The 72,089-nt window shown below is 41.9% G+C and overlaps 1 protein-coding gene across 2 annotated transcripts; it reads left to right on the top strand.

Annotated features, from left to right (window-relative positions):
* Positions 1–13,989: 13,989 nt before the first annotated feature.
* Positions 13,990–62,786, top strand: MTCL1 (microtubule crosslinking factor 1). 2 transcript variants are annotated; one of them, XM_019283990.3, is made up of 13 exons: positions 14,036–14,065; positions 16,101–16,175; positions 19,951–21,276; positions 22,224–22,379; positions 29,941–30,033; positions 32,848–33,078; positions 34,642–34,830; positions 40,963–41,130; positions 44,928–45,182; positions 49,246–49,551; positions 51,736–51,767; positions 53,386–54,940; positions 61,541–62,786. In XM_019283990.3, the coding sequence occupies exons 3-13, from the start codon at positions 20,008–20,010 to the stop codon at positions 61,748–61,750; spliced, it is 4,464 nt and encodes a 1,487-aa protein (XP_019139535.3). In that variant the 5' UTR covers positions 14,036–14,065; positions 16,101–16,175; positions 19,951–20,007; the 3' UTR covers positions 61,751–62,786. The 2 variants fall into 2 exon arrangements, with proteins under 2 accessions (XP_019139534.3, XP_019139535.3); XM_019283989.3 differs by lacking the exon at positions 16,101–16,175 and having other exon boundaries at positions 13,990–14,065.
* Positions 62,787–72,089: the final 9,303 nt, after the last annotated feature.

Below are 72,089 nucleotides of genomic sequence, written 5' to 3'. Positions count from 1 at the left end.
CACATTAGACCCCATGTAGTTTCTGGCTGTGAAATATATCCAGAAGTGCTGTTCTATGCTGGGAGTGTGTTAATGCAACAGCAGCGTTGGGGACATCACTCCCTCTACACAGTGTGCAGGGACACCTGGCATTGCTTCTAATCTCTAATATTTTGGTATTAAAGCCTTGTTACTCGTAGGAAAATCAGTGTCCCCTGAAATCTATGGAGAATACTGTTTCCAGAAAAAAATTAAGGAGGAAGAACAGTTGTTTGAGAGGAAATCTTGTCAAATCTGCTTTTTAAAATATTTAGTGGAACTACAATCAGCTGGTGGCCTGGAGTATTTTCTGCAGACTACTTGCAGACAGTATTTGCAAAGTTTTAAAAGTCTTCCCCTCCCTCAGCTCTTACCCTGGACTCAGCTCTTACCCTGGGCTCAGCTCCTTAACATTGGCTAGCAAGCATCCATCCTTCACAGGTTTACTGTGTGACTGAATATTTCAGCCTGGGGGTGTAATGAATATGTCCAGAGTTCCTTGTGAGAACTGAACAGTGTGAGCTTGTGAGGAGGCTCACTGGTTAAATTCACACTTATATGAAAAGCCACATAGAAGTCAGAGGGCAGAGGAGAGAAAGAAGCGCCTAAAGACAAGAAAGGCAGGACCAGAGGAGAGCATGTCATTCAGAGGAGTTGTGTGAAATCTGACAAGTGTGCATAAATATTGGGCCTGCACATAATAGGGCTGTGATTCTGCAATTCCTGCTGAAGGGAGGTCAGCGGGATGCCTTGCGCGACGGATAATGAACCGCTCGCATCAATACGTGCAGCACGACTTGGGAGCATGAATAGCTGTGAATACTATAGGTTCACTTTGCTTTGCAGAAATTAAAATGGGTATTGAATTTCAGTTGTGGGTAGTCAGGTTTTTCAGTTTTATTTTGATATTATTTTTCTCTTATTTTTATGTCTCGGTGTCGCTTAATGGTGTTCAGAAAGTTTTATTTTTAAGGAGAATCCCTGCTGAACCATTTGGAAGGAACATAGAGACTACTTTTTTCATCTTGCAGTGTGTGCAAGGCACTGCTGGAATCATAGCAACAAGTGTGTACATAATGCTGTAGAGAGCCCAGTGGCAGAAAGTGACGTTAAAAACCAGAGGTATTTTCTTTAAACACCAGTCAGAATCAATCATTTGCTATTCCTAAAGTGTAAGTAGTTTTATTATTATCTGAAAAGTGAGGAGGAGATTTCAGATAAGTAAATGCCTTCTAATAAAATTGATATTTATTCCTCTTAGAATTTAAGGCTGCAGCAAGCTTTCATTCTATTTCTTTCATTTCTATTCTATTTTCTTATAAGGCTAGACTATTTGGCTAAAACCTGCCATTTTTATGTTGACAGTTAGGGAAATGAATAGGCACAATCTGAAGAGGATTCATCCAAATGAGTTTCAGTTCCAAGTCATTAACAATAATTATCTCAATTGGAGTTTTATTTTGCTTAATTCTAGTTCTACGTTTACTTCAAGTTTCTTTGTCTCCTTCTGGGGCACAAACTGCTTTCTCCAGTTTTCCTATGTAAATGAAAGCATGTTAAAAATTCATACTCTAGTTATATGCAAAATAGGGAGTAAATAACAAAGCCAGATTAGGAAATTTGTTGTCATTCAGGCCATTTGGCGTGGCCAGGAAGAGGTTTTCCTGCATTGACAGGTGAGCCAAGTAGCCCGGGGACATATTTCTGTATGGGAGAGGGAAAGAGCTGTGTGCCTGTCTGAGAACCATTTTTTTGTAATAACTTCATGTCCCTTTAGTGAATTTGAAGATGTGCAAGTGTTGAACAGTCAATACTTTTTCATGGTGTTTTTGTGTATGCTGCAAACTTTTACCTGATTTATTTCCTACCTTTTTCTATTTTTTCTTTTCTCCATTTTTTAAAATTTTCTTTTTATTTTTCTTTTTTGTGTTTGTTTGGTTTTTTTTTTCTCTTTTTCAAAGAGGCACTGTGGATCTCTGAGGGCTTCCATTTCTCACTTGCTGATCCCAGTAAGCAAAGTCCAATGTCCCCCTCAGGATAAGAGTACTCTACCTCCTGCTTTGCATTTAGAGGCAAAACACTGCCAAAGATGGGGGAGAATCAGTGCCCGGAGAGAGAGACCTGAGCTTTGACACACTTTAGAGATTTACAGGGAGAAAAAGTGGGTGCTTCTCCATTTCTGTTTATCTCAGAGCTTCCTTCAGGGCTCTTGGGAGCCTGGCAAGGTAGGGCAGTGAGGGAAGGAAAAGTAAGTGTTGAAAGTGATTCCTTGGTTGAAACCAGCTGCTAATTGCCTGTGGTTTTACTTGCTCTGTCCCTCCCAATATTTAAGGTGTCAAGACTGGCAGGATCTTAGAAAAGAGCTTACTAAAGGATCTGGGGATTTCAGGTTTCTCAAACAAGCAAAAAATCACCACACTGAGATTTCTAAGAGCAGAACAGAAGTGCACATTTTATCGAAATCCTCCATAAAACCTATAATCATGTAAAATTTGCACTGTTAATAAGCAGACACATGGGAAGATCAGTCCCATAAGCAGTTTTATTCCCCTTATTTCTTGGTCAGTGGGCAGAGCATGTATTCAGGTAGCAACCTTAGCATGTCTGCTTTAGGACCACCAAGAATTCCAATTATGCAGTTCTTTTGCTGTGGGAATCTTTAACGCAGCTATTTATGCCCTCACTTTAAGCACTGACACTGCAGTACCCTTTGAGATAGGGTGGGCCCTCAGCTAAGAAAAAGCTTACCTGTGAAGAGATGCTTTTTCCAGGTGGCCAAGAAAGAAAGAGCCAGCAATGAATTAAGTGGTAGAGAGAAACAGTTTTCGTGTTTTAATTAGAAAAATGAAAAGTGGATGAATTTCCTCATTGTAATAGTTTCTGTCATCTGAGAAATAATGGTCTAAAAAAAATTGTAGGTCTCTGCCAGTCCTTCCTCAGGGCTGTCATTATTCACTCTAATGCATACATATTATTCGTAGTCATTAATCTTCTGCACCCAGGCTGGTATAAAGCCTATTCTCCTATTAGTTACCATGTTTCAGTTCAAAAGCTCTTCCACTGATCCAGCCCAGACATTTCCATTTTGTTACTCCTGCGAGAGTAAAAGCTTTTTGTGAATTCTTGCATTGAGCAGTGGTAGAGAAGGAATATTTAGCTACATGGTTTGAAGTTCTTCTTTCCCCTTTTTGTTTTGCTTTGGTAGCCAGAGAAAAGAGGTGGAGGTTTATCAAGTCCCTTACCAAATCTGTGCTTGCTTTTTCTTCTGGCTTTGTAGAATAATCTTAGATTTGTGTCCTCGCCTGTCAGACCTTGGTATGGCTTCAGGACATGACCTGACCGCCTCCTTTCATCAGGCATCCCTGCTGCCTTACTTTTAATCACAGCAGAACAACAGCAATTGTGTCTAATTAGATACCTCTCTGCAGCAACCCCTGAATGATGTCCAGTCTCCTACAATTCCTGTTTCAGTGGAGACAATGACAGCCTTACGCCGCCTGAAGCCTTAGTCCAAGCCTCAACGAAGTTAGTGGAAGTGTGAGACTTTTTTTTTTAAAGGCATTAAAAAAGTGGAGATGGGTATGATTTCGACACAGAATTTTATTCCACTATGGTGTCTGGTATTTAGCCATTTGTATATGGTAAAATCCCTGTACTTCATATGATGATTTATAGTAAGAAAATCAAAGTGCCTGCTTTACGTTTTAGTCAAGAAGCATAAAAAATGGTACTTCCCCTGATCATATTCCCAGGCTGCAGTCATCAGCAGGAGCAAGCCATTGCTGCTTTGCTCTACCTGAGTGCTTTGCAAAGCTTTCCACATATGAAGAGGTTCTTAGGAGTAGGCAAATCAAATACAAAGCACATCAGGATGTTCCTGCTCTGATGCACTTCAGCATGAGAAGTGCACAGAGATCAGAAGGTCTTTGGAGTTACTGTCTAAAAATGGCTTTTCAGAAGATGATTTGCAAATCATCTTCAGAGACCTCCTTTACTAGGCAGCAAGAACAGCAAGATCTGCAAAGGGATCCATAAGCTCTTCCCATGTGTTTTGGTGCATGGTTACAACCAAGGACACAGTGACTGACATAATTTTTCAGGGACTGGTGAAGTCAACAGTACTGCTCAGCTTTTTCATATTTTATTCTTTTTTTGAGAAGGGACCCATTAGCTGTCAGTCTTCATTTGTTATCATAATAATTTCATACTAAAAACACTGTGTGCAAAGTGACTCACTTTACAGATTCATTCCCTCAAAAGAAGAGGGATGGCACAAGTTTCCCAAGCTGCCTCACAGTGCAGACATGGTCTCTTCCTGCTCACTGCCTTGTCTTGGGACTGGTCATGGCTGTGGTGACCTTGCACTGCTCTGGTGGATCCTCCAGTTTCTGGAGCGTAGAAGGCTTCTTATCCAGAAGCAGCTCCTGAAACCAGCCCTGGCTGTGTGACTGCAGCTCACCCGACATAAGAGCATGCAAATGTGGTATGGTATGGTTATTGTTTTGTTTGGTTGGTTGGGTTTTCTTTAAAGTGCATCCATGTTACTATTTTAGGCTTGTTTGTTTTGATATTAGCAAGAAAAGCAGAAAGGAGAACAGTGGGATAAGTTCTCAGATAAGTCTGGAAAATAACTATTTTCCTGATTTAAGGGAATATAAATATAAATATAAATATAAATATAAATATAAATGGGTCATCTTCTTTTTCCTTCTATTCTGCATTGAAAAAGAAATCAGATAAAACATTGTCCTTCATAACAAATCTGTATGAAAACAAAGTACAGGACTTAGACCCCAAATAGGATGCATTTAGAGAGGGATGAATACAACAAATTGAAGCCGTGAATTCCTCCTTTGGGCAGATGCTGAGCACCATTGCCTCCCCAGAAACCAGCTCTTTGATGCACTGAGGCAGTGCAATGGAGAGGCTCAGGGCAGTCAGCTCCCATGTCAAGGTGTGGAAAGCTGTCTGTCCTTCCCAGGAGCTATGGAGCAGACCAAAAAGCATTATCTCAACCCCTGCTTTTACCCATCTCTCTAGGAGCCATTCTCAGAGGTTTGAGACCTTTGAGACTCTCTTCCAAGCCTCCCTTCCCCACATAAGACTCAGTAATGCACAATTTGTCTATTTTTGTGCTTTTGTCCTCACTGTATCCAGAGGCAGAGACCATGAATCCCAGCAAGCAGCTTGAGGCAGCTCATTTTAGGCTTCAAAGCAGCAGTAGCATGAGAGAGTGCAGCCCCTGCACACTAACAGAGCCACCCCAGCTCCCCACAGGCAATCAGAAGGGATTCCTTTTAATCTCAGTCCAGCCCCAGGAACAGGCAAAATAGTCAAGAATAACCAAACACCTGTCCAGGTTGGAGTCTCCTCAGAAACATGCTTCATACTGAATTGTTTTGCTGTTAGCATTTATAGAATGTTTATAACTTTTCTGTGCATTTTTAATTTTTGCATCTAAAGCACTGTGTTCCCACTTGGACTCGTCATACTCCTTTCTAAGCACATTTTTGTGAAGCTATATCCATCATTTAGTGTTTTTCATTTTATATTTACAGGGTTGCTGCTGACAGACCTCTGTAGACTGGTTTTACTAAGGAAATGCAGATTTTGCAATTATACACTCTCCTAACAATTTCTTTCCCTCCTGTCTATTCCCAGCTGCAGTTTGGTAGCCTAGCACTCTTCTCCCATGAGGGCAACTCTTCCTTCACAGAATATGCTGGGAGGGTGGGTGGACATTGCACTGACATGCTTGGAGGAGCTCTGTCCCCTTCTTGTCACTTGTGCCTGCCCTGGCTTTGCTGTTTCCTAATTACAAGTGCTACACTCTGGCTTGAATTTCATCCCTATAATTGATGACTCTGTTCATTGTAGCAGCACTAAGTTTATTTGTGCTTGAACTGTGACTCCCATGGCTTGCTGAATACGAATGTCTTGGGGGTGACCCATTACCTGGCAGTAAACGGCTGTGTGCACTGAATGATGTATAGGAAAGTGCGTCACAGGTAGCAGCTATCCAAGGTTCAAAAATGTCACCAGCTCTCCAAGAGTGAATTTGCTGTCATTTTGCTCTATTTTTATGACCCCCTTTTTCAGAGTGCAATGTCCTTAAAATTGTGAAATGATAGATGGGCAGCCAAGGATTACAAATACTATCTGGGACATGTTTGTTGGGGATCATTGCAGTTGGCCTTTAATCTCTCTGCTTCTTTAGAATTTCATTTAATTCTTTATAGAAACAGCAGGTTGCTCTAATACAGGAGAGATTGAATAGTCTTGTACTTGTAGTTGCCTGCTCAAGGAAAATTTTCCTTTCCATCCCCAATGTAAAGAACAATCCTGTGGCTGTTGATCTATTCGTGTGGAAAGCACAGATGTTGTGCAGTTCTGAATATCTTTCTCTGAAAAAAAACTTCCAAAACTGTTCTTTTTTCTAGATTCTATGATATTTGCTGTTTACGCCCATACCTTGAACACTACAGAGATTGCAGAGCTGTGTGCTTTCTCCATCTGCCAGTTTTGTAAACAGTTGCAGTAACCTCCTGACCTAGTATGGGCTTGGAGCTTTGCTCAGCTCCTCTCCTCTCCTTTATCAGTGCTGTCCAAATCATGTTGAACTCTGCTTTGTCCCATCACTGTCAAACTCTCCAGTTTGTTCCTCCAGTCCTCTGAAGCCTGTCCTGATAATGGGACTGCCAGCTATGTAGTATTACTTTCTAAAAGGTCTTGGTGGCAGAAAATTAGCAGGCTCTACCTCTGCAATTGGACAGCAGGTGGCTATTCCCTGGGTATATACTGCTTACTTACTCTTCTTCTGGAAAAAATCCCCAACCTTTATGCTTGTAATAGATTGGCTGTGCTACAGGAAATGCCAGGCTGGGTGTGCAGTGATCAGCAATAAAGTCTTCCTTTGGGAACACAAACTCCCAGTCCCCTCTCTGAGCACTATCTGGCCTGCAGTGCCATTCAGTAAAGCATTCTGGGGAAGCATTTTTTCATGGAGAAGAGGAGGGAAGGGCAGTCGGCCTCTGTTTTCAGGCAGTTTGCATTTAGCACTGGGTGATGCCGCTGATGCCAAGCAGTGCAAGGTGGATGGTGGATGGCAGGGCAGGTATGTCATGGACTGCTTTTTCTACCGGTTGTCTGTTTTGCCCGGGCTGCCACAGTAAGAGTCATCACAAGAGAGAAGAAAAAGACTTAAAAAAAGTTGAACAAGTTGTTTCATCTTCTCAGGGAGTTTTGCAACCCCTGTTTGGTCCAGAGAGGTGGAGAAGGGAGCCCACACTGGCACTGCTGGCCAAGGGGCTGGCTGGGTGCCTGCCCTCACTGTGAGCGACACCGTTTCCCTCTGGGCATGCTGAAGCGTTGCCTGGGCTATGAGCACCACGCGTGTGTCATTCCGTAGGGTTTCGTGGCTGACGATGAGCACTGTTCCTGTTGCCAAGCTGTTTCAGGACAGGTCTGCTTCTGTGTGTACATAGTGCCCAGCACATTTTTCACGGGCTGTCTGCTACAGGATTACACTAACGAGGTAATTAGAGGGCTCAGGCAGTGTCAGCACAGCACATACCACTCGGATTAAGCCTGACTCTTCCACAAGTTCTTTCCCAAAGGGGTGCAGACTGACATGGCTCCCTTTTGCGGGCTGGTGCTCGGTCACTACAGCTTAGCTGATGTGTAGGAATTTGGGGTGCTGCTCCTGCCTCCTGTGCCAGTGGGGAGCAGGGGGCTGGTGGTCCTAGCAATGGTTACCATGGGCATTACAGGCATAATAGGGTGGGAGATGGAGCAGCAGAGGCCTGGCAGCAACGCACTGCTGCGGTTGGCATGGATGCCACTCCTGCCTGGTGGAATTGTGAGGGATGTGGCGGCAGTGGTTTCCTCCTCAGGCTCAGGTGGTGCCCGGGCGGAGGTTTAGCACATGTGTCCATGATGTGGGGTTAAGGAACGGGCGCAGCGTGCAGAACTCACATTTAATAGCTGCACAAGTGGAAAAATGACAAGGCTTGGAGGGATGTTTGCTCCTGGCACATCAGTGTCACTCTACTAGTGTAGCAGGAGGGGAAAAAGGCAGCACAGCAATCATCTGCCTGGCTTCCTGCTAGTTTCCTTCACCTGAAAAAGGACCCCCCATGAAAAAGAGAAGTCTGGTCTCAGTGTGTTATAATTTTCTTTATGTATTGTGAAAAATGTAGTGCAATTGGGATATTTTATATCTTAACAAAATGGGACAGAGAGGGATTTTTAAAATATATTTTAATGAATTTAACAAGTTATTAGGAAGTGTTTGGGCAGAAGAACTATGTAGGACAGAGATACACATTAGTGGTTAGGATCTCAGCTGTCTATTGAAGGATTTATTTTATTATATTGATAACAATTATTATATTACTGGGCTATATCCTTTACCAATTGTTTTAATAATTATTTAGTAATTATTATATTAATAAGAATTATTATATTGGTTTCTGGTCCCCACATCAGCCTCCACTGACCAAATATTAAATGAAATGGTGTGTTGTGAGCTGAACACAGAGGCAGCCCAGCTGTCTCCCATCCTCCTGAGAGCTGCTGTCTAACCTTCCAGGGTTTCAGAGAGCAGGTGCAAACCTGCTGCTTCCCTCCCCAGCACGCTCCCAGACCTGTCACACCACATTATTTGTAAACACCAAGGCAGCTAATATCACAGAGTGCATGTGAAGGGCACCAGGAAGCCGCATGAGACAGACAGTGCTGTGTGTCCGTAGTAAGAGGCAAAAGAAAGAGGCTCCTCCAAAGCCCCTATTCATAAGCTTAGGACAATGGAGTAATGCAGTGTTAGGGAAATTTAAGCTGGTGCTGAAAGCTAGTGTGCTTTTCTACTCTTTTACTCAAGGGATGCCTTTTATCCTGAACTGCAATGCTTATGATATTTCAGACATAGCTTGCTTTACTAGGTCATGTGAATGATGAATATCACCGTACTTAGAGGTTTCTAGTAAATGAAACACACATGGGAATGAATGGAGATATAGATCACTTGCGTCAAGCACAGCTTTATCAGGGCTTGGTGAGATATCTTTTTCAAGGGCCTACAGCAATTGAAAAGCAATTAGAATTTCATTGTACTTTCCAGTTCCGTTAACCATCCTGTAGATATGTACAAGAGTTCCCAATGAAAAGGCTGCCACTGTGCTTTCACTGCACAGCCGTTGTAATGCAGAAGCATGGGATAGCAGCAAAGCAAAACTTCGGTCGAATACTTGGGATTTAGAGACACTTCAGGCCCCAAGAAAGAATGGAAAGCCACCCTGTTCTACCTTAAATAAGGGATGTTGCTACAGAAATGGGAAATGCTTCCTTTCCCCAAGTGGACAGGTAACAGTACAGGACGGTGCAGTGTGATAGCTGAAATCTGCCCCTCCTAAAGAAACAAGTCCTGGTCATCATCTGGGTCATGTTCTTTTCTTCTTAGAAGTGTTTACTCATCACTGATTTAAGAGTGCCAGAGCTCTGCACAAAGGGTTTTTTCTTTATGTACAAGACTGGACAAACAGGGATAGCTCTAAAGCAGTGAGATGAAGCAGAACCATGCACGTCTTCAATGTCAGGGTCTAGCAAATCCAAAGCTGCAAAAAGCTAAGAGGGAAACAGCCTGCAGTGACCAGCAGAGCTGCATTTGTGTGGATGGGGTTTGCTGGAGAAGGAGCGTGGAGATCCCTGTCTTTTTTTATCTCCTGACAGAATCTTCCTATGCAGTCCTGCACAGTGCCTGGAAAACATGTGCAGTGAAGTGTTCCTGAGCAGTGATTAGTGGTGCAGTTAATGAACACTGGTTTACATCTCTTGGGGATAAATCCACCTTCTGACCATCTGTTAACATGACGATCTGGTTTTCTTCTGATTCACATAGATGCCAAGCAGAATTACCTTCGTTTAAATCACTGGTGTGTCTTGGAGAGTGCTATTAAAAAGTTGGTCCATTGGCAAGATCTCTTAATGAGTCACATTCTGTGGGGCAGAGATCATGTCTCTCTGGATGGTTTGTTCATTCTTGAACATGAGAGGGCCCAACAGCTAACAAGAATTTAGCTCTTGTTATGAAATGCCAGTGTGCAGCTCTGAAGCTGTTAGCCTTGCAGTAATCTGCAAGTGGTCTGCTTCACCTACTGCTGGATTTGGAGTAAGTGGCTTTGGTTACTTGTGCATATTTTTTTTAAATACTGTCAGATCCCTCACAGGCAGTATCTTCTAATGAATGCAAATGAAAATTGTGATTATCCATTTCAAAGCAATCGGTAGCAAGCCATCATTGACACAGAACATTATTTATACAGCTCATAAGCACCAGTGATGCTGGTGCATAATTCCTCACACATCACAGTAATAGAAACTGCCCTCAGGGCTGGACTTTCCAATCCAGCCTCTCTGTTTTTGAGTTGCAGACGTTGTCACTTCAGTGACTGGCTACTGGATTTTGCAGGTTCAGTTTGATGCACATATGATAGCAAGCCCACGCTTGCCAGACTGCCACCCAAATTACTTGCTCCTCTAAGCAGCAGTGAATAAAGTGACAAGATGTCAGCTCTTAGGGACTCTTGGTTTTCTCATTTTCCAAATCCTTCTCTACCAATGCCTGTTCACATCTCTATTCTCATCCTACTCGGCACTTGCTTCAGTATGAGAACTTGGGGCCCATCATGTGTTTACACGTACAATTGCTCTTAACTCAAATTTTATTTCCATTTTTTGCTCAACCTCTAATTCCAGTGTATTGACTCCTGCTTGCTGTTTCCCCCGTGGGTAGTCTTGCTTTTAGTGCTCAGTTTGCAGGATTCTTCTTCCACCTGTTAAACATGGAATTCACCAGAAGATGCAAATTACCTCTTCCTGTCCGTGCTAGGCTTCTAGGGAAAGTGAAAATAATAATGTCTCTTCCCGCTGTTAATATTGTAATCCATACATCCAGTAATCTTTTGGGAAGTTTAACTTTTAAAACACTGGGCCCCCATATGTTAGCTCTCCTTGGTAGCCAAGAGGTCCATCAACAAATTGCAGTAAGACTGTAGGGTAGGAAATGTCTGCACAAGTAACCACTTTCTTAAGAGACTGTGTTAACCAAAGGACTAATAAAATCTTGTTTAACCATTATTGAAAGACTTTTTGATAGACAGCCAACCCTGGTTGGTCTCTTGAGTATAGAAAGTAGTATAGAAATGTTCCTTCTAGCATTGATTCATATCAGCTTCAGATGCCAATCTCCTGTACATCAAAGAGAAATGCTCATTTATTGGACCATTTTACATTTTAAATCATTTAAGCTTGTAGCACATTCCACCTACTTTTAGCAGCAGCATCCTCTGCCCTTAGTCCAGCTAAAACAGCAGCTGTGTTGGTTGGTGTTTCATACACACGTGCAGCCTGGTCCCACAGTGGTGAAATGGAGATCTTGCCTTGTTTTCATACAGGGCTTAGGGAGTTATGGCCAGGCAGGCCCTTGTTGCCATGCTTGTGTTCAAGTCATCCACTGATACTTGTGAGGGAAGTTTCTCCCTGTAATCCACTGGCAGTCCCAAAGCGTAAATATTCCCTTCTTTTTCTTACACCAAGGACAGACTCAGCCTAAGGTTGAGTCTCTGCCTTACAGAAATACAAAGCAGTCTCCCACCTGAGCACTGATTACAAGGTTGTTCTTAAGCAAATCCAAATGGGACAGTGTGAAAATGCTTAAAATGAGGCCTCATCTAGGGCAGTATGTTACAAACCTGTTAGTCTGGATCTGTGAAATCTATTGTTTCAGCGAGGAGGGGAGCTTACAGTTTCCAAAGATGGATGGCTACCTACCTGTTTCTCTGTGATCCATGTCATCTACCTAAATTTTAATTCATTTTCCCTTGTTTTCCAAGTATTATCTTGTATTACACAGCAAAGTCTTCATTACTTTGTCTTGCACATCATAGTCTCTGTGTTTATATCCTCTAGCTTCTCAAGCTGCATGTGTCTAAGTGTAGTTTTCTGCCTATAGGTAAGAGCAAGCGGTTTTTAGCATTTGGCACAAGGCTTTTCATTTCTAGCATGATGAGTAGCTACATGCTATAACTGAGCATTGAGATGTCTACTGATAGCCTCATCCCTGACTCTAAGATCTTACAAATTAAATGCAGTATCCAGACAACCTCCTTTCACTCAAGCTGTTCTTGCTTGAAGTCACATGGAAAAGAAGTGAATGTGAGGATCAGGGCTATGCCCCATATCTCTTCAACCATAGTGACCCCTCTTGCATGCCCGGGAGTGATGCTGCTGACTGCTGATTGCTTTCAGTTACATATATGCTTCCAGAACAACACCATATTAAAAAAAAAATAAATAAAAGAGAGAGAAAACAGTAACTGTTTATCCTGCCTAAGCTTGTGTAACAGGTTTTTATATGATGACTTTAGTGTTTAAAGTCTTTTAAAATCAAACTGTTTCAGTATCCAGAAAAAGACATTCCTCTTACTCAGCTTCATTAGTTATAGGAAATCACTGGATTAAAGTAGAGAGCAGATTAGCAAAAATAAACTGTAGTATGTCTTGGGCATATGGTGCTGCGTATGAATGGGTTTTAGCTACTTATGTGTGTATAACAAAGAGTGGAAGGAGAGATTTGTCTTTGTGTGCAATAATTATAATGTGCAGTAGCTGCATAGCTGAACAGGCAGAAACTACAAAGCCAGGGGAAGCTTTTGGTTTGAATTTGTATAGGGTGTGTGCACTGGTCCCTGAGCTCACATCGCGTTTTCTGCCAGCTCATGGTTGGGCACAAGACTGGACTTAGCTAATTAACAGGATGCCTCTCCCTCCTTTCTCTTCCTCTTTGCTGGGCCCATGCGTTGCAGTGCTGGGTTAGTGTGGGTTACAGAGATTGGGATTTAGCCCATCTGACATGGGAGCAGGCGCTGATCCAGGGACACTGCTCCATCACATGGACCAGAGGAGAGGCATACTGTGGGCAACCCATGAGAGTCCAGGCTTTACCTCAGTTGGAAATTGTCCCCCACAGGACAAATATAAACAGAAGTAGTAAATAAAAGAGGCCAGAATACCAGGGTGATCTGGGGAGTATAGGCTCTGGACACAGAGCAACACGGCCTGCTTTGAATTCAAATTCCAAAGTTTCCAGCTTCTTGCTTCTTTTTTATCTAATACCTTTTGATCTCCTCTGATACCTCAACCTGAAAAGTGTCAAATGTATGCTTTTTCTAAATAGGCCCAGCTCACATCACTTTGGACACCAGTCCTGACACACAAGTAAACACTGGTAACGTCCTGATGGTGCTCCACCTCTCACTTCTCAGGAAAACTCTGCTTTTCCATTTGGGTGCTGAGAGGTTTCTCAGTGAAGATGACATCATTTCCATATCTTAAAAATATTTGCTTATAAAAGGATATAAAGATTTGCAAAACCAATCAAATCTGATTTTATGAAGTAAATTCAAAAATACCTGGAGAATTATCTAGTCTTTATCTGGGCTCCTGAATATGTTTGCTAGCACAGATTAACAAACAGTGTTATGCCACATAGCTTAAACAAGCTTGTCCTTGCCTATTTTTTGGGGGGTTGCTTTCCTCTGAGGTTTCCACAATGTGTTTCACATTGACTGTAAGATACTTGAACTTCTGCCCTGGATTAATCAAACATGAATCATTGTCCCATGCAAAAAGAAAGTTTATCCAAAAATTGTGGTGGTCCACAGAAGAAAAAGGGGGGGATATTTCCCCCTCTGTGAAGTTTCAACTAATTTTATTCCTTGCTTTGGTGGGAAATTCTGAGTATTAAAAGATTCACTGACAAGCACCAATCATCTTGTTCTTTTAAGGATTATTATGAAAAAATTAATCCCCAGCTGCACAGGAACATATTCTTTCTTTCTTTCTCCTAAATTAATTGTATAGTGGTGAGACCTGCCAAACTTGCAGTCTTTGTGTTTAGCTTATCAATAACTCGGTGTTGCTTCTGTTGCAGAGTTCCCTGAAGAGGAGAGGCAGCAGAGAAATCCACAAAGAAAAAAAGACATTTACCCAGGTATGGTTTCCATGAACATGCAACTTTGAGCAAAATCACATGATAGAACTCAAAATTTGTTTTTATGGGTTTTGACAGGGCCATTGGGTATACTAACTAGAGTGCAATTAGGCCTTAATCTACTGAGACCTCCCAGAGATAATGCAGAAGCAATTTAGGACACAAGTGCAGTCTCTAAAACGTGCAGCTTCTCAGGCTCACTGTGCTTGTATCCATTGATTCAGGCTGCAGGTTTTCTACAAGAAGAGCAAATCACCTTGCCTCACAAAAGAATTGGATCGCAGCTCAGGGACTAACTAAATTTATACACTGTGCCAGAGACTTTGTGCTAATGAGTGTCTTGGCAGGAATACAGTTCACACACTGCAACGACATCTCGCGAGCTCTTGTGTCGCAGCCCAGGGTTTGATTTTCCTGATATTGCACGAACTTGTGTTCCCCAAAGCTGAGGTACAACAGAGAGCCTAAGATGCCCACTCAGTTTCTCTTTGGACACCAATTTTATTGGAATCTCATAGGTCAGTCCTTCTCAGGAAAGCAGTCTGCCCTGTTTCCTCTGCTTTTTGTGCTGACTGTAGGAGTTAAAGCTTTTCCCAGCACCTACACAGTTACTGTTTATAGCCAGAGAGATGGGGATAGTATTTCACCTCACCGGGAAAGGAGCCAAGAGAGACATTGTGCCTTCATTAGTGAAGGGATGCACTTCCCCTGCTGCCCCCTTGGAAGGCTCGGTGTACACAGCCGAGACCTATGGGTTGTCTAGTCTTAAAATCCATTGATTTGTAACAGAAACCATAATAAATCACTACAATATGTTGGACTTGAGGTTGTAGGGCAGGCAGCAGAGTGGGCATACTGGGGGATTGTGGTGGCCAGGGCACTTCAGCCTGCCTTCCCAGAACACAGCAGACCGAGCGTCCTCGCCAAGATGACAGAAGCATGCCTTAATCATACCTTAAAATGTGGCACTTGCTGTGGAGAATTATTTAAGTCATCAGTCAGGTCAGAGAGTTTATTTTTCTGCAAGTATGTAAGATATATGGATGAAATATATACACATGCCCACACACACACAAATTACAGATGAAGCTACATGCGGCCATGATTGTGTCCATAGGGGTTTGTGGGCAGCACTGTCCTTCCTTTCCTCATTCCTGGAAACACAGAGCTGTTCAAAGGGAATGTATTCTCGTGCTTACTTCCTCCTCCCAAATCCAGGCATCAAGAGCAGCTGTAGTTTGCCTTGGAAAGCCTTAAAAACGACTTCACAAAATTAACTGAGTAACCAAGTGAGAGCTCAGCACTACTTACAGCACAGAGAAGTGATCCCAGAAGCCACATGGGGAGAAAAACCTTTACCCTCTACACACACATCGTAACTCTTGCAAGCAAAGGATTTGGGCTTGGAAATGAAAACCATTGCATCAGCACTCTGCAAGGGAGCCATTCAGTTTTCTTCACCAATTCTTTAGGGTAGAAGAGACAGAGAAAGAACCCTATATACTAACATGGCCCAGCTTGTATGTACATGTCCTGGCTATCTAACAACTCCAGGGTATTACCCAGAGCTGTCTCCAAATCCAGGCATCCATTCAGAGGTATTTGCTGGTTGAGATTAGGGCACATCACAGCAAGCGCCTGACTCGGTCAAAGACATGCCAGGTCCTGGGGCATGGCCCGAAAGTGTTGGTACACACACAGCCCAGGAGGTTGAAAATGCTGCTCTTCAGGGACAGACACCCTAAATACCTAGAATGAGTTCAAACACCCATTATATGTTTTGTGACTGAGAAGGCCTTAAACTTAGATTCTGTGCATCCACATGCTTACAGATATGTATAGCATGTGACAAGACTGGTGTTTTTACTTACTGAGAGCTCGTCATGAAAATTAGCTGGAACATCACACCCACCACAGGGCACACCAAGTAAATAATACCCATGAAGCTGATTGTCTTGAAGTTGTGTAAAAGCAGAACTCATAGTAGCACTCACCCCCCTCTGCAGTATTGAAGAAAAAAGTTTTTATTCAGCAGAATTGCAAAACGGAACTTCTTGGAAAATACCAGGCACCAGGCAAAACACAAAGAAAAGTGGTTCTCCAGCGCAAGGTAGGAGAGCTGGCACTCAGCCAGATGCTTGGGTGCTGGTTGTACTGCCCTGTCGTCAGACTTGCAACCCCAAAACCGCTTACCAGTTTTCTGCCTGGCAGTTCCCTTGAGCTGGTGGTGGTGGTAGAGGAGATGGTGTTGGCCTCTATCTAGCTTTGTGTCTTCTTGCCAGAAAAGAAATATTATATTGGGGAATTTTTGATCAGCTCTTCATTCTCATCACATCTCTCACACCATTATGCATTTACATTGCATAATGAAGTTAATTTATTTCCTATACATTTCATTTCTTTATCTCCACATTCTACATTTGTCTAAATTAGACAGCAGACTCTGTAGGGAGGGATCCGGGTTTTTTCCTTCTGCTTTTTTTACCCATTAACATCCTTCTGAATTGCCCTGCAGAGCCACAGTGCAATTGCATGCAAATAATCACCATTGGTAATGATTAACTCCCATTTATCCTTAATGATCTCTTAAAGTCCATGACTGAGCACCATGACTGTCACATTTTTGCACTGCTGTTCCTTCTTTTCTTTCTATATGATCTGTCCTACATACACATTTTAGGAAAGCATCCACATACTGGATGTTTAATACAGTCAGGAGGCCATAGCCCATATTCGGCTCCTGGGATATGAGCCTGTTGTTCCTCCAAAAACATGGAAAGGTTGTTCTCCCTCTTTTTTTTCCCCCCTCCTGTCTTTTCATTCATGATTTAACTAATAATGAACTATTCTTAATTTCAGTGATTTGGCCTCTCTTTCATTTTCCTTACGTGTCAAAACTCTGCTTGCCTGTGTGGGTGTCTCACCCTCTCACTGATTCTACTTGGTTTCAACTGATCAAGAAATCACTGATATTTCTGTACACAAAGTTTCAGAGGGACAGATGCATGAAGGTTGGAGTCCCACCCTTCTGGCATGCTTAGATCTGGCTGATAAACCTCTCCTGACCATTCTTTTCCTTTGGAAAAAAAGCTGTCAGGGGAATGGGATGTTCCCTGGCAGGGAAGCGAGGAAGATCTAGAGCTTTCTCACCTTTCCAGATGGGATCCATATTTAGTAGGCGAGATTAACATCCATCAGCTCTGTTGTTTTGTAAGAGGATTGTGTTTGTTTAATAAAAAAAAATCTTGCTTGTTTCAGCTCTTGCAAAAAAACAAAAGTTAAACATTTGATCCTTTTTTAAAAAAAAAAAAATTGCTAAGACAAAACCTGGCAATAAAGTAATGCCATTAAAGCAGCTAACAGTGGTTTTGTCCTGCAATAATAGCACACTAACTCCACAGATGCATTGAGTCGTGCAGTGATGCTGAGCAAAAACACTGGGGCCCTGACCCTAAACCCATCGAAGCCTTTCCCTTTTCTTCAAAAGCTTCAAAACGCTGAGTGTGTTGTCCCAAGTGCGGCTCAGGGACTGTTATTTTTGGTGTTTAAAAGGCAGTGGGCGTCTGGCTGAAGCTCCCTCTGACCCCAGGGTGGGAGCGGGGCCCTGGTGCTCCCAGGCAGGGCAGAGGGATGGGAGCAGGCTGCCCCTTCCCTCAGGCATCGCTCCAGCTGCCTGCAGCCAGGGAGGTGCCAGGCACCAGCTACTGCCATTGATGGCTGGGCACTTGAAGCCACAGACAGACAAGAAGTTGGGTAAAGAATGCAGGATTGCAAAGACAGAATAAAGAAAATGTCAGATCAGCTATTAACAGATAAATAAATAACCAGGAGTAATCATCCCACCCGTGAGCTCTGATGTGCAGCACTGGTCTGGCTGTAACTTTCCTTGTGATCTTTGTATTTCCCTAGAAGCAAAACCTAGAGTTCTGGGGATAAACTGATTCACTGTGATAGGAAAAACAGAGGTAATGTGTTGTACAGCCCTGGCCAAAGATGATGCTTTAATCATACAGCCTTATCCAGCCAGAGCAATCAAAATTCAGAGTGACTCCATCAGAGGCTTCACAGGATTTTGCCAGGTTTTGATTCTTAATTTGCAATTTTGAGTTATAAAGAGAAAAGCAATTTATAAATATTGTGAAAAAGAGGAATGTGTATGCAAGGAGACAATAGAGAGGATAGAAAGCCCATCTTCTAGAGGCTCTGCTTCTAATCAGTCATAAGCACCTCGCTTGAATTAATTTAAAACTTGTATTTCTGATGCCAGAAACACAATGACCAAAATTTTAGTGAACCCATGAGCTGATTGCAGTTGTGTTTGACTCTTGGTAATCAATGAAAATCACACATTAACAGAAACTTTGAATATTTTTTACCTCTACCATGTTATTAACATGTAAGTTAACTTTTTTTCTGTTTAGCATTTTAAAGTCACAACAGTACAGCAAGCAGCATCAATCAGAAAGCTGACTCGGTTCAGAAGTATACAACCAATAACTCTTGTGTCTGTTTAGTTATTAACAGCTTAAATTAAGACATAATTAGTATATATGTAAATAGAATGGGGCAAATTAATCTAGGTAACATAGAAGACCAATGTGCCAGGATGTGTGCTATAGAAATTAAAACATTTCCTCAGATTGCTGAGCTGTAATTAGTTTTGTAATTTTTGTTTTCACAGCCTGATCTGAGTGAACAATTAAAGTCAGTCATGTTTTCCTCTGAATTTGGCTTCCATTATTAGGAATTATAACAAAATGGTGCTTTTGAAAGATAAGAGTGCTCTGGAGACCAAAATGAAGTTTCCATATATAATTGCACATATGTCCACATGGCCTACCAACAACGATAAAATCTGCTGTCTCAAGAGATCATCTTTCAAAGCCTGCCTTCCATTATACTGCTAATGCTGATAAATGTGTCTCTTTTGAGGCCAAGTGCCTGTATCTCCATGACAATTCATGAAAGCAATTCATGCAAAGAAATTGTTCATTGGCTTAGAATTTACTTAACCTTGTCTCTTATTTCAGCACAATACACACTGAAGTTTTCATCTGAGATGAGATGCAGTACTTTAAAATGCCCAACACACACAAAAAACCCCTAACAGTCATTCAACACCCTGGTACTTCCTGAAAAATGCAGGTTTTCACATGGGATGGATTTGGATGTAAACACGGTTTAATGAATTTTTCTTCCCTTTTTCACATGTTTTCACCAATCTCCCTTGTGAACAGTTGTTCATCCCAGAAACAGATCACAATCTGCTCTGTCCTAATAATGACAGCAGTAGAGACAACAGTGTGTTTCCTATTTGGAAAGCAAGTTAGGAACTCTGTCTATTTCATAGCATCGTGAGATCACAATAATTAAAGTCTTCACGTTTCAAGGCAACCACACAGTTCAGCACACCTTTGTTGTGCGTTCTAGCTGAAGGAGCCCAAAATTTGAGATTATGATGAGCAAATTAATCTGAGTAGCCTTTGTTCCATGATGCTAAAGGGGAACAAGTCATTAAAGGTAAATGGAACAAAAAGTGCCAGCAAATCATGGAGCCTTTTCATTTGAGTCATTATTTTCCACAAAATTTGCTCAGCATTTGAGAAAAAACATTGTGCTGGCACTCTTGCATCACTGAGCACTTGCACAAGCACACTTTTTTTTTCCTCCCTCTTTAACTCTGATCAAGCTGCTTTGCCAATTTAACCAAGACCAAGCCACGAAATGTGTCAACTGTGTGGTTTGCGCAGCTCTGTCTGTGTATTGTTTGCATACTTAACAGATACAGCTCAGAGGATGGGGAGGTGGAGATTTTGGAAAATAAGCTGCTGGTTGTGCTTCTATTATAATATAATCTTGGGACGGGGGGTGATTATTCCTGGCAGGAGGACAGTGCTGATTTGAAGTGCCAGCTCCAGTTTGCCAAAGAGGAGGCAGCACTGATGCGTAAGAAGATGGCTAAACTGGGGAGGGAGAAGGATGAACTGGAGCAGGAGCTCCAGAAGTACAAGTCCGTCTATGGAGACGTGGACAGTCCCCTGCCTACTGGGGAAGCAGGGGGCCCACCCAGCACCAGGGAGGCTGAGCTGAAGCTTCGTTTGAAGTTGGTGGAGGAGGAAGCCAACATACTGGGCAGAAAAATAGTGGAACTGGAGGTGGAGAACAGGGGGATTAAAGCTGAGATGGAGGATATGAGGTGCCAATATGAAAAAGAGTGTCTCAGCAGGGACCACGTTTCAAGCATTCCTACCTCGCCCTACGGAGACTCTGTGGAGTCAGCCACAGAGCTGCGCAGGCACCTGCAGTTTGTGGAAGAGGAAGCAGAGCTGCTGAGGAGGTCAATCTCTGAAATCGAGGATCACAACAAGCAGCTAACTAATGAGCTGAACAAATTCAAGTTTGAGCCAGGCCAGGAGCCAGGCTGGTTGGATGACACAGCATCCAAGGGTGGTGGGACCTTGCAAGAGGAGCTGAAGTCGGCCAGGTCACAAATCAATGAGCTGAGTGGGAAAGTGATGAAGCTCCAGTATGAGAACAGGGTCCTGATGTCCAACGTCCAGCGTTATGATCTTGCCTCTCACCTGGGCCTGCGCACTTCCAGCCCCAGGGACAGCGACGCTGACAGTGACGCTGGGAAAAAAGAGAGCGATAGTGAAGATGGTCGTCCACCACAGCCAAAGAGAGAGGGGCCCATTGGGGGCGAGAGTGACTCAGAAGAAGTGTATGAGAAGACTTCGGGTTTTGGGAGTGGGAAGCCATCAGAAGTCAGCGACTTGTGCTCTGCCGAGTTCCTGAGAGTGAAAGAGGACACCGAGTCATTAATTAACATCAAACGTGAGGCTGAGCGACTTGAAAGGACTGTGGAGCGCCTTATCACCGATACAGACAGCTTGATTTATGATGCAAAGGTGCATGTAACCAGCAGCCCGTCCACTGAGCAGGATTTCAGAAGTGGAGAGGAAAGGGGAGAAGATAAGCATGAACCAGAGCTACTGGACACTGTCAACTCCAGGATGAAAGCTTTCCGGAAGGAGCTTCAGACCTTCCTGGAAAAGGTTGATCACATTGGAGAGGGCCTTAAGGAGCAGATGGAGGACCTCTCTCCTCTTCCCCATCTCACAGAGTCTTCCAGTTTCCTATCCACAATGACATCCATGTCCCGAGACTCTCCCATTGGTAACCTGGGGAAGGAATTGATCACTGACTTCCAGGTAGGTCAGCTTTTTATTTGCCTTCTTTCTGTTTATTGTTTCTCTTTCTTTCTGGCAATTGCTACCCTAGAGCTAATTTTCCTCACAGCTGCTTTGTTATGATTTCAGACCCGCAGTGTATTAAGTGTGTAATGTTAAACAAACACTTTATAGGTTTTTTTTCTTTTATTTATTTGCACAACTCCTTTGATTCAGAGGCGGTTCCTCGTGGCAAAAAGGCTAATCCGTTGGTGTTAAAGAGATCTGTCTTCTTTTTGTCGGTAACAGCAGTGTTTCCCCATGAAAGAGGTGATTAATTAAAACAAAAAATTCTGATGAATGTAAATTAGAAGCCTTGCTAAGAAATGTGAGGAGGTCTTTATTATGCTCTCTTGTAAAAGGGTCAGGCATGTTCTCAAAAGCCTTGCCAAAAGAACCCAACCAAATGCAGTTTTCTAAGTGATGTGTTTTGAAAAGCCTGCTTACAGCTCACTCCCCTAACCGAGCAGCGAGTGAGAAGCTCTGTAGCCAGCGAAGGACTGCCTTGCCTAAAGCGTTGCCCATGGGCGCATGTCTAAACTGCCACAACTGCCACACTGGATATGGCTTTTCTGCACCGCACAAGTAAGGAAGGAAGAGCCTTGTGTCCCATATCCTTCATGACTTGTATGCTTGCTGTTGGTTTGACTCATGCATCCTCATTGCATGCGCCTCATAACCAGTGTTTGCATTCTTTTTTCCTCTCTTTCTCTTTTTTGCTTTTCAGATGTTTCAGCCCATCATTTTGCTCATCCTCATTTTGGTTTTGTTCTCTTCACTTTCTTATGCCACTGTATTTAAGTTGTTTTTTCTGTTCACGCTTTTCTTTGTCTTGTAGTTTTTCAGTCGTCTACCTTACCCATTTTTGTTTTCTTTATTCCCTCCTGTCCTTTTGTTTTTTTGTTATAAACCGCCCATGCACCTAACAGTCCAAACTGAGGGATCAGATGGAGTGGCAGCTCAAACAAGATCGTGGAGAGGAGCAAGAGATTCGCCACCAGCGAGCCACCACCGACCCACACCGCAGAGCTGATGGAGACATTAAACTCTACAGGCCAGGAGACAAGGGCTGTTTCAGTCTAGAGGTCAGCAAAGCAGCCCATCGTACTCACTGCCTCCTGCTGCCTTAGCCAGGAGATGAGTAGCAGAAGCCAGGGGCTGGGGGAGCAATTTAGATCAAATATGACACCCCTGTTGTGAAATTTGTGGTTGATCTCATTTGCCCCGTGCAGTTCCATGGAAGCAAATTGGTCCTAACTTTGAAGTCATCACCCTGCTCCCAGTAGCTTTGCCAAGGGCGAAAGTACAGCTCAGGGACCCACTACAACTGAGTATAGAAGTGAAAGACGTCCAGAAGATATTGTAATCCCTGATATTCAATCATGCTTCCAGATTTCACCTTAAATCTGGAAAGTCTACAGATAGAGATTGCTTTGCATTTTTCCTGTCAGTAAATGCTGGTGTGCGTGGTGATTCTCAACAGGGAATACACCACCCTGCAGTTTCCAAAAAAGCTTATTTAAAGCATAATTCTCCATTGTTTGGGTTGTTGAGTACTTTTCCATTTGTCAAAAACATCAACCAGTTTTTATTTGAATCTTCATTCATGCAGAGGCCATGTCTGCCTCAGTAAACACCTCCTTAGCTGCTTTCTCATGAGCACGGTTGTCCATACACTGCAATTGGTCATGAAGAAAACAATTCTACTCTGTCTCAATAAAGGTGGGCTTGGAGCAGTGAGAAACTTTTCTGCTGGCCTCTGGGAAGCCAATTCTTGAAACTGTGACGATTAGAGTAGCTTCTAGTGAGGGATGAGTTTTAACATGTTTTTAATTCTATAGACACACGAAGAAGCCTTAATATATCTGAAACCCCTAACTGAGTCTGGGTGCTGGCTGGGGCAGCTGGGTTTGCAAGTAAACAATTGCAAGACCTAGAAACCAGGGGTAGGAAGATAAAAACTTCAGGGCAGCTGGTAGCCAAACAGCATGGTGATGTCTTGAATATTAAAAGGAAGGGTGGCCCTTCATCTTAACACAGGTAATTCTTTGCTGGTTTGGTTTGGTTTGGTTTAAAATATCCTGACAGCACAGAGTTTTGGTAGGATTAGAACAATAAATTTGTTTAGCAGCGTCTTTTCCAACTTTTCACTTGTAACAGTGATAAAAGACCTCAGGAAGGATATCTGATAAATCCAGGACACCATAAGCCTCTCACTGAAGGGTAAAGTAATTCTTCCTCACCTGTGAAAGGGGCTGATGAGGTAGAGAAATCTTGCTGTCCAGCACGGATCCCTTTGCAATCAGAAATCGATATTGCTCCATAGTTATGGTAGATAGGGTCAGAAAATTACTCCAGCAATATTTCATTACAATATTTCTGTTTAAATTCTGTCATATTTATTGGTTCCCCCTTATCTTAGATCAGTGTTGTTTTCATATTAAGGTCTGTATATGTAAGGCCTCTGTTAGGATTAGGGATTTGGCTAATTTTGGCACAATACCTTTTTTTTTCCCTCTCCCAGGATGGGATGATGTATAAGATATGTACAGCAAACTGTGCTTGAACAGAGGATGGACAGTTTTCACACCATAGCCTGACAAGGAACAAACCAGTAATTATAATCAAAGGTAGAGAATAACCAGTTTAGAACCTGATGTGCTCAAAATATGAGCAAGGCTGGGGCTCAAAGAGTCTCACTTGAGAAAATGTGAAAGACTAAGGTGTTTTTTCAGTCACAATTACTTAAGTGACAAAGAATATTACAGTGCTTTATGCTAAAACTTTTCAGTGGGTCAGCAGCCTGTGGAAATCTTAAAATCTGTAGTAGTCAAACCTAAGTGAAGCAGATTTATCAAAATAATTTTGGAAGTTGTCATTTTTAATTTCATTATTCATTTTAGTTTCATTATTCAATTTAATTATTTTAATACAATTTTTTTTATTTCATACACTCCACTAGCAAAAACTGCTAATTTTTTTTGTTCCAGATGAATGAGCAGGAAAAAATACTATTCAAATACCAAAGGGGTCTTTTTATTACCACAGAAATTTCAAATGGAGACTCAAACCTTTTAATGCCCACAGTGGGTATGACTACATGAGTTTTTATCTGCTTTGACTTAAGGAGTGAAAATGTACATACTGGCCACTGGATAACATTGATTGATGATCTTCTTACTGTGTGTGGACATTCAGCATGAAAACAGCACATTTCATTTCGCTGAGGAAAATGTTTTCTTTTTATTCAAGCAAGCCCATTTATCTTTTTTTTTTCCAAGCTGAATTTTAAATTAAAATTTTCACAAGCAATGCCGAACAGCTTCCATATAGCAATTTCTTCTATTTTTAAAAATGAGCACTGTGGGAGCCTAATGGTTTGATTAAATACAATAAATGCAGACAGACATGTGCTTGAAACTACCCCGTAGCCTAACTGTAAACATCTGCCATTGTTTGGGATTTGCACTGCAGTTGTTAGTGCAACAGTATTATTAGAATGTGTTTGCATGTTAAGGAGGTGGGTTAGAGCCCCAGTCCAAGGGAAATTATATCTTGAAATTGCCTTAAGAGTAGGGCTTTGTTTTCTTGCTGAAACAAGCCTTTCAGCTGCTGTTGTGGGAGGCTGGAGCCCATTGGAGTGGATGTTCGATCCATTATTCATGATTTTAGCAGCACTCTGTTATGGTGGGAGGGGAAGATCATTCTTTACTATCCAAGGAAAAAGCAGGTGAACTAGTAAGAATTGCCATGACTGAAACAAACAGGAGAACTGAAAAAGGTAACATGGAGCAAACATCCTATGGCAACAAATGGAAAGCAGTGGGAAAATTGTAAATAATTTTTCATCTGGTGATATTTATGGAATATCCATAAACGAAAGGCAGTTTCCTTAAGCAGTCTCCTCCTGTTTATTCAGAAGACATTCTGAAGAAGATAAATGTCACTCTTTCAAATGACCAGATATGGCTTGTATTTGATATTTGATGCTTTAATTTGGAGCTGTATCTCCTAGTTCTCTTCCTTCAGGGAATATCAGTTCTGCCTTTACCTGAACAAGTGTATATCAAAGGCAAAAGCACTTGGCATTTCAGATTTTGATTATTTTAATACATGGCTTTTAAAGACTTGCACATTTGGTTCTGTGCAGAAAAATACCATAAAATCTCTGACACTCATAGGTTGTGGAAAAAGAACCACTGAAAGGAACTCATGTAAAAGGGGTGAATTGTCACCAGAGATTTAAAATAAAAGCAAATAGTCTGGAGAATGTGAGAGCATGTCTTAAACAACAAGTTTTCCTCAAGGTCTAGTAATAAAATAGGAATAGCACACACTGAAGAATAATTTCTTCTAAGCCATTCTTATATGTTTGCCCATTTTCCTTACTTACTCCGATATGAAATGTATAACTCTAAGTTAATTACTGGGTTAAGCGTGGACCAACCAGATGCAGTGATGTGCAAGTTAGGTAAGTCAATTTACTACCTGCTTTGAATCAAAACTTCTGTATGGATCCATTTTGGACATATGAGGAGAATTTTGATCTGCATTTTGAATGTTCTATTTTTTAACTAGTGCTGTTTCTGTGCAATTTTCATAATTCCATGTGAGAGCCTTTCAGCTGTATGGTTTTTGCAGCAGGTCCCAGTCATGTGCTGAAAATTTGCACACCCATTTCTCTGGTTAAAGATTTTGTTTTCCCAGAAAGGAAACAGTGAATGGTTTACACATTGTGACTTTTTTTCTTCTGGTAAAAAAAGCAAACAGAACAACAACAACTAAGGACCACATAGAAAGTTGTATGTCTTACGTCCACTATTCCTCCAATGCAAAGTTGTGGGAAGAAGAAAGATAAACTGATGCTGTGATTATTCCTTCCCACCAAGATTAGGGGAAGCAAGAATAATTTACTTTGATGTATTGTATTCTTTCTTGCTATGTAAAGTTCTGTAGAGGTTGACAATATAATGGCTTAAAAGACCCTTTATGATGTAAATCTGGATATCTGAGTCCTAACTGAACTTGGTGAGGCTTTGTATACTATCCATACAATGAGATGGATTTTTAAAGACTTGGAGCAAAGTGTTCTGTGTTTTCCGAAACTCAGGGACCTTTCATATAAGCATAGACAAATAATCACACAGCTGCCTATTGCCTATTCTAGACTAGCAAATGGAATATATGTCATCTATTTTTAAGGGGTGAGAAGAAGAGTACATCTTCAGAAGCAGCCTCTGCAAATTCAGTTAGATGTGAATTGCATGTAAAAAACATTGCAAAAGGCACTGGAACTTTCTTTGTGATTGTTGCATGCAATGGTCAGCTGTCAAAGTGTGAAAAAGTAGCAATTTTTAAACTATGTGTTCAAATGTAAGATCCAAATATCAAAGCATTATAATGTAGCTTTAGAGGAGGAGCATAAAATATTCATCTTTTGACTTCCTTGGAATTGCACGCAAATGCTGGAGAGCATCATTCGACCCTGGCTCCTCAGGCCTTATTTTGTTTGATCATTTCTGGGGAAAAAAAAAAGCTTAAGAGAAAGATTCCATGAAATTTCATGTTCATGGTTGTTGCATATAAATTGATTAAGTTTGCAGGCGAATTGAGATTGTAATTAGCTACGGTAAAATGGAGAAAACAGACAAGTAAAACCCAGCCTTGTCTTGGATGGCAATCTTGTAAATACAAGTCATGGCAGAAATGTGGGATTGTGTGAGCTGGAAAGTAACCTGAAAAGCTGTGAACACTGAGAGGGGAGAAAAGGGGTCAGTACAGTGAGGGAGCGGTGGCGAAGTCCCCAGGCATGGATGACTTTTCTCTGCACGTCCTCTTGAGGTAAAGACACCGGCATGGATTAGCTTGCTCTGGAGTGATAACAGGTGAGATAAAAGGACTGAGCAGAAGGATTTGGCAGTGCCTGTCTGAGGGCACAGGAGTGGAGGTGCATCTGGTAATGCAATAACTGGGGTACATGGGAAACCATTAGTCGGTGTTGAGCTGTGGATGAGTGCAGCTGTTTCTGTGGTGCTGTGGTAGAGTAGCACTAGCTCGTAGTTCCCATGGTATTGTGTTTGTATGTCTGGTTGTAGTGAGTTTGTGTCTGTTCTGTGGTGTCAGTACATTGTGTGGTGGCTGTAATATTCAGGGTGTTTTCCATTTGTGTAGCATTCCTTAATGAGAACAAAGGAAACAAAGAACGGAATATAACAGGTTATCAACTTTTGTGTCCATTTTGTAGTAGTGTTGCTTTACAGAACAAAACAAAACCACAGTTGTGCCACATACTATACCCTGCTGATTGTATGATAGGGGACTGATTTCCACGTATAAACATACAGACATCCATCAGTGCAGTACCAGGTACCTGAACTGCATACACAAATATTACATGATACATTTCTAAATATTATTCATTCACTATCCTAATAGATTGTTTAGCAGCAATCTATTAGGCACTTAGGCAGCCTTACCTCCCATTATTTGAAGAGTGCAGATATCCCAGTGCATCTGGTAGAAATGGCATTGTATTTAATTATAGACTAGGAAGAGTTCTCAGGTTGCATTGGAAGGAAAAAGGTGTGCAGCTCTGCATTCATGCACTAGCTGCTTTTCAACTTTAATTACAAAAATGTATTGTCCTTAAAGAGGCAAAGCAGTTGTGACGTGATTTTCACGCAGTGTGCCCGTGATACTGCATCTGCCTTTATGATACATTTAATTTCTTTTCAGTAATTCCAACAGTTACCATGTAATCCTAGCACCCAAGTTCCCTGAAACTTGGCTTTGCATGGGCTACATATTTACTAAAAATTTGGATGAGTTAATAATTTTGAATTCATAGAGGGAAGGAACAGACTGTTTTTTTTAAATTATGCATTAATTAACTGATACATTGTTTTTTATTTGCCATCTTCCTAAAGAAGCCTGATCAGAATAAAGTAATGCAGAAAGTCCTGATGAAAGTAATTTTTCCTTTATTGCATGAGAGAATTAACAATTTACAAATGCTTGTGCAAAACTGACAAATCCCATCACAAGAAGTTCTTTTCAAATTACTTGTGAGACCAAATTTTGACCTTTTGCACTACAAAATGTCTGCAGACACATTACAGAGACAGATGAAATTGATAAGGCAGATAATGTTCTCCTAGTCACTTTATGTGTACCTTTCAGAGGGATGGAAGTGTCTTTTCCTCAGGTACAAAACAGACATGCACAAGTCAATAAATGACTCAAGTAAAGAAGGAACTGATAGGGCCCAGAAAGTATATGTAGGTCCTCTTCCGATTTTCAGCAGAGTATGGTCCTGCAGGTGGTTTTTGGGATACTTCCATTTGCCTTATCTCATTTTTCCCTAAAAGAGGAATGAGGAGTGTCTGTTCCAGTGAGAAATACACTGTGAATAACCAAAATGTTCCAACAAGGGCTGTGTGGCCTGAACAGCAGCAGCTGCTGGCTTTGCTCTTGGGAAGTGGGACGAGTGCCTGGGGAGGGGGCGGGTGCCGGGGCCGATGCTTCAGGGAAATGGCAACACAGCCCAGGAGAGCAGTCCCACGACCTTCCTTATGTTCTTGCAGCTGCTGAGGCTGGAGCACGCAGGACATGGGCCAGCTGAGAATTTGGGATTACGCTTTGAAGCCTGAAGCAATCCTGTCTTTAAAAACATCTTTGCTCTGGGAAGTAAGAGTTTGGTGCTGTAGTGTTTTCTGTGGTCACACATGTGAAGAGGATGGCACCCAGCCAAGCATTGCTTTTGTACAGATAAATCAGTTTTAGCACCAATGTGAGAGACACAAAGTGAAGGGCACAAAAAGTTCTGATCAGCAGTATAAATGCCACAAGATTAATTAATGTAGTATAAATAATGAGATCTGACTCTGCCTTCTTGGGTCTTTATTTCTGAGTTAAGTAACTTTCAGGAGTGAAGTTGATGGGATGCCAAACTTAATGAGAACATGAAATTGAAGGTATTAAGATTAAAACAGTGTTGGACCTGAAAGGGGGGATACTTAATTATTTTGGTCAGATATCAGGCTCACACAGCTTATCACTGTGACATTTTTGTAGTAATTATTTTGAGTAGAAATCACAGCATGAAGTTGACTTGTGCAAAGAGCTGTCTTGTATCTGAAGAAAGTGACCTTAGGTATGCTTAGCTGGTTTACTAAATGCTATCCCATTAACTGCCCAATCAAAACGGTTGCCAATGAGTAAGTAATTAGGTACAATATACATGCATTAGATTAATCTTGTGCAGAGATGTTAAAATTTTATAGCTTGTATTATGATGAAGAAATGTACCACCAAATACGTAATCCTGCAAACAGGAGTCTCAGCTATTTGAGTGCAAACCCAGAGCAGAGGCCTGAAGAGAATATGCAATATGTAACATCAGCATCCCAGCTTTAGTTTCCAGAAGCCACACAGGAAATTCCCGCACAGATTTAGGGCATTGCTATTTATTTGCACACTGTGCTTTGGTTTTAACTATTGATAACCCTGAGTTGTGCAGATGTCTGTCCTGCGGTTCTTTTCTTTTTCTTTTTTCCTTTCTTTTACACCCCGGAGACACATTTTCTGCTAAACCTATCCCTTTGTCCTGCTGATCAGCTCAGGGATTCCCATGTTTTACCTGTACAGAATGTATCGATACAGGAGCTTCAGGCTCAGCTTGAGCAGGAGACAAGACTTCACCGAGAGGAACAAGAAAAGTTTACAGAAAGGATCATCCAGGTAAATACAAAACCCCCATGCTGGGAGAGACGCATGACCATCATGTGTGATGTGAGCCTGGTTTGTCAGGACTGTGGGAACTTGTGTCCTGATGCCTGTGCCTGTCTGATCTTGTCTGAGTAAATGAAGAATCTGGAATCTGGGGAAATCTCAACTCAAGCCTCTTTTGCCACTTCAAATCTGGCTTCTCTGCTTGGTGGAGCGTTTTGTCCTCCCCTCTGCAGGGGAAATTGTGGTAGAGACATGAAATACTGCATGGAGAATTCTGTCACCCTTCAGCTCTCCGTGAGCTGGAGAAGGGTGCATTTGATCCCTGGGAGCTCAGTTCAGCTCTATACCTTATTCTGACTTCTCCTAGCCCAAAGAAAATCCAGCACTTCTCTGAAGTTAGAGGAGTTGTTATGCACACATAGCTGAGAAACAAATCAGGACATTCTTGTATTTCTCAGTATTCAATGCTTCCAATCTTCTTATTAATAACTGGTGAATAAATCATATTTTTTTACATGAGCTCCCCCTGCTCTTTTGAAGGCTGGAACAGATTAGTCAATCATTCTGTGATCTCTAGCTCCTAGAGCGAAAAAATCTGTTGCTAATTTCTGCAGGCTGTTTGGTTCTTAACCGAAGTTTTCTTTTTAAATTTACTTTATAGACTAAATTCAGCATAATTGTTGCATACTGAAAAGAATTTTTCCTTGTGCCAACTAATCTCTTTATGCCCAAGTGGTATCTCTCAGTTTTTTCATAACTAACTTTAATTTTCAGTTGATCTCCACAGGAGCTTTCCACTGGAGCTTTTGAAGGCAACCAGTCAATTGATTTTCTTCCTAGTTGCCTTGGCTGTGAAAGCTTTTTGGAAGCTATGCCTGCCTCTTAAAGTTCTTTTCTTTTGCAATTGCTATCCATTGAAAAAGCATAATACTCTATAAATCTACCTCCACTAGGGTCTTCTGCAAGAATTCATGACACAGGGACTTGAAATATAACAGCTTGTAAAAACAATGACAAATGCACCAAAATCAAAGCTAGCTGTTCATGTTGACAGCCAGCAGAAATAGCAGAATAAAAGCATCTTCTGGATTCTTCATTTTTCTTCCAGATTATGCCCATCCTGTTGATAATGTACTTTTTTTATTAGCTTCCAGGATTGCTGGTGAAAATTACTCAGATTTTTGCTGTATTTAACCATAACTTCATCTGGTGGAAGAATCATCATCAAATCTACTTATTTCTTCCTGTAAAAATTAAATTTAAAATCAGCCTTTCTTTTATTATTTCACTTTTAGGAATGTTTAATGACATCAAATTAATGTGTGCTAGCAGTGTACAATCTCCATGAGTGTTATTCAGAGTTGTGTGTATGCGTTTCAGGCCATTATGACTAATTTTGTTCCACACTACTTTTAAGCTTCATTTTAAACACCTTTAAACTAGCAACTACTGTAAATAACTTCAATTTAATTGTGAACTTTTTTTAAGACATAGTAGCATAGATGGTAAAAATTTACATTATGCCAGAGCACATCATTTAGATGGCAGGCAAGTCCTTGGTAAATTGTCTAGTATGGACTGGTAGCCTGTTTCAGAAGCATCTGAATGCTGCCATGAAAATCAAACACATATTTCTTAGCAGTATTTATTGCTAGGTAGTCCTAGTCCCTGAAATATTCTTTATTCTTATGTGAACATTGTTTGTTGCAGGGTGCATTCCAATGGTTTGGATTGTTGTGGTCATTAGTGTACCGTGGCTTTCACAGATTTCATCTATGGAACTGGTCAGGAAAAAGGGAGGCTGTTGTTCTGCAGAATGGACAACAGAAACTGGCACCTGTAAACAGTGACTCTGTACTCATTTTCCATCTGCATTTTCTTCATCAATGAAGAAGCCACCGCTTGTTTGAAGTGGAAACATTTTCTCATCCATGCACAATATGAGATGTTGTACAACTAACTTGTACAAGTGCTTTTGGGTTCAGGTCATGCCGCAGTTTGATTTTTATATATTGGGGGAGAGGTCATGTTTAAAGAATGATGTTTCAGGCGGCCTTGCATTGAAACAGGTGTAATTATACGTGTCCTCTAAAGAATGAGCTCTTCTTGGTGTTTTTAGTACTAAGGCTGAGACATGTCGAATGCTGACTTACAATCTGTTCCTGTCTCTTCAGTTCCTGCTTGTGTCCCAGGTAGTCATGCCAGAATGAGAGACTGTTTAGTGTGGTATCATTCAGATGCCTTCAAGTATGAACTGCGAGAAGTGAGGGAGCAATTGTTGTATCTGAAGTACTGGAGGTGGTTTCTTCAGAAGTGTTGCCCTTCTAGAGGCAGAGGGAGACGTAGCCACTGTGGAAGGATTGAGTCTGTGGCTCTGGAGAGAAGTTGCAAGGAAAATATTTCAGGTTGTCTAAAGGGCAGCTGTGATCCCACCTTATACGAATGGCTGCAAATGCATTTAGTGTGTGTGATATGTGCAGCAGTGTGGGCTGGTGGCTGTGCTGGGAACCTACTGCAGAGATACAATCAAGAGGGGGAGGAAAATATGAATACTATAAAATGTTCAACCAGCATCAGAGCTGTTGTACATCTTTGAAGTAAATATCCACTTCCATGGCAGGTTACTTTCATATGGTTATCTAAGCAAAACTTACCATGTGCTATCCTCTAATTTCCTTATTGAGTTTACTGAGCCAAACTCAATAGTTACTCACTACTGGTGAAAATTAGAGATTTCAGTTTGTCTCACCCAATGAAGTACAAGTCCTGGAGACTGCCCCAGGACACCACCCCACTGACATGTTGCCTGTTATTCCATTAAAGCTGGAGGAGGAGCATATGCAGACCCTGCGGAGGAAAGACTTGGAAGTGCAGAGCTTGACTTTGCAAAGCAAACTGGAAGAGAAGACCTGGAGTCAGGAGAAAAATCTGCTGCAGCAAGAACTCAGGCATTTCAAGCAGGACACCTTTCTCCTGTATGTCAAACTGAAGTGGCTGCTGAAACATTGGCGGCAAGGCAAGCGAATGGAGGATGAAGGGGAGGACACATTAGAGGTAAGTGTCCCACCTTAACAACCCAGATGAGTGCTGGGATGTCCCTTCTTTAAGTGTAGACTTGAATATGATGTGGCATCAGCAGCTTTAAAATTGCACATATGTTGAAAGGGGATTCAAATTAAACATGAAAGCTTAAGTTGGCTTATGCTGAAGTATATTCTGCATGATATGTTACAGATCACCCATCTTTAAATGGAAACCCTCAACTAGTACAAACAGCTGGTCCTGAAAAACTCTCTCATAGCAAATGCAAAATTAATTAGGTCTCAGAGATATGACTCCTGAGTAATTTTTTGAAAGCAAAAAAGCACATTAGCAAGGTGAGGGAGTCAAATCTGTTTAGATGGATTGAGCTGTTGTTTTTCTCATCCTGTGCACAGTGTGTTCCTTACAAAGCCTTCAGCAATACAGACGGAGGGAAGCTCTGTTTCTGTGCTCACAGGAGAATTACACAGCTTCTTGTGGGAACTCACAGTGAATCATCCTTTTTTGTCCCCCCTCTCCATACATGCGTCTATCGCCGTCAGCAGCAGTACACCAGTCGTCATCACGGTGCTTTTCCAAGTAGAGGCTAAATCAAGATCAGGAATTTCAGAAGTACATGACAACCTGGAATCCCCAAGCTGACACATCTCAGCAGGGGTGTGGTTGCCAGCCAACACTCGCTGTGAAGGAAGTGTTGAGTTGCACACCCAGAACTACCATTTGCTTCTTAGCTAAAGAAAAAAAAATAAAGTGTTTCCCCATTCTGATATTTTATACTAAATTCTTGAGAACAATAGATTTGTTTTGCAGGTTCATATGATTCTGAAGCCATGTGGTAAGCAACAAAGTAATTTTTCTCAGTATTGTTGATGCTTTTGTGTGCCTAGTGTTTTTCAAGGTTTGCTGCATTTGGCAGTACAAGTAACCTTTCAGGTCCAGTCAGAGTATGCTTAAGTTGAATACTCCAATGTTTTGTATTCTTAGATAAAGGGTGGATGAACATCTTTACTTTCATCTGCTGTGGTAATATGAGTCAGAAACAAGAGATGAGTAACTACTTAGAAGTAATTTTCTTCTACTTTACTTCAGCAGCATTAATTTGCTTCTGTGTAAACTAGCTCATCTTCTAATACCAAAAAAGCTTTCATTTCTAGACTGTTCAGGATTTTTGTCTGGTTAATTTATAATCCGCCCAGCTCTAGTCATAATTGGAGTCACGTTTTGCTCATGCTTTGCAGAAAATAAAGTGATAGATTTGGATACTTCCTAATCTCCATTGCTTCATCACACAATACACCAGCGTCTTTTAGTTTTTGATTAATGTGTGATGGATTATATCCATCATATGACATTACACCCATCTCAGGTGCGTAGATCCCGTGTTACAGGCCTGTAGAGTGTTGTGTTCACATGTGCAATATGTCATATACCACCCAAAGATCAGTTCTGTAGCCTGAGTTGAAGTCAATATATGCCACCATGGAGATGCAGTCCCTTCCCCTTGGTCCTTCCATAGATTTCTGGCCCCAGAGGTAAATGGCAAAAGCGTGTTCTGTGTTCCCTCTTGCATTCTAGATCGAGCACCCTGAGGCCCTCCCAGACTTGGGCATTCAGTCTGAGCAGAAGGCAAATGATGCAGAGAGAGAGGAGGAGGAAGAGGATGTTGTGTTTGCACTGACAGATTTCTCCCAGCGTCCCATCACAGAGAGCACTGATCATGGACCGCAGCTGCAGACTGCAGAATTACTGCAGCAGCAGAAGCAGGTACTACACCATTCATATATGTTGCCCTGGGAATGGAAACTCTGGATTTTTCGAGAGAGTTCTGTGCTGCTGTGTTAAATCACCTAGAATCATATTTGTGTAAACAATTCTAGCTACACAGCAATTAGAGTGAATTTCATCCATTATATTTATATTTAAATTTAATCATGAGCCACGTGATTACTGTTCTTCTGTTGACAGATGCTATCAGTGAAAAATCCTATTTCCTCTTGTGGCTGTTTGCCCAGAAACATCTATCAGAATGTGATGGTCTGCAGAATTTACATGCTCCTCTTGTCTGAGCATACCTATTGTACTCTGCTGTCAAGCTTTTAGCAAGAACATGTGATTTTATTTCCCTTAAATAATTTAAGAAAGTAGCACATGTATTTAATGTTTCCCTTAGAGATGATGGGAAAACAATGTAAAAGTTCCTTCCTGTCACTGGGCTTGTTTTTAAAAGCCCAAAAGCAAATCATGCCAATTTTTCACTGGCATATCCTGTGCCCTGACTGTGTGTCAGAGCACTGCCATATATCCTAGCTTTTTCCTTTTTACATTTAATAAACTAACCATCCTAACAATACAAATAAAAAACATTCAATGGAGACAGATTTCTTATATTTTTTAAATGGAAACTGTTCATATGAGAGCATCCTGTTACATGGATTTATTTGCAATCCTATATAGAATGGAGCTAGAATTCTATGTGAAAAAAAAATTCAAGGAAAAAGAAGTCTTCAGTCTGTATGCCTGATGTCCCTTCTCTATCCAGGCCCTTGACTTGGGAGCCTGCTCCACAGTGACAGCTCTCAGGCAAATATGTACTCCCTATGATCACAACAGTTGGCTGGAGTCACTGCAGGGCCTGGGGATTGTGCGCCTCTTTGCATCTGAGTTCTTCACCTTGAATTCCCCTGACTCTCATGATTGTGGACAACCTGTTTGCTTACTGCCTATGTGTTGCAGCAGGCAACAGAAGCCTCTATCACATAAAAAGGATATTCTCTTACTATTATTTTCTGTGAAGTGTGCTACCAAGTTAGTATTCATTTGCTCAATTTGGCATTTGGAAAGGTTCCATCTTGCTGCCAACCCTGTCTTCCTCTCAGCAAGCTCTTTTCTGATAAAGGCTGTAGAAGGCCATGGAGGAGATGTTCTTGAACACGTCTAACTGCATTCCATCTGTAGACTGATTTATTCTAGAATTAGTAAAATAAATATATACCAAAATGCTGTTTCTGTACAAACTCTGTCATGTACTAACCTTCCATATAGATCTCTTAAAATAACCAAGAACATTCAAATGAATGATGTACTGTTTGAAATAATCATTGCTTAGGCATTGTTCTCAATTAAGGCGGCAGAAATTGGCAACAAATTGCTTATAATTCATTTTTATTTACATCACAGAAGTTCCAGATAATCTTGCTTACAAAAATGATCTGTAGGAACTGACCACATCTTGGTACCCCTCATGGTAATGAATTGTGGATGATATCCAAATGAACTTGTCAAGATAAAACAGATTCCTTGCTTTCCAACCAGGAAAAACTGTTATTTCAACACAGCAAGAATGAATGGGTTTGCTAAATATTCCTTATTTTAAGCACTATTATTTGTTTTGCCTACGCTTGCTAGGGCATCTTCTCACAAGCACTGATGTGCTGAAAAACACACTGAGTTTTGAGGGGTTTTCTGCAGGTTCCTTAAGCCCACAGCTGGAAAAAAACACTGTTTATACAGGGAATTTGGAGTGAGTGGTGCAGCTGGAAGTCTCCAAGGTTTGTACCTGCCCAGGAGAACCCAAAGTTTCTGCATCTACCTGACAAGCTCCAAGATGAAATGCATCAGCACTTACTTCACACGAGGAATGAAATATTTAGTTAGTCAAGGAGTGGCTGAGATAACTAGGTCAGAAAAAATAACGGGCTTATGACAACCTGAGGTTACCCATATTTATTTTTAACATTTAATGTTAATATTTGATGGCTTGTATTTTCAGCCTGCACGCTTGCTGCTGACTGTTTTACCCTGCCTGGAAAGTGGAATTGTTTTGAGAAAAACTATAAACCCAGAGGCCTTAATTTCAACACGCAACTTTTAATTTTATATTACTGTGATTTGAGATACTCAGCTTGGTGGAAAGTATACCAATCCGGCTTGTCTGGGATTTTTATGTGGCCAGCGTGTGGAGGGATATAGGCATGGCAGAGCAGAAAGGGGAGAAAAAAGGTTAGTTGATGAGAGGCAGAGTAGATGGGAACTCTGAGAGGAGTCAACTCATCTTTCCCTGCATGGCATTGTCCCTTGGCTGGTAGCTGGGGGACACAGCAGAAAGAGTCAGGCAAGGTTAAGAGCCAGGCTGGAAGTTTGATCATGGGCAGGAGACAAACAGGTAAGTTGGACTGGGGGCACAGCAGAGGACAGCTTGCTGAAAGGCAGTGTTTCTATGTGTATGGCAAGAGATCAGGGAGAACAAGCCTGTGGATAAAGGAAGAGCTTTGTTTCAGTTGAATATGAAGGGTGAGATGCCTGTTAGATGTTGTAAGATAAGTAAGGAGAAAAGAATGTACACATCTGTGGTCCAGTGGAAAAAGCATCAAAAACAATACAGTAGTGTTGTTGCTGGGAGAGGTGTAAAGAAAATCCCCAATTTGATGTCTTTTCGCTCATACAATGTTTGTTTTCAAAGCTTAGCTAAGAGAAAAGCCCAAAGGAATAGTCATTAAGCCCTAAATATACTAAAATGAGTTGCACCAAGATCCAGCTTATCTTTTGCCTAGATCTGTGATTAGACAGAAAAAAACCACAGGTTCTCATTTGCTGTTTAGACTCCTGACCTTGTGTTCTTAATTGACTGCTCTACTAAACTGCTTGTAATACCAGGCTGTGGCTAAAGTCTTCAGTGAAATTCTCAAGTGAAATTCTCAGAGAAAAATTAATTGTGATTAAAGCAGAACCAAACTGCAAACAGCTGCTCTTGTCCAAAATTTTTCTAGAGCTGAATGCTCCCATTTCTGTTGTTGACTCAATTTAGTAAATGCTCCAATGTCCTGGAATTTAATTGGAGTTTGCTACATAAAGGTTCTGCTCATTGTCAGCTGTTTTTTCTATAAATCCAGAGCTGTGGATACAAGGCTTTAAACTTTTGTAAAGCCTTTGTAATTATCTTGTCTTGGATCAGTTGTGAATCAGTGAGGTTCCTCTAAGCTTTAAATTTTAGAAACAGCTAAGGTGCTAAAGAGCCATCTCCTTGCATGGCAGACTGTCCAGAGAATCACAGCCATGCCAAATTTCTGCTGTGCAACATGCCTGAAAGGAAGGGGAAGACTATAACAGTACTCGTTTTGTATTTACAGGACTTAGTCTTATGAAGATGCTGTTCAGCAGTTTTGCCAACAAAATCTAAAGCATGTCTAGATGTAAATATTGTATTTCAGAGCACATTCTCTCAAAAGTACTTTCTCTGTTCCCCAAAACCACTCCAGTTTGGCAAAACAGAAAAAAATAATTTCACAGACTTTTCCAACTTCAGACTGTAAATACTAAGTCATGCAGAAGAGACTTCTCTGCGTGAGTACAAAGTATGTAACCAAAATTGGATCTATATTGGCAAGGTAATTAAAATCCCAGCAAGCCAGGGGGCACCTGGGGTACTTGTCTCATAACAGTGACATTGATGTAATGCCTCTAGAAATAAGAAATGCCCTCATCCCAGCAGGCTACAAACCTGCAATGAGGTTCTTTTGTCTCCTTTATGTGCTAGTCCATATCTTCTTTCTTTGCAAACCAAATTTTATAGGACCCTAAAATTATCAAATGTATGCACAGGAATGAGAGATGTAACTTGCTTTAGTGTCATTTGGTTTTATTTTTCTTCTCCCTCATTTCTCTTGTGGAACCTTTTGACTGCTTTGCCAGAGAAAGATTTATACAGCACACCAGAAAACACAGAACATGGTTCTTGAACGAAAGCACTTCACAGACATTTGGAGTTGAGGTTTTCAAAGAGGATGAGACCAGATTTTGATGCCTTCAGTACCCAGCAGCTTCTGTTATGACATTAATGGCAAAACTTCAAAGGAGTTCTCATTCTGATTATTACACAAGGGGCTTGAGATGTTTGGAGAATTTAGCCTTAATTAGGTAGTAGAATGAAAATGCATGGTGGAAACATAAAATCTCATTGCATATTGAATAGTAGGTGATCTTATATGCATGATGGAGACTGCTGCTGGATAGCAGGAAACTGCTAATTGGCATTAAATGTTAATGGAATTAATTCTGCTTCTGTGGGTGCATTTCTTGCAAAACCCCATCTTGTACACCATCACATTTCATTAGCCCAAACAGATAGGTCAGTGAATGAGCACCTGCAGTCATTTCCCTACATCTAGCATACTTTTGCTGATGCATTGAATAGCTTGGGAAAAGTAGACCACATTTGTTTGTTTTTTAAAGAAAAAAGGCACCTTGGCATGTTTGATCAGTGATTACAAAAATGGGTGAGGTGGGTTCACTGATGCCAAAAATCTGATGAACATATGAAGTCAGCTTAGTTGTCTGCATAAAAATTTGTAAGTATTGCCACTGAAAAAAGCACATGACAATTATTTAGATTTTTGTGTACATCTGTTTACTTGTCTTCAAAGAAGCCCCCATGTAGTTACTTCATGAAATACCAGATAAGAGGAAATGCAGGAAGCCTTCACTTGGGAAAACAAATGAAAAATAAAGTCAATTACACTATCATGCAAGGATGGAGACAGCTAATCTGAGTCAGGCCTTCCCAATGAAGTTAACACACTCATGAGAACCAGGTGATTAAATGCTGAATTTGTTGAGTAAGCTCTCCCATTTCTCTGTCCATTCTGTGCCTGCTAGTCAAGAATAATTTTCACTAAAATATTTTCTAATCTGGATAACTTGTCATATACGATCTCTGGCTACTCCCTGGTGTTTGAGAAGCTTATTGGGAATATTTGATTTAAATTTTGGACAAATAAATAATATTATATATTTCTGTTTTCTGTTTCAATGACTCTAAAAAAAATGGTGGGAAACCTTTTCTTTTACTCATTCAGAACGAATATTTAGAAAACGTTTTTTGATATTTAACATAAAAATGACAGGTTTTGCAAGTGTCCAGAGAATCTGCAGAAAGTAAATGCCAAAACCAAGGGGAAAAAAATAAGATTTGAGTAAGAATATGTGATATCAGCTCTGGGCTAGGCTGTTAATTTAGCTCCATTCTTGGCTTCTGGCTAGCAAAAGAGCTCTGACAACATTTTCAGTATGGCCATGACACTCTCAACAAGACATGGGTGGGGGTTTGATCTTTGATCCCCTCTGGAAGAGGGCAAGTGGCCTCCCTGGCCTTCATGCCTTTGGTACCAAGAAGGGTGCTGCTGCAAAGACAACCTGGGTGCAGCTGCCTGGCGTGGAGCAGGAATACAAAGTACAGACTACTGAAATACCTTAGCAGAGATACTCATCTCAAAACCTCACTTTATTTCCCAAAAGAATTTTATCTGATAATACAAAAGCATTGAAGATCAATCCCCTTTCTTTATATGTAGTTTACAAATATTTGGGATTCGATACTGAGCAATGACTGTATATGTGAGACAGCAACCTCAGGAATGATACTCTAGCTTTCGTTTACAGTATTAAAAAAAAAGTTAGTAATGTCCTCAGTCCAGAAAGATGCCTGGTGCCTTCTTCAGGATGACTTAAGTATCTCTTCCTTTCAGGAAGCATCAGCACTAGAGCTAATGAGAAGTAGAATTGCAGAATCGCAGAATCATAGAACCATTTAGGTTGGGAAAGACCTTTAAGATCATCAACTCCAACCATAAGCCTAACACTGCCAATTCCACCGCTAAACCGCATCCCAAAGTGTCACATCCACACATCTTTTAAATACCTCCAGGGATGGTGACTCAACCACTTCCTGAGCAGCCTGTAGACAGAGAAGGCGTTGCTATTCTTGGTTTTCTCATGCAAAAGTTAGCCCAGGCACTTCCTCTTCCATGCAGAGGACACACAGTCATTTTTGCTCCTAAAAAATGAAACTGGAGATTAAAGCCAGCATCCAATGACAGCATTTTGTTTGCTTTGTTGTGGCAGGCAAGTGAAAACCGGAAGCTCCTGAACGCTCTGAAGGGTTTGCTGGATGACTTCCGCTCGGAGCTGCGGGATGAGGAGCGGGAGCGCCAGGGGCTCCAGCAGCAGTATGCCCTGCACAAGGCAGCCTGGGAGGTGGAAATGACTGAGCTCAAGTGTCGCCTCGAACAGGTAACAGCCCCTGTGTCCAACACCTGTAAAGAACAGCTGAGGTGCTTAATGAAACAGGAAATTTATGACAAAGAGAAAAGGGACTTTATTTATGTATTTTATCCTGGTGTCTGAAAGCCCTCACCCGAAGCCTGACCAAAGCTTTGCCGCGTGAGTTGCCTCTTGGATTTCCAGTTGTCCCAGTACAAGGGCCCATGCAGTAGGCACTGTGAGGACAAAGGAACTGAACCTCTTGCTGTATTTTCTCAGCAGGCTTGGCTGGTAATGTATCAGCTGTGGTAATGAGACGTGGGTGTCTGTATTTATCGGAGAGAAAAATATCTTGATGTTGGCATGCTCACAACTGCAGTATTTGATGCATAGGAGAGAAAAGAGTGATTCGACAACACTGAAGTGATAGATCAATATATTAATATTAAACCAGCCATTCAAAGCTACTGGTTAGTGATGGATGGCACCCCAATGAAGAGAGAGCTCTAGCTACCTGCCATGGGATACTGTTAGAAGCATTTGTATAAAACCTGGTGCCAGGTGCTTCAGCGTCGTGTATGGCAGTTCACAGAAGATGTACTGTTTCTGAACCAGCATGAAAATAGATCAGCAAAAAACCCACAAGAATTCATTTCCAAAGCTGATGGCATAAAAGCTCTTGTTTTACACATTGAAGAGGGGAGAGGTGGGAGAATTAGTACATTCAGATCTTGAGAAAAATCGTTGAGCTTCTCTTCAGACGGAAAATTTAATAAAAATATTCACTGTTGTGAGGGTGGTACATTTAGAAGTATTTGCTGAGCTATAGAGGCTCACTGTGATGCACAGAGCTGAGATGTGAGCAGTGCTTTTCCTGCCCAGGTACTGTGGGCTGCTTTCTCAGAATGAGGGGGGCAGCTTCCATTTTTAGCAGAGTATTCTCCCAAAAGATTCTTAGCTCAGCTGCTTCTTAGAGCACAAGCATTTCCAAACAATGTATCACTTGAAAAAGGAAACAAAATCAGTTCCTGTTTTGGCTGTCTAATATATCTTGGTGACAGATTTACCTTAAGCTCAGGATGGCAACAAAGAACCATCAGAGAGTCTGACCATGAAACCGCCGAGCTTGCCTGCTCCGCCTTTGCATGGGCAGTAAACTTCCAGGCTGCCACTTTGGCTGGTGTTTGGCACCAGGACAGGGCTGCCACTTCTGCTCAGGAGTTTCCGCCCTTCCTTCTGGGGCTTTTACCAGGCTGCTTGCTACCTCCACTGCTCCACTGGTAGTAATGTATAACTCATGGTAATTACTGAGCCATAGGTGTTACTTTTTACATTTTTTCAAGCAAATGAGAAAAATGAACCTGGACAATATTTAAGAAATTAGGCTTTCTTCCTTTGCCAATTCCCCACAACATTTCTGTTTCACAGTAAAAACAGGTCCCAAATGCAGTAGAAAAAAAGATAACACAACTTTAACCAAATAATAGCCAAGTCTTGTCAGGTTCATTTGTGTAGAAGGAGCTCTCATGATGCCATTTTGTTGTGTTGATGGGTGGTGATGAAGTTACCTCCCACCCTAAGTTTCTGCCAGCATCCTGACAGGCCCACAGAGGACCAAGGTCTTTCTATTCTCCACTGCTATCTTCACTTCTGCTGTTTTCCACCTTTTTTATGAAGCAGTAGGTCAATTAACAAAAGCATTTTCCTCAAGAGAGTCAATTCCTAATTAATAGTCACTGGCAATGGTTTTGCATTTTGATGCTTCAACTATCTCTGTATAGGAAAGAAAGAAAGAAAGAAAGAAAGAAAGAAAGAAAGAAAGAAAGAAAGAAAGAAAGAAAGAAAGAAAGAAAGAAAGAAAGAAAGAAAGAAAGAAAGAAAGAAAGAAAGAAAGAAAGAAAGAAAGAAAGAAGAAAGAAAACTCTTCTGATATAAAACCACTGCGTATCAGAGATGACAATATACTGTTGCCTTCTGCCTTGGAGCTTTAACACTGCAAGATCATTAAAAATAAAATCTTGTCTGTCAGAAATGCATGTACATCTTATTTGGCAGAAGGATCCATAGGGATTGTTTTTAAAATAGGAAATAATGAGATTTCTCCCAAATATGAAATTGTGATAGTGCTGAGTCAATAAAGAATCACTATAATTTTCAGCCTCCAGCTCATCAAGTGGAAAATCCTGGTGTTCTGGAACCTGTAAACTGAGAAAAGTTTGGAAGAAGGTGGGAGTTAATGTTAGGGGCCAAACCCTGTGTATACTTTGAGAACTTGCATTAAGAACATGGGACCCATTAAGGATATGGGAGTCCCTTACTAGGGCTCTGATCAATAGTCCAGCTTCAGGATGCCTGGGGGGAATAGAATATAATATAATATAATATGTGGTGCACAGGTGTGATAAAGATGATGGCATGTCAACTTTGTTAAAATATGATGCTGCTCTGAGAATTGATTTTTTTGGTTGGTTGTTTCGTCATTTGAAAGAAAACAACTGGACTCTGGAAATTAGAGGTAGAAGATGCAGGTGTTTTAAGATTTCTTTGTCACTGCAAGTGGCTGTAACAGGATGTTCTCTGCAGCTCAGTACAATTTAAGTAACTCAAGCAATAATCTCTCAGTCAATTGTTTGGAGAGGCTGTTCCAGACACTAGTAAGCATCACTCCTGAATCCAGTCTGAACTTCTCTTTGCTCAGAAAGTTTCGGCCTTATTTTCCACATAGGGCAAAGTGAATGTGTTGTCCTTCTCTCTTGCTAGAGGAACATGTTTCCCAGCTGACCTGCTGCCTCTCATTTTTGAGGACAACATTAGCTCCAGAGGCGGAAATGAGTTTTCACTGCTTTTCACTCCATTTCACCTGCAGAGCTAGGGGATGGAGATGTATCCCATTCTGAGTCACTCACACATCTACTGAGCTGTCAACAGAAGGTCGGGTTCCAAGGACAAATTCTTCACTTGCTTGAATTTACACAAAACAGTTGACACTTTTTCCCTCTGACAACGGTCCAGCACTGGCCCAGCTAGACCAGAGAGGTTGTGCAATCTCTGCACTTGGAGGTTTTTCAGGATCCATCTGAACAAACTCCTGCACAACCCATTCTGATCTCAGAGCGTACCATGGTGGAAGCAGAAGGTTGGACTAGAGACTTCTGACACCCCATCAAGCCTATGTTTTCCTATGAATCCATTACCTTGGGCCAGCTCTTCTGATCTGATTGAGCTGACCCTTGATGATGCAATTGAAGAAGGGAGGGAAGGTGGCATCAGATAACTGCCCTTGAAATCAGTTCAGACTCCAGAACCTCAGAGGTGGGGGGATGATCTTGGTACATCTGCTGCTGCTGCTAACACCTTCTCTTGAGGGAGGGTCACACTGCTGAGGGTTGTTGTGGGAAAAGTCTCTTCAGAAGATGAATTCACTCTCCCCAGGTTTCAGGTGCACTGAGTGAGAGCACAAAAGCAGAGCAGTAGCAGAGGACATGGTCCTGGCAATTGTCTCAGAGATAATGATGAGGTTGGAGTTTATCTCCATGTTTCCTTCATTGCTGCACCTATAATCCCATCAGAAAGATCATAACTGGTGCCTTAATAGCATGAATTGGTAGAGCTTGAGAAATTATCCCCTGGAGTTTTCACTGTCTTGATTTTAAAACTTTTTTCACACTGAACATATTTGATCATTTATAGAGATCCTAAGATCTAAGAATTGCTATAATCCTGCCATTACCATGATGAAGTTAGGTCTTTAACTCAAATCCATTGTCAGACACAGGCTTTTACTGCAGAAAGTTTAGCATCCTAGTAACATTTGACTTTATTGCCAGCTGGAAGGGGAGAGTGAGAACACCTCCGGAGAAACAGGTCTTGCTTTGGATGCAAAGGGAGCTTTTAAAAGGGAAAGAGAGGAGCACAAGAAGCTTCTGGCTGACAGTCACAGTGTCGTGATGGACCTCCGCTGGCAAATCCAGCACAGTGAGAAGAACTGGAACCGGGAAAAGGTGGAGCTCTTGGACAGGCTTGATAGAGACCGGCGAGAATGGGACCGCCAAAAGAAGGAGCTGCTCAGGCGGATAGAGCAGGTAAGGAGTCCTCAGGTAAGGAGTCATCTTGGGTGAGCAATGCCTGTCTGAAAAAATGAGGCCACTGTACCATTACTACACTCAGGCCAAGCTCAAGGGACAGCATTAAGAAGCGGCGCAGGAACAATTTTGCTTCCTTGGCTACATCGATATTTCTCATGCTACAAAACAATTTATATACACAAGGGAGTAAAGGGAAAATGCTCATAATCCCTATAAAAGACCACTTATGAGAACTCAGCTCTAGGTTAGAGGTCATTTCCTGCCTCATTTAAATTACCCTGGACAAGCACGGTCACATTCTGTTTGAAAGCTTTAGTGCTTCTCTGTGCTAAAACACTCAACCCACAGAGTTATTCAAGGTTTGGTATACAGTTTCCTGCTGAAAGAGACTGTTCATCTATGAATTAGCCACCAAAGATGCAGCTGCTGCAACTATTCAGTCTCAACTGAATTCTTTATCTCTGGGAAAGGAACACAGGGGTTAACATGAAGAGCCCTGACTGATAACACAGTTATCAGTTCTAAATATTCAGAAGAATATTGGTCACATTCATTTTGTGCAAACCTCTGTTAGCATTTGCAAATCTGAGAAATGCATGCCTATCCCCTTGTTTTCATGCCTATCTGTATTTTCATCTGCTTAGTATTAGAAACAAGTAATGCCTAATGAATTTATTATCAGGTTGGAAGCCAAAAAAATGAAAAGTTTTTGACTGAACATTGTTCAGCTCTGAGTCATGCATTCCAGGAAAAGCAAGAGAAACAACTGAAATTGTGGGTCCTCAACCAACTGAATGCTTTCCATCCTTAGGACATCACAAATGGGACCACGAGACACAGACAATGAACCCTTTCCAAAAACTGGTCATGAAGTTACGCTGGGCTTTCATCAATTTAAACCTGTGAAGCCACTCTATGCTCTGCTCAAGTGTAATGCTCCCTAGAGAGCATGCACAAGTCTGGTGTGGTTCCATTTTTGATGGAAATGGAGTCAGGGCTGCAACAAGAAGTTAAAGAAAAAGACACCAGGCTGAAAATATTATGAGTACAAGACTAAACCTTATTTTGAGCTGTGGCTGTTAACCACAGAGTAGCACTTAGGAAAATCCCATGCTCTGTGGGTATTTCCAAAATCAATGCTAAAAGTGTAGGTCTGGGTGGGTGTGCCAAACATGCAGGTTTTACAGACCAAGAAAGGTGATTTTTGAGCTTCTAAATTTCAAAATATCAACAAATTCTGGATTTTTTAAATCTCCTATATATCTGAGTGATTTTGTGTGTACTTCATGCAGCTTGTTGAGCTAGCCCTTGTAATGCAAGACAATAGTGCATCTCCTAAGATAAAACCATCTGAGCCTATGAGGCTTGTAGCAAAGCTCATCATGCAAAATTCCTGGTTTCCAGGGTTCAGTGTCAGAAGGTGCTTAGGCTTAACTGGGCTGGTTTGTAACTGTTGGGTTTCAGTGGCCAAACTACCTCCTATGGATTCTTCATTCACAATGGGAATTAAATAACCCTCAGAAAATTTTTCAATATGCCAAGGACATAGACAGAAATTTTCTTTGAGGAGACACTGGTACCTCTTTGGATATTTATTTTCCTGTCCTTATAAATTGTGGGGTTTTTAATATCATCTCTTAGGGGTATCCTCAATAGCTTGAGGGACTTAACCTGGTTACAGTCTGCTTTTTCTAGTTCCTGGGAATGGGGCACATTGAAAGAAGCCACAGAGAAATCCCTGTTAATGTGACCTAGCCTTTAATTCTCTTAAAACCTGATATAAGCTCTCAGTGTCATCTTGGCAGAGCCTACAAAATAGCTCTTAGCTAGTGCTGGAACTGATTCCTTTTGTTACGTTCCTGAAACCTCTGGGCTTTAACTATATATTTACTGTGCCAACTGTACGCAGAATTGGCAATGAATAGGGGAAATAGAAATTATTATATCAAGCTAATTTCAGAGGACTAGGTGACCAGAAATAGCATTTGAAATCTTGGCTACCTGCCTACAAACTTCATAACTCCGTCTTTGCTTATAATCAAACATTTCCCTGTGTGACAGGAAGCTTCCAAATATTTGCAAGCTTTTAGTTGAATATCCTCTCAGATTGCAGTCATGCCCTGCTTTATATGGAAACAATTAGAATATCTCTGAAGTCCTACTCCCCAGGGTTTTAGTGTGTGTATTCCATGTATGGCAATACACAGAGGATGAGGAGACTACACCACTGTGTATGTTTGAAACAAAGCCTAAGAGATAGCAGAAGCATGTGTGCCAAATTTCATACTAATGCTTTATGCCTGCCTGCTTTCACACAGCTCCTGAATAATACATGTATGATAAGGGGGAAGTCACACCATTGTATAAAATATATAAAATACTTTACTCTGAATGGTGATGGGAATACTGCTCGCATATAAAAAACATGATGACCTACTTTGTTCAGAGCTCACAGTTGTTGTTTTTCCTTTTTAAGTACTCTGTCACTTTGTTTTCTCTTAGAGAATCTCCCTCCCCTGTGCTCCTAAACCTAATTGTGCACAGAGTACGCTGACAAGTATTTAAACCCACAAGATCATCTGTATAAAAAGTTGTGGGTTTAGAGGTATAAACACATGGGAACTCGAAAATTAGTCACTCTTGAAAAGTTAGGGTAGTACTTGTCACTTTAATTCTCCTGTCAGCTCTCTGAGGTTCAGAGAGTCAGGCAGTATCTGTACTGTTCTCTCATAAAGGTTTCCAAAACCTTGTCTTTATAGGATCTCTAAAAATCTGAAGGGCTTGCAATTGGAGCTGTCTATACAGAAAGCATGTAATTACCATTTCTCCTTGCTTTGGATCTTGCCCATATGCTCAGGAATGACCTCCAGGATCTCTTGATTTATACCTTCCAGCCCCTGTCTTTACGGGAGACTTCCTTTTAATAAAACTGTTTCAGATTTTGTGTATCATGAGCAAAACACTGAAGATGCATTTCCCTTTTTGTAGACCTGAATCAAGAAAAAAACCTCACTGTTTTCAGCTGAAGTGTAAATTTAATCATTTGGGTCCTAAAATGGTTTGGTCTAAATTAAGCAATTCAATAGCCGTTTATTTTTCCAAACACAAGCAGCAAGATTAATATGTTTTGTAGGTCCTCAGTTTCCAGGACCCTAGTGAATGACTTGCATTTTTAGTTTATTGTCACTAATCTTAGCACACTGCTCTAGCAAAACATCAGAGTTCTTATCAGATTCCTGCAGTCATTTATCATGTTTGAAATTATCACTTACTTCACTCATCCTGTTGTGTTTACAGGTAAAAGAGAAGTCGATCACATAATCTAATTATAATATTGGCAATTTCACTAATGGTTCACCCTCTCTTCACCAGTTTTTGAAAAGTGTAGAGTTAATGGCTTTGATGGCCTTCTATAAATACACATTTTCTCTGAACATGTTCTGCATGCCTAATTCATCCCTTTGACAATGTTTTGTACAAATAGTCAACTTCCCAGCCATGCATTCAGGCTAGGCCATTTATAAAACAAAGTTTTTCGGTTTTGTTAAGCATAATTTTCCACCCCTGGAAACAAGTGATGTACATAAAAGCACAATCTGTGTGTTGCTGACCAGAAGAAAAATGTGTTTGTTTGGATGAGAAGGCAATTCACTCACCCTTCCTTCAGCTTCTACTTGTATTGCTATCAAGATTGCTTTTAGATAACAGTCTGTGTTGATCTGTTTCTTTGAAAATCAGATTACAGACAGTTGCATTGTTTTGTATATGCACATATACACAGTGTGTATATATGTATACATATACATGTAAATAAGCAAAACTCCACATATACACATTTAGTCACTCAAAATCCCATGAGCAATAGCATCAAAGTTCTAGAGAAATCTCCCTTTGTGGAAGGACCAGTAGAGCAAGGCTGGTGTCTCCTGGCAGTGCACCCCTGGGGCAGGGTGGTAATCTGCAGGGCATGGGTGCCTTGCTCCTGGGGAAGGATGAGTTCTGCCAGATGCCATACACTGCAGAAGTAATTGCTGTTCCTTTTAATTTGCCTTGTCTCCAGCTTCAGAAAGAAGCGAGCCCACGGAGAGGAGGTGGTTTGGTGTGTGACCAGAACGAGAGCAGCCGTCGGCCGTTTACGCCCCAGGGGAGCCTCCACGTGCCTCGTTCCATGGGGTCCAGGTCCTACTCTGATTCCGACACCATCCAGTTTGATGATCGGTCACTGTCCAAGCTGAAGGAGAGCGACCGGTGCAGCGCCACGGAAAACCTCTTCCTGGAATCGCTGTCTCTCGATTCCCCTGACGAGCCCGACGAGCATCATTCTCGGCAGCTGGAGCGGGAGAAATTCTTGACCGGATTAACAGAAGTATGAGCTCTTCTACATTTTATCATGCTGTTGTGTTATCTGTTGTGTCAGAATTGGTACAGCTTCCCTGCTGTAGGAAGTGAGATATTGTGTCACAGGCACTGCTTACACTTACCCAGTAGTGAATTTGGTATGGACAGGTTTTCATTCTTTGTTATGAGCTGATAAGACCAGTGTCAGTCACCTGAGAAACTGGGAGCCAGCCTGAAGGTCCCAAAGATTACTTTGTCTTGTGGCCATTCATATTATGTATGAGAACTATATTTGACACAACATATTGGCTTAGAAGGTCTTAAATCTTTTCCAATTTTAAGTAGATAGGTATTTATGAAGAAACATGGGCTTTACTTTGTTAGTAAAGCAGTAAGTGCTGTAGAGAGGCACTTCTGATTGTTCTGCCATGGTTGCCTTCTAAACAGATTAGCATGAGTAAGTGAGATGAGATGGTAAAAAAATAAAGTTATTAATCAGCAAAGTACCTAACCTGAAGTCAAACCATCAAGTCATAAAGATATAAAGCACAGTGCTAAAAAATACCAGTGAGAAATGGCGAAGGTAGTCTGTGTCCTGCACCATGCCAGGCTTATTTTCATCAGTTCCAGGTCTTCACAGCTTGTTTACCTTGTTTCTGAACAACACCAAGCATCCCTGTTCCCAAATGCTGATACAAAGCTAAAGGATTGAGAAATCAAGTTCTTTGAGTGGAAGAAGAGAAAAAAAGATTAAGAGAGGCAAGAAATGTGACTGTCCTTTTTACATAGCTGTAGGTACCTATGTATTCTGGTTAGATTTTCTTGCCTAGGTGCCCTAAGTGTATGGCTGGCAGTGTGCACATTATTTCTTAGCTTTTTTTCATACATGTCCAAGTGCTCAGTGAAGAATGTTGGTAACACTGTCAGGGAACTGAGTTTTGTGGTTAATTTCCCATTCCTTCAAATTCAGTCTCTTTCCTCTTCTGTTTTTCAGATGTTACCACCATTAACAAAAGTATGGGCAGCAAAATTTGTGCTTGGTGATATTTGCATGGCTTCTTTCCTTCAAAGCATGATTTAGGGAAACCTGCGCAAAGTAATTTTCCCTCAGAGGGTTTGCTCAAGCGAGACTGATTGGAGTTTATGAGTAGCTGAGGATGCACAGAGGCAACAGCAGCCTGCTGACTCTACCTTCCACTATGTTTTCTCTTTGGTACTAACTGCAGTAGAAGTCAATCCAGCCAATTATGAATTCAGTTAGGTCAGATTTACTCTGCAGTAACTCCACTGAAGCCAAGGATGTTATTCCAGAATTATACCACAGTGAATGCAAGGAGGATCAGTTTACCACTATTTTTTTTCCCCCGACCCAGGATAAATACCAGAAAGGTATTTGCTGAGTTAAGCAGTGCTGTTTTTAAACAGTTCCAGTTTGAAATGCACTTTTGGTACTGTTCTTGATTTCATGAGGTCAAATAAAAGTAATATATACAGTACTAAAGTTTTTTTTTTTTCCCTGATCCCATGTTGTATTCCCTATAGTTGACTAGAAATATAAGTAAACAATTAGAATGACTGTACAGCAATTGCTTCAGAAGTATCTATTTAAAACCCCAACTCATTATGGGAATTTTCACAGGGAAATAACTGCCATGAAAACATCTTAATGCTGTTAGCAAGCTGTAGGTATTCCCTGTATGAAACAAGCAAGTCTTCCCACACATTTAATATAGCAAGCTTAAGGAATTTCAACTGCTGCCACTTGTTGGTTCCTAGAGAATGTATAATTAAATCTTATGTCAAAGAGCCTCAGTTTATCTTTTCTTTCAGCACAGCTAGATCTCTAGCAAAAAGTAGATTACCTCCACAGAAATGAGTCACCGAAAAATATATGGTGCAAAACAATATATTGTGGAAAAAAGCCATTTGTGATTGCATGGGAATATAAAACTTCAAGGCTGGTGTAGATTTGGCATACGGGCTTTACCTGTGCAGTGTGTTATCCTGATGGGATTGCCCACTCTCCTGCCTACAAAGTGAAGAATATTCCCATTGGCAATTTAAGCATCTTTATCAGCGGAAAAATCAAACACTTTTTAAAGACAAACATACCCGGTGCAACAAATGGGAAGTGAATGACAAAAAACCCATAAGCTAATGCCACCAACACCTTCAGAAATAACTTATCCTGCTTGTTTCTGTTTTCATTCAGGAGGAAGAAACACACAAAGGAAATCTTCAAAGGTGAGTAAAACTTACAGGGGAAAGTTCAGCAAATACTCAACTGCTGAAGCTATGACTCTCTGCACCCAAGCTGCAGACCCAGGACATAGCCCTGCCACTTCCTAAACAGCCTCCAAGCCAGATTAATGGATTTACCCAGGGATTAATTTGTCTCAGTATACTTCTGTTCTACGCTGATTAACTTGGGCCACATTCAGCTGTCATACACAAAGATCAAACTCTATGAGAGTGCATGAAGCTGCAGCTTGCAGTGAAGGCTATGCCTGCCTTAGCAAGCAGTGCAAGTACACACTGCAGATGTCAATATATAGAGGAAAACACTTGGTGCCAAGGCCCTGATATGCTGCTGCCTGTCAGGGATATTTTGCTTTGGACTGGTTCTCGCCTTATTGCAAATGTTGAATATCCACCTAACCTTAAAATGCATTAGTTGTGCTTCTGGAGAGCATCTTCCAGCTCATTTTCATCCCAAAGGAACCCAGCCTATGCTCTCTGAGATTGCCCTCCTGATGCAAACCAGAGCATCTGACTAGGAGATCCATTTAGAACCACACTCACCTGACTCCCTAACAGAGACACACCTGAACTGCTGCTGGAGCTCTTGATTAAAAACTCACAGGCTGTATCCTCTGGATCACTGATACATGAAAACCACTGCTTGCTGGCTTCTCATCCAGCTGGAGTTACCTCATTGAACCGACTCTGATAGCAACACTCATTTGCATTTTTATTTAGTCCCATTCAAAAAGTTCGATTTTTTTTTTTCTGAAAGCAAAACAGTAGGACAACTCATCTGAATGCCTGTGATTTGTACAAATTAGTGAAATGGGGGAGACCCAAAAATTCAGCATTATCACTTAGAGATTCCTTTTGGTTGAATTTCAGCATGAGCTCAACTCACCAAGCCAGTTCAATGTAGCAGCATCTCAGCTGCATGTCCCACATCACTGCACTCCAGCTGTGCAGCCTGGGAAGTCTCAGGAGTGGGGGTGGACTTGATGATTTCCCAGCAAGTCAGAAATGCTCTACACTTGCTTTGAAAATTGTGCCTAGTATTGTCACAAACATTCATTCTCTGTGAGTGGTATCATTCTGAGATGCATTCTACTGCTCCACACTACAGATATTTGCCAAGCAGTAATTCCTGAGAAAGCAGTAAATTAAGAACCAATAACAAACTATTACTTTTAATGGCACATCACAAATGTGTGTGTTCACAGCTATTTCAAAGATAATAAAAGGGGACTTAAATGAAAGAAAGGGCTAAAGGAAGGAAAACTAGGAAAAGGTTTTTCACACAGAGGGTAGCTGGGCACTGGAACAGGCTCCCCAGGGACATGGTCATGGTATCAAGCCTGCCAGAGTTCAGGAAGTGTCTGGACAATGCTCTCAGGCACGTGGTGTGATTTTTGGGGTATCCTGTGCAGGGCCAAGAGTTGGACTTGGACGATCCTTATGGGTCCCTTCCAACTCAGAACAGTTTATGATTCAATGATTGAAGTGGTTTTATATGTAAGCAGATAGTGAAAGTTGGGTTTTCAGAGTTTGCTGATGGAAATAAGTTACTCTGTGACAATTTCCAGGTGCACGAGTGACTCTCTTGTGTTCCTCTCTCCAGGGCAATGTCCGTTTCTTCCATGTCAGAATTTCAGCGCCTGATGGATATTTCTCCGTTTCTACCAGAAAAAAATTTGCCTTCCTCTGGCAGCAAAGATGATATAACCCCTCCCTTGTCTCCTGATGATCTGAAATACATTGAGGAGTTCAACAAAAACTGGGATTACAGTAACACTAAGAATCATGGTGGGGCAACTGAGAAGCCTGCAGAGGGCTGGGCAGAAAGGACAGAAATTGGAATAGCCGGGAATGATCCTGCTTCAGATCCATTCCAGGCATCCTCATGGTACCTCACCACCAGTGTCACTATGACAACCAACACCATGACCAGCCCAGAGCACTGCCAGAAGCAGCCAACAAGGAGTCACAGTGTAACGGACAAAATGGGAGTTCGGGTGTTTCACAGCCCACCGGTGGTCCGCAGGTTCGATAACTCAGTGATAGCTGGCAGTGAAGGGAAAAGCCAGGCTGAGCCAGACTTCCTGTTTTCTGTGACCAAAGCTATGGGGAACGTTGCTGAGACAAAAGGTGCTTCCTCAGATATGTTTGGAAGGTGGTCTTGTGACCTGGCCAAACATCATAAAGATTTTCTGGAGAACGGTCTTCATCCCATTGAACGTCCTATTTGCACTACTGTGGGCTTTGCCTCACCCTTGCACAGCTTGGAGATGTCCAAGAACATGAGCGATGACATGAAGGAGGTCGCTTTCTCTGTCCGGAATGCAATACGCTCCAATTCCACAGAGCCCCAGTTTAAGGACACCGCGTGCCAAACCAACGGCATGAGAACCACGGGGACACAGACCACCCAGACCATCAGCGTCGGCTTGCAGACGGAAACCCTGCGCAGTATCACCAGCAGTCCACACAAGTGTCTGACACCAAAGGGGGGGTCCACACCTGTCTCTTCACCATCCAGAAGCCTAAGAAGCAGGCAAGTGACCCCTGTCATTGAAAAGGTCCAGGCTAAGTTTGAACGCACATGCTGCTCCCCCAAATATGGCTCTCCAAAGCTGCAAAGAAAAGTCCTTCCCAAATCAGACCAGCCAAATAACCGGACTTCGCCTGGCACACCTCAGAAAGGATTCAGTGAGTCCGCTTGGGCTCGATCAACTACCACACGGGAGAGTCCTGTCCACACCACTATCAACGATGGCCTCTCCAGTTTGTTCAACATCATTGACCATAGCCCCATCTTTCATGAGACCTTCCAAAAATGCCCCAGATCTGGCAGCCGGTCCAGGTCAGCAGAACCCAGACCAGAACTGGGCACGTTGCAGGAGCCATGTACAAATGCCCGTGGCAGATCACCCAGTCCTCTCCGATTGGGGACAGAGACACAAAAGGAAGAGGGAACTGAGGTGACAAGTATTAGGCAGGACTTATCTGCTCCTCCAGGGTACACACTTGCAGAAAATGCTGCCAGGATCTTGAATAAGAAACTTTTGGAGCATGCCTTAAAGGAAGAGAGAAGGCTACCTTCACACAGCCCACCAAATCTTAGCAATGACAACAGCACAGGAGAAATTGTCAAAGTAGATCCAGGGTCCATAGAGGTAATGAGTTTGCTTGTTTTTCCTCCTATAGCTAAATGCACTCTTCTTTGAACAAACACATTATGAGGTCTCTTGCAGTCCTGGTGAGTATTTAAAGTGAATATCCTAGTCCTGTCCTGATACCACCAGTGATTTCCAGTCATGAAGCTATTGGACTAGTCACTGAGGAATGCATGAAGGAATTGAGTTTCTATCCTGGCAGCTTATCTGGCTTGAAAACATCAGAAGAGTTTTATCCTTTATGGGATAAAAATGGTTTTTCCCTGAATGACTAGGATAAGGGTTTTCTGTCACAAAACACACCACATGTTACAGGTGCTCTAGGGACTCCAGGTTTGAGTACATTTTCATGCTGGATGGAAAGGTAGATTCTTTCTCCTACACAAGAATGGGTCTTAACAAGTTTGTGTGAGAAATAGTCTCTACAATACCCTGAAGCAAAACTTCAGGGCCTTCAGCATATCTTTTCTGAATGTATCTGATTAAGTTTGGCTCAGGTCTGTGAATGTGATTGAATGACATGATGTTTGGTACTGACTGCTGCTGCCTCATAAAAATAACAAAAAGCAAAAAATACACATATAATCAACTAATCTAAACATATACCTATTTAGTGTTTAAGAACTACTTGATGATATTTTGTCATCAACAGTGTAACAGTTATTGTCTGTCTCAGCAAGTGTGCCCAGATGTTGGGGGTCAGTCTCAGGTGCAAGAGCAATCAACAAAAAAAGGTGTAATGATGGATGAAAGCTTTCAGTTACTAGAATTTAAACCTCCTGGTTTTGGTGAACCTCTGAGAGCACTTGAGAGTGTTACTCTGAAGAAGCCTAGAAAAGCTGAACTATGCCCAGCTCCCACATGCATATGTTGGGCTGTCTGGTACAGCCATGAAAAGGGGTGTGTACTGCTGGTAGGTGACAGTTCCCAGGGCAGGGGCAGGCACTCCTCACCCTCTCTGCCCTGTGCTGCCCCTTTAGCATCCCAGTGTTGGGGTGATCCCTGGCTCAGGGAAGTAGCTCCTTGACCCCTGCGCACCCTGTGCATCCACCTTGCCTTCACTGGGCAGACTCTTACTACTCCTGCCTCAGATACCTCAAAAGGGAAGGTTCAAACCCCATCTTCTAACTCAACATTTGGTGTGAAGGATTTCTGGGCACCTGAGCACTGAAACCTTTGATCTGCAGTTTACCTTGCCCCAGTAGGTGGTTCTCAATATACAGTCAGTTCCTCTTTTGTAGGTACTGCTCAGAGAACCTGATCATTTTTGCCTAACAGACAATCCAAACCTAAGGATATATTCCCTCTGTGCAGTTTAAACAGGTATAAGCAGGGATGTTTTTACATTTAAAAAAAAAAGAAGAAACCACATGCACATTATAACTACTAGTGAGTGAGAGTGGTCTTTGTGCACAAACCTCAGACTGAATAGAAGTGGGAAGCAGCCTCATTTATTTTACTTTTTCCAGCTATCTCTGTATTTTGTCCTTAGTTTGAAATACTGGGAATACACAACTGGTCCTTATTAGGAAGTGTGTTGTACTCTTACAAGCTCGATTCAGCTTTGCCTTCAAGGCATCCCTGGAAACTCTTGATTTCCTCCTGTATCTTTTAACTGTCTCAGTAGATTTCAAATACAAGTAGATGGATGTCATCCTGCATCATCACAAATCGCTGTTGGCAAAATACAAGCCAGCAACAGTACCTGAGTTTGATGCACAGAGAGATTTGGGTCAATGCTATTTAGCAAGAACTCATTGACCATCAAACTTGCAGAAAATTGCTCATTTTTGTGAATTCTCAGTATGTTTTGCCTAATTTTTTGAGTTCTGAGTCTTAGAGCTAAGACTTGTTTCTCCTTGCAACTCCTACACGGCTGTTATGACTGCAGTCTAGATGCACAGGTTTTGTTCTTTGGCTGCTCTTGGCATTTCTTGGGAATGTGGATTGAAAAGGAAACTGGTGGGCATTCATACAATGAGCTTAGCTTTTCCTAAGTGAAGTGGTGCTCTGGAAGATGTACTCAAGGGAAGCATGGGTTCACTGCTGAAAAAAACACCCACAAAAAAGTTTAGACTCTGCAGGTGCCTTGGGTTATTTGTGGATTACCCTGACCACACAAATTACACTTTGTACAAATTCCACTTAGCACATTTTGTAGAAAGCCAGACACAGCTGTTCAGGGAATTATGATCTTGAAGGAGGCAGGTTTGTGCTTGGGGCAGTGCTGATACAACACTTCCACCCTCCTGTAGATCCCTGCTCTGCTACCCTTTCACCTGTTAATTTCTGGCCAAGCGCCCTTCTTACCACCAAACGCCTTCTGCTTTCTGCAGCCATGGCATACTAATGACTTTTAAACTTGCATGCAACGCCTGTTGGTGACTTTTCCTTAATTTGAGCTTCTGAGTTGTTTAGTTACATCATTTCCTTTTATATTCCTGCTGCAAAAATGAAACCTAGTCCATATATATATTTATCTATTTATGTGCATGTGTGTGTGCATGTGAGAGTATATGCATACAGAATAGCAATAACTTTGTATTTTCTAACTTGCCCAGAGTTTCTTACAAGGAAATTCATATCCACAGAGTGTGGCCTACTAGTGTCTTATCCTGATAATTCACTGAACTCCTATCTTACTCGCATATCATAGGATTTATACATTTTTCTGTTAAAAACGCAGATTGGCATTACCTAACCAACCACATAAGAGCTTTACAAACATTTTGTTTCTATGACTAGCAAGGATGTAGATCATGGAGGTTACACAACTGTCCTGGACTGGGAGTCAGACTCATTTCTGGAGACAGAGCTGTGAAAGGACCATCCACACAGACCCACAGATGAGAAGGCAGGTGCTGCATCCTCTGCTCGCCAGGGCAGAGCAATTGCCACAGGCTTGCCACCTTGAACCATTCAGCACAGGTGGGGGAATGTTGAAAATCAGGGAATGTGTTGTCAGAACTTAAGGGCTTTTGGTTAAACTTGGGTCTCCCATCCAGCATCACTGTTGAAGAGAAACAAGAGAGAAAGGTGAGGCAAAGGGTTGTCACGAAACCTGAGCAATGAAAGTGTGAGCAACACAAAATAACTGTCATTTTCTTGCTTGTTAAAGATTTCTGAAGCAGAAACTCTCCCTTGAAATCAAACGAAGGGAAAAATTATTCCTCTCATAGTAATGTGGTTTTTCCCTAGCACTAATCAAGGTTGGCAAAGGATAACATATATCTTTCTCTGCTGAGTAGAAATGTTTGATTTGTTTATTGCTATGTCCACTTCTGAAACTGTGCTAGGATTGTAAACGGTTGGTTTGTTTGCTTCCTTTCTTTCTAAATCTTTTTCTGCTAGCGGCTTATCTTTTATTTTTGATTATTAGTTTCCCTGTGATAACACTGGTAACATGATCTGAATGAGTAGTAACACCTGGAGACTTCTTCCTTGCTGACATGAAATCTTCACTTTAAAAAAAATAATCAATTAAAACAGTTCTTTCCAACCTACTTGCTTTCTTTTTCTTTTCTGTCTGTTCTGTCCAGAACCAAACTGTCTTATTAACTGCCCCCTGGGGACTCTAACCCTGCCTGCCTCACTGCTGTAAGTCCTTTCTACCTTGTTTCCAGAGCCTTCCAAAAGCAGTCATTCTTGAACATGTGGGTTAAGAGAGGGAAATAAATGGCCACAACTCCAGAGGTGTCGGCACGCACCCAACATCCCTGTGGGGTCCTTTCTATGTGACAGTCGGGAAGAGCTCAGGATAGGAGCTCACCTGCTGTGTCCTGCAGCAGCACAGGCTATGAAGAGATCACACTTTAGTCAAAATTTGTGCTGTTGGGGTTTTTTGCTAAGCTTTTAAAAATTGGCAAAATTTAAGACCGACACAAAGGTGTGCATACAAAGGTATGCAAAAATGTTGGGGAGGGATTTCGAGGGATTCAGATTTATGACAAACATTTTTTTCTTTTATTTTCCTCTTTTTTTTTTTTTCTTTTTTTTTTTTTTACAAATGCACAGCACTGCGCAGGGCTTCTGGCTGCCCCAGAATGCCTTCCCTCCAACTCTGGCTACAGCAGCAGGTGGAGAGGGCTGGGAAGGGGGCTTCAGCACCAGCCTGTGGCTAAAGGCTGAAGTCACCTTTGCTCATTAAGCAGTTCTGCACCCAGTTTTGTCCAGTGGCTGCTGCTGCCATGGTAGAGGGAAGACACTATGGAGACATAAGCTGTGACCATCCATTCTGCCTCAGAGAAAAGAGAAAACTGTTTTCTTTATTAATTAATATAGGCATAGCCATGGTGGCTGACATCCTGTTATAGGAAATAGCTAGAAACTGAAGCTGAAATCATCTTTCCCATTTTCAGTGCTCAGGCTAAGAAGTGCTGCCTGTCCACCCACGCCCCTGAGCAACTACCAAACTAAATTACCCATAGGTTATTTATTTTTTAAAAAAAACATTTCTAGCTATGAGAGCTACATGTAGTAAGGGAGGAGGGGTTTTCACAAACGGTTCTGTAGAGTTTCCTTGTCATGGCTGGATTTCCACTCTGCAGGTGGGGGGGACTGACTCAGCAGCCAGCACTTTATGAGATTACACTGCCAGTCACTTTTGGCTCTGGAGCAACATCCATCACCAGCACAGCCTTGTGTGGTGCTGGGCATGTGTACATCAGAGATAAGATGAGCTTAACCCTGCTGTTTGGTAAAAGCTATCAACATCTGCAGGCATGCTGGAGAGAGGCTTTTGAACTGAGAGGCAGCAGTGGAAATAAATGTTGTTATCGCAGTGCTGACTCTGATTTATTGCTCTGAAACTAGGATAAAGCAGCCAGGAGCAAGCAGCACTACAAAGATATCATTTTAAGCCTCCTTTCTGAAAGAGGCTAAGACAAAACCCTCAAATCTCATAGCCTCAATTCACCATGTTGTACTGCTCATGACTGTTGCTGCACAGATGGGTTTCTCTTAACAAATCTGAGTCTAGTGGCAGCTTTCACAGACCATATGTTGCCCCGGGCACAATGGGATAAGGTGAAGTAAGGACACACAGTCAATCTTTTTGTTAGCACCAATTCAGCCTTACTGCTGTTTTAGCAAGGGTTGTGAAATTCATGGTGCAGAGATGGGGCGGGGGGTGAGGAGGCAGAGAGGAGGGGGTGCAGGCTGAGGTGCTCTGTGAGTGCCAAGGGCAGCTGGTCACAGCTCTGTCTCAAGCACTGGTGTGCAGCTGTAGATCACCCCATTGGCTGCATGTTGCCCAAAGGCACCAAGGTTGACCCTTCACTGAGGCTTCCCCGAGTCCAACAGGTCTCACCAGCTCCATTTCTCATACCTCAGTTCTGTGTCTTCAAAATTGGTCTTTCTGTCCTATGACATTCATGTTTGGTCTTCCACTGCAATTGAGAGGTTCAATGTTGTGTCACTTTGTTTGTTCACTGTCAATCACATCATGTTACCTACTCCAATATTCCCCATCCTTAGTCACTATTCTCCTTCTCCATGTGAAACAGTGTGATGAATCCTTGCCTCCTGGCTGCCTTGGTATCCCTGCACCTTACTGTGCCAGAGCTTTTCCTTTGCTTTGTATCATTTTTGGTCTCTCTCTTCATTTATCACCAGTTAGCATTCTGACTTTGGTTTTTATTGAACTCCCCTGTACTTTCCAGTGACTGCTGCTTAGTGTACACATTGCTAGAGGCTGGCAAACTGCTCTGATTTGCTTTTATAAATTGCAAAGTATGAAGTGAAATTCAGAAGTCTTTGGCCCTATGAGACAGGCTTGCTTCCACAGTCTCTCATCTTGATGTAGAGAGCATTCAGAGTGAGGCAGGAAGCCCAGCTGTACTTTGAGGAAAGTCCATGAATATTAGAGGCATTACCAACGTAGTGCCAGGGTGAAAAATCACAACTGCAGATTGTTTCTAATCGCAAAGGCAAGCTAACCAAGCCAGAACAGTGGAAACTTGGTCAAGGAATAAAATTTCCATTTCTTTGAATGTTGCCTTTAGCACTCAGTACCTCTGAATCCTGTAATTCAGGTTTCAGCAACTGGCAGTTAGAAGTGGTGTTCCAGAAAATGAAATGTGTAAGTAAGCCTCATCTTTAACCCAGCTGGAGATCATAACTACCCCTGTAGTCATTATTCTGTGCTAAGAAGTCTCCTACATGTCAGTCTGAATTCTGAAGTGAAAAAAAGGAGGCAGTGGTTGATTTTTCACCCCTCTTGCAAATGCCAAACCTGGCCTTTTTATGCCAGGTCAGCACTTAGAGTAACGTGTTGAATAGTGGATTTTCCTGAATTATTATGCAAATGTACTTTTTCAGCTCTTCTCTTTCTAGCACGAGGAGAAATAGCAAATGGAAGTTTGTCAGCTACTCCAACTCATCCCTCTTTCTTTCATTGTTTCCTTATCTGTTCCATAAATCATGGACACACATACAGATACCTGGAGCCCACACACAGCCAGATGTTCGCTGCTTGCTTTTGTCCCACGCCACAACACACGCTTAGCTTTAGTTTGACGGTTTTGTTTCTTAATTCTTCGCGCATCCCCACGGTCTCTAATGCAAGTCACTAACCACTGTTTTGCTCTCTTGGCTGCCAAGGAACTGCCTTGTTCTGCACTAGCCCCGTCCCTCCAACCCTGCTTCTCCCGGCCAGAGAGACCAGCGAACCGGCGCCCACCGTCACGATGGGCCTCACATTCCCCTACTGCCTCACAGTCACAGTCCACCGGAGATCTGACTTCCTCAGAGGAGTGCGGAAGCAAGGAGCTGCTGGCAGAGACCCCCAGCCAGGGAGGCGAGCTGGCCTGACTCCATACAGGAACAGGGCGGGCCACCACTCGCCTCCACCAGGTCGCCCGCCAGCCGTCTCTGCTGCGAAGGAGGGAGGTCCGCTTGGAGAGGTCAAAGAATGTTCTCAGACACAGCTGCTGAATGTCCGACCTGGGAAACAGAGGTGTTTCTAGAATGAAACAGTTAATGTGCCTGTAATAACTTAATTTTTTTCATAGCTGAGAAAACTATTTTTGTCTCCATCTTTTCTACATACAGTATATTAACAAAAACAAAAAAAAAGGGTTAAAATTATATAAAGTAAGATTTAAAATAAAATGTAAATTAAGTTTTAAGGGAATTTGAATACGCGCTCGCGCTCTCTCCAAATACTGACTGCCTTTTGGTTATATTTGCACTGTTATGTTTTCAGTTTTGGTTTGGGGTATTTTGGGTTCATTTTTTTTTTAATTTCGTGTAAAACTAGGGTCTTAAGTTAATTTTATTCTATTTTAATGTCAGTGTTATTGGTTTTTAAAGGTAAGGTTCTTAAAGATTGCTTCAACTGTCTGAAGCGATACATTTTAAGTAGTGAAGAAAGCCATTAAGCTCGTTCACTAGACTTGTAATTAATTGAGATGGAGGGGAATACAGGTAAACACGAGTAAATGTGTAAAAAAAGAGAAAAGAATGCCTCAGAAAGTCTTACAGAGTTAGCTGTAAAATACACCTACAATACTTGACTTGCATGCCTCTGGGTCCTCGCACTTTAGTGCATGTACATACTGCTACTGTACCATCACATAAATGTGAGTCAAACTGTTTCACTGTAATATTGTTGTGAATTTACCTGTACTGTACTTTTATTGCTGGTATTCTTGCATTTACTATATAAAAAAGAGTTTTTAAATTATTGTTAGCAGTTCAACTGGCTATGTACAGAGTTTACTGAGAACTTCCTTTGTTTTGGAAAAATCATGGAATCTCTGGGCATACTAAATTGTAACTGGTCTTGTTTAAGAGTCTGTTGGAGACCATGTGAAGTGGAAATAAAACCCTCAGTATTTACAAGCTGCTCGAGTGCTTCATAATGGTTTTTTTATGATGGTACTTCCCAGGTTCATTTAACTGGGGGAAATAAAAGCCCCTGAACTCCTCCTTTATTCATAAAGGAAGAAAAAAGCTTCCTTATATGAAATAAATCACGGCAAAACCAAATATTATGCTGTGCTCCATGGACTCCTGTGAACACTGGACCAGACTGTGGGAAGGTTTCTAAATTCCCTCCCTGAACTCCACAAAACCTCTACTCACACAGATAGTAGGACCCATCTTCTCAGTTTCTCTGAGGCCCTATGGTTTGTTGTATTCTCACTCATGGGAGTGAAAACCAGCCAGCTAAACAGAACACCAGAAATATGACCTGTTCAGTATTAATCCAAGCTTATGTACCATCTGTGTTACACACAGAGACCAATAAAACCAGAGCTTTTGTAAAAATGAAGGCTAACAATGAGAAGTAAATGCAGCCAAGAATTCACACTTCTGAGAGGTGGAAACCTCTCAAGCTACTTTGCCTGAGACCATCTGTTTGGCCACATGATTTCTCTGGAGCCCCAGACCTGCTCTGACTAGTTATCCCATTGCTGAACAGGCTCATTCCTGTTCTGTTTCCTTTGCTGAGGTTTTCTGAGGTTCATTTGTTGAAGAACACCATCTGGGCTTCCGAGAAGCCTTCCTGGTTTGCTCTGTCAAGAAATAAGCCCTTCACATCCCATCCTGTTGTGTCACAGCCAGCTTTCTAGGAAGTTTAATTCAGCTGTTGGATAAGAACCAACTCCCTATCTCCCAAATAGCAGCCAATTGAGGTCTGATTTCTCCCATACCGGGTAGGGCTGTGACTATTGACCTGGCATCAAAATGTCCACCTGTGGGTCATCATTACAAAAACGGCCGCTCACCAAGATGGGCCGTACTGTACAGTACTGTTCACTAATGGCTCTCTGGTGCCACAGCCAAAACAAGGGGTGTCCAGTGCCAGTCCTGAGCAGCAGCAATCATGTTAGTGATAGCTGCCTTCCTAGCTGTCTCAAAGTCTCACTGCTAGCCTTTTTTGTGAGTTCAGGATAATCCCCAAGTCTGAATGCCTAAAATTGTCCATGGTGGCCACCCTGCTTGCTTGAAAATCTTCCTCCTGCAGAACATTGCTGAATTGTTGCACTAATTTCAGTTTGGGAGTGGAAGGCGGAGCACATGCAAGAAGTGTTTTGAAGGTTAACTGCAAGAGTCACAATGGTTATTGGAGAAGACTAAGCCACAACAGAAAACACCTTGCTTGTTCTCAAAAATTACCAGTAGTAGCTTTGCAGGGATAAGGGGGAGGTTGTTGCTTCCTTAAAAGCTATTTCTCCTTGATGAAGTAATTTGAATTTGCAAATGAACGAGCAATGTTGACAACCAGCAAGTGCAGATCATGTTCTGTTTCTTGTGACAGATGTAATTTTTTTTAATGATGCACCAGAAAATTCAGGGCACTAATCTGTTACTTCGATACTAGGAGATGGTATTTGCCTGTCAAGTCAAGGATACTCCAGTTTGCAGAAATAGCTGCTGGCCATCCTGAAGATCTGTGAGGATAAGCAGCTGCCTGTGTCTTGACCAGTAAAGTGCTTCTGAAACAGCAGGGATCACTGAAACGAAAGCGAGAGAGCAAGAAATAGCAAGAAGGAGAAGGTTAAGCACACACAGAGATTCTGTGGGCAATCTTAAAAAGAATGACATTAATTAAACATAATCTTTCTAGTCTAATTAGTGAATGCAGTGACATCAAGAAATACCCCATGTTTCTACTGGCTCTTTGGAAACAACAGGGCTTTTCTCTTCCGGTACAGCTGCTGGTGGGTTTGGGACATTCCTACCCACCCTCACATTATTCCATCATGCTCCATAATTACTTACATAAATCATAAAACAAGTGACAACTCTCTAGTCCATCTGAAGTCCTTTTAAAATCTTCTGAGAGAAAACGAAAAGCCTTTCTAGAAAGTCTGCAGCTCAGTGTCTGTGGGGTATCCAAATTACTGCCTCATGAATAATCAGGGCAGGAGAAGCTTCACAGATTATCACACAAGTAAATGTAAGGGGATGTGAATACACCTGACACGGCTTTGTTTGGTAAGGCTGAAATAGCTGGATTTCACCCAGGGGTGTACGGTGCCAGAGACGATGGCCTTGGGATAATGCCTGTTCTTGCAATACAGAGGGGATCAGGAGCAGGACTGGCACCTGTGGCATCCCTCCCAGTCCAGACAGCTTTTGAGGTGGCTGTAGCATCCCAGGGTGATAGGGTATCCCTCATGTCAGAACACTGATGTGTCCATGTGGGCACCATGAGGAGGAAAAGACATCCCCTTCTCCCACTTTATTTCCTGCCTCTCCACTGTCATCTGCCCAGGGCATGCTGCCCTCCCCTTTACACACCAGGGAGACCTGGATATATACCAGTGGTAATGGTGCATGGCCTCTTAACTCACCAACCCAAGCTCACAAGGAAATACCCAAAATAGGACAACATGGCAACACTACACCTGTGTTGTGCCTCAATGCCTGGAAAACAATCAGGATTGGACCATCCTTTCCCGTTACCCTTTTCCCTTCGCATCCTTGTCTGCACAAAGGAAATCTCCATGACCATACAGTACCCCAAGGCATGCACTTTCTCCTCATCCCTTCCATTCCTGAGTATCTGAACCACCAAGTTCCTCCATGGTCTCTTTGGAGGTATCCCATTTCTTGTTCACTCCCTGTTCCCCAGTTTTGACTTCTTTTTATGTAAATCATTGCAACCTGCTGGAGTATTATTAAGCTTCTGAGTACATATAATTTTCATACAAAATGACAGCTAATGTCTTCAGTCTCCACACAGCCTAGCCTGCTTTGCAGAGAGGCTTAATAGCTTTGAGCAAAGTCTGCTTCCCTTCCCTGTTATCATCCTCTTATCCATCATGCAGGAGTATGAGACATTCTGCCTTCAGGTGTGGGTGAGAGATGTTACTGCCTTGCTACAGATATCCCCAGAATAAAAGACTGACATCTGTTGCTGAAAACCACTTTTATTCCCCATCAGAGCAGATTTAGGACTTCTCTCATTTTTCAATCTTTTTTGGTGTACACTTTCTGGAGGCCAGTCTTGTCATCCTCTGAAAAAAAAATACATGAGAAATCCTGAGAGCACTTGGTGATTTGGGCAGGTTATTACCAATGAGGGAGGGATCAATGGGCTGCTCAGCAAAGTCAGTGCAGACTCTCATTCTGAAACTGGCCTGAAGAAAGGTGATGCTCCATATGGAGCAACTGTTTGGAGGCAAAGCTGGGGCTGGGGCTGCACAGGCCCAAAGTAGCTCCTCACAAGTCCCTGGTTTGACAGGCAGCACTTACAGGTTAGAGCTGCAGGAGGTCAAAGGGTGGGTGGCAGAATGTTCCCTTTCTGGGGACAGGGCAGGAGATCCCAGGGTGGTGGACTGAGATCTGAGGAGAGAAGGTCATAGAAAAAGAAAAAATCAGCGTATTTGCCAGCTGCAAGTAGATGGATCTCTGAATGAGGAGCAGAAATAAGGTGGTTTGAATATTGAGTTTTATACATCCCTTGATGGCAACAAGCCTGGCTGAGCAATGTAAGCAGATACTGCACCAAAAGGGAGGAGTGCTGTTAGGCTGTGAAATGTGAATCCTATTAAATGCCAACAACAGCAAATAGCAAATTTTGTTTTGTCCTTTTAAATCCCTACGATGTTTGTTTGGGGTTTGGGGTTTTTTTATACACCATAATTGGATTTTTTAATTTCTACAGTAAGACTTCAGAATATGTTTACACACAAAAATATCATGGACTCAGGTACTCTCCTAATCTTCCTCCTGCTCCTCTCTCCCGCTGTGATCTCTCTGGATTAGTCTGCAGAAGAGAGAGCTGAGTGCAAATGGATAGGCTCATCCCACAGGCTTTGCTCAGCAGGCACCTGTTTCTCACTGAGTTGGTTGGAACCAACCTGGCTCAAAAATATTAAGCCCTGCCATAATGGAATAGGGCATCATTCTGGGGTGTTGAAAAAGTTCCCATTTTTACATAGGAGAGGAGTAGTCCATGCATTTTAGCTATTAAGAATTGCAGTGTTATGTGCTTAGCAATTTGGAACATAAATCTCATTGACTTTCTGCTCAGGGAGGAGATTTAAGTAACTAAAGATATTTGGGGAACTTTTATCACAAATCTCTGACTATGGCTTCAGCGTATTTGTCTTTAACATGCAGCCTCAATTCCTGATGTTGTCTGAGAGAAGACATGTATTGTGTTGTTCCTCACTGGATTTTCTGCACATTGCATTGGCAGAATTGAAAAAAAATCCACTTTGCATATATGAATGAGAGGAAGAACAATAAAGGCCATGATTTTGTCACAGCTATTTCCATGACAAAAGCAAAGACTTTTGAGAAGGAGTTTTCTTACTACAATGTCACTGTGGTTTGTCATGGAAATCACATCTCAAACAAAAAACAAAGCCCTGGCTTCACAAATTATCTGTGTTCCCGTCAGTCTGTGATGCTTCTGACAACACCACTGTTTCACTATGTACAGATAAAAATGTAAGTTAAAGATGTTGCACAGGCATCTTAGATGTATTACAAGTATGCTCTGATGTGTACTCCTATTAAGCAAAATAGTTTTTTGTTGTTGTTTCAAATAAATAATAGGATCATGAAATAGTTGGAAGGAAACAGCAATAAGAAGTTGAGAAAGACAGAGCCCCTGGAAACCAGCACCCTGAACTGTGTTCGGTAAACAATGAGTCTCATTCTGGTTTCCTGGGGAGCAGCCCCAGACCTGTGCCTTGGCTTTAGCAAACTTTGAGTGGTGTCACTTTCATGGGAGGACACATGAAGTGGCAAACCTTGCCTGTCCATAACACTGGCAGCATCTCTAAGCAACAGTCCATGTTTGAGTGACAGGGAAACTGGAGCTGATGAGCTGCACTGTGCTGTGCTTTTCCCAAAAAGCCCCGGAGTCTTCAGCAGGACAGACTGACTAGCCAAGCCATAAGTGATGAAGAACACAGTGACACACAGTGGAGGAGACATGGTGGGACACTATTCCCTGAATTATGTAAACTTTTTCACATCAAGAACAGAAGCAAAATTATTCAGAAACTGCAGCTGTATGGCATAACACCTCCTGAGGTATGTGGGTTACTTTTACTCAGCAAAAAATTAGTACACTTTCCTGGCGCATAGCTAAATAATTTAAAAGAAATCCCACTTAGAATTTCCCCTCTTAGTCTGCCTGAACTCTTGGTCAGCAGGTCTGGTTTAGGTGACCAGCAGCCCCCCTGACCAACATCAATCCTTGGTGAAGAACTGGGAGAACTTCCAGTCACTATGGACCCTGTCCCACAAGCACCATTTAGCTCCTGCTAGCTCCCAGAACCAGAAGTAGTTTATTTAGCCAGTCCCACTTACCAGGGTTTCTGGTTTCTCTGACAGAAGTTAGTTACCCTGAAATCATCCTAGTGCAAGCACAGAATATTCTTCTGGTGCTGGTTCTTCAGGTTAGGCACAGGCAACTCAAAACTCAAATGGAGCCAGGATGGGGAATGGAGTGAGGAACTAGACCACTGTTACCTGAGGCCACTGCTGACCTGAATGGAAAAAAAACCACACCACCCTACACCAAAATTAAATTATCATTTGAGCTACTTAGCAAGTTAACTACATTCACTGTGACCTACATACCAGAAAGCTTTGGATATGTGGAAATGCTTCTTTTTGTGGGAGTCAGGTCACTCAGTAAAATCTAGTTTAAAAATACACACACACTCTTCTGAAGCTTCCATCAATCTTGTAGCAGAAACAGCCAATCTGAAGAAGCAGTAGGACATTTTTAAACCTTGACATCTATTAGGTCAGGCCGGCAATGGTTTTAGTCTCTTATCAGGGTAGCAGACAACTCTGACAGATGAACTGATTAGGCTTGGTGCAGACACAGTAATTACAGACTAGAAACAATCATTTAAACAGAAAATAATGTATTACATGCAGAAGGTTCATTGCCAGCTGCCTAGAGGCAGCACCTCCACAGCTACTGTGCAGAAATAAAACACATCAGGAAGTACACTGGGCATTAAATCTTCTAAAAGTACATCAGCTAAAGACAAACCACTTATAAACAGCTGATGTAGTCAGAGAAGATAACACAAATAAATGTATATATGGAAAACAGTCTCCTAAAGGAAGATGGACAAAGAAGCATTGATCTGTCTGTCCATATCTCTCTCTCTCTCTCTTTAAAACAGAAAGCCTCTTTTATCTTTTTATATCTAGCAATGCATATGTCTATGTACAGGGGTAACACCAGACCCCTAATAACAGACACTTTGCATGGTCTATAAAGTGGCCTTTTCCACAACAGGGTGGAGGAGATGTTCTTTAGACCAAATCAACTTTCCCAGCCCTCTTAGTACTGTCTTTTATCCCATATAAGCATCACACAGCTTTTAACCACAGACTGCTGTAAACCTGGTCTTTGGAAATAGAGTCACCACATAGTATTTGCTCTGCTTTTTTTAAACAGTATTTGTGTGTAAAAGGTCAGCTCAGATTAAGAAGAGAAATGCGATACAGACCTTTAAAGATAAGTTAAATGGACAGTGAAAATTGGCCCTTAATCTACTTAGGAAATCTTTGTGATTAAAGTCTAGCATTTTTTTCTGTGCTAATGAGGGACTAGGCAAGATGGTGACTGTAGAAATGTCTGGGGAATAGCATACAAGCCATGGCTGGTGTTGTTGTTTTCTCTTTTTTTCTAAATCATTTCCTCTGTTAAATTTTGGGTTCTTTTCTGTACCAGTGTGATCAGATGAAGCATACAGACACAATCAAAAGATGCATACGTAGGCTTTCAACCTCCATCACGGTGAGTTCCCTTTTTCCAGCAGGCATCTGAGTGTGCTACCACGTAAGCAAACCTCCTTTTGATGCATGTTTTATGCAAACAAGCCTTTGCTTTAGGGAGCAGCAGGCCACAAGCTGGCACATACATCAAACAGCATGCAAATCCTTCTCCACCAAAGACACGGTTTATAGCGTGCCATCAGATTGTAAAAATGTAAAACATCTGACAAATTCTGTAGAGTTATGGCACGATGGCCCTTTAGAACAGGCAGGCATTGCTTTCACAGAGCAGATGTTTTGCAAAGCCTTCTCTGGAACACCTATGCCCTCAGCTGTATATTCAAAAGCCATAAGAAACAGCAATTAATCCTCCCAATTCTTTGCAGATTAGAAAGCAGAGGGAATGGCCACAGATCTCAATTTAAACCAAATTAGCTGGAGTTTAGGTTATTGACTGATTTTCTGGCAATTGGTTTCAGCAGAAAGTTAAAAATAATATTAAGAAGGCACTAGTGTTCATTGGGAGGTTTTGAAAAGTTCAAGGGCCACCTGATTGGAAAAACTGCATTGCATGGGAAGGTATTGCTTGAGGTAGAGACGCCCTCAGTTAACCCAGTGTTTTCCAAATGAGAAATGGGAATGGAACACTGTGTCCCAAATGAAATCAAAGAGGTTTTGTGTGCTCATCCCCTCTGAAAATGTGGTTATTAGAAACAGACACCTGAAAATAATTTTCTCTCTTCTACTCAGTCCTGCCACTGTTACAGCTTCAGTATTTGAACGCTGCCATGGCGTGGTTTAATAAGCAGGATGACTAACATCTGTCTCACAATGTATTTGCTCGTCCTCTCCCTTGGGAAAGACCCGTATGCAGTGGAGACTGTTTCTATTATGCATACACACCGAAAAAACACTAGCACACACACGTCCGTGTGAGTTTGCCAGAGAGGGTAAGATGAAAGCAAATGTGGCTCATACCTCAGGCAAGGAGTGCTGGGGTTCCATCTGCAAGAACAGGGAAGCTGGGGCTTAGGGGAGCCCCCAGGAAGTGCTGCCTTGATACATCTCACCCTTCTCCTGGATACACCACAGCTGTGGTGGGAAGGTGTTCATTGTCTTTAGCACCGTAAACAACCAGATACTCCTAGTGACCAGTGTGACTGAGTGGTTACAGAAAATTTGGAGGCTTATGTGAGTTTTAGCTGTAGCTGCTACATACAGTACCTGGTAACATAGACCCAAAGAGTTTGACCAGTTACCATATACCAGGATTTCTTACCACTTTTGAGGATTTTTCTCTATATTACAGCATTTTACTGGGAACGTGTTTTTATATTAGTGTCTGTTGTTCTGGAGTGACCTGGAGAAGAAGAAGCAGTCATTCTCTTAGTACAGAAAGAAATCGTGGTACTAATTAAATTCGAGCAGGTAGAGGCAGGAGAAAGGAATTTCTTTGTCTCTCTGTTTTGGCAGTGAGAAAAACATATTTACAGGGAGTTTTTTGGAACTTGGCCACTTTAAACAGGGAATATCCATAGCCATTCAGGAAATACAATAATGCAGTAGCGGTGCTGTGCAAGAAATGATCAGCTTCCAGTTCATGCAGGCTGGATGCCCTTTAGTTGGCTGTGTCCCATGACTGAAGACAGCAATGCTCTTGCCCATTTTTCTAGAGGTGTGTGCTCTCTGGGAAGATGAATTTGTATTTTTTTTTTAACTTGCATGGAAAACCCAGCAGTGGAAAGGTTACTGATCTGGAGAGCTCAGCAGGTCTGAGCAGGAGGGGTCAGGCAGCATCACAGCGAAAATAAGTGACAGCAGACATAAGAAACTCCAACTGCTCATCCGCATTCCAGGAGCCAAGGTGAAGCACCCAGCAGGACTGCGTCTGACTGTCAGCCTATTTTCTATGTACCTATCTGAATTTTGATCCTGGCTTCCCTGCTCAGATTCTATATGAGCTCAGACAACGCTTACACAACCATTTGCTTCTTGGGAACATACAGAAGTTTGCTTGCTCTCCTGTGATGGTTGTTGTTCTGCCAGCTGAGAAACTGAGGCGTTTAGATGTTAAATAATTTATTTAAGGAGGTGCAGTAGGGCTTGGGAAACAACCAGTTCCTGTTCCTTACCAGGCTGCATTGAGTATACACAGGCTGCCTTTCCAGTGGATCAATGGCAAGGTTTAATAAAAGTTTTCAGATCCTGTGGGTTTTTCCATGAAGCAGGAAGGGGCCATCAGGCTAGCTAAGGTGAGCCTGCAGGAGCAGAGACTTCTCTGGCATTATGGAGCTGGTGTCTTAGCATTGCCAAACATTTTAGTTGGTAATTTCCTTAAGGAAGTGACTGAGCCAGATCTCATACTGCCTTAACCTTCACCAGTGAGAGCAGACAAATTACTGCAGCCACAGGCATGACCTCCAGCCATTGTAGACCT

Source organism: Corvus cornix, chromosome 2, assembly GCF_000738735.6.
Source record: "Corvus cornix cornix isolate S_Up_H32 chromosome 2, ASM73873v5, whole genome shotgun sequence".
Taxonomy (NCBI): Eukaryota; Metazoa; Chordata; class Aves; order Passeriformes; family Corvidae; genus Corvus; species Corvus cornix.
Note: the sequence above shows the minus strand (reverse complement) of the source record. Positions and strands in the feature narration are given on the sequence as shown.

What these genes read in the sequence shown, in the direction of transcription:
- MTCL1 (XM_019283989.3), top strand. Translation starts at nt 20,008, where the DNA reads ATGCGTAAGAAGATGGCTAAACTGGGGAGGGAGAAGGATGAACTGGAG. An exon ending in TCAAGTGTCGCCTCGAACAG is followed by an intron (nt 41,131 to 44,927) that starts GTAACAGCCCCT and finishes CTTTATTGCCAG; the next exon opens with CTGGAAGGGGAGAGTGAGAA. An exon ending in CACAAAGGAAATCTTCAAAG is followed by an intron (nt 51,768 to 53,385) that starts GTGAGTAAAACT and finishes TCCTCTCTCCAG; the next exon opens with GGCAATGTCCGTTTCTTCCA.